General features: G+C 51.1%; 1 protein-coding gene across 2 annotated transcripts; it reads left to right on the top strand.

Annotated features, from left to right (window-relative positions):
- Positions 1–18,955: 18,955 nt before the first annotated feature.
- On the top strand, positions 18,956–46,609 carry Tunar (transmembrane neural differentiation associated intracellular calcium regulator). Of its 2 annotated transcripts, none has more exons than XM_076847985.2 (2): positions 18,956–19,005; positions 46,424–46,609. In XM_076847985.2, exon 2 carries the CDS (start codon positions 46,463–46,465, stop codon positions 46,607–46,609), a length of 147 nt encoding a protein of 48 aa, XP_076704100.2. In that variant the 5' UTR covers positions 18,956–19,005; positions 46,424–46,462. The 2 variants fall into 2 exon arrangements, with proteins under 2 accessions (XP_076704100.2, XP_076704101.1); XM_076847986.1 differs by lacking the exon at positions 18,956–19,005 and adding an exon at positions 21,366–21,433.
- Positions 46,610–71,318: the final 24,709 nt, after the last annotated feature.

The following is a 71,318-nucleotide window of genomic DNA, read 5'->3' as shown; positions in this document are numbered from 1 at the left end:
TGTGACCCTCAGACACTGCAGATCCGGTCTGGATATGGTCACATGATCCCACTGACTAGTGCCTTTCACCTTGAAGTTTGAGTAACTGGAGCACAGCACCAACAGTTACTGTGAATGCCTGATGTCACAGAGCACTGAGGTCTCCATAGACATTTACCAAATGAATGAATGCACAGATGAATCAAGGGGTTTTGAAACAATAGGCTCATGTCTGCAAAACACTGAGAACATGTATGTTATCTATGCCTCTCATTTGAACAGTGCACACCACAGGACATCAAGGCCTCTGGCACACGTGTGGTGTCTGGTATAGTGTACTACATGCCTCACCACGTACGTCCCTGCAAGGCTGGCAGGGATCATTATTCCATTGTCCTTGTGAGTGATGGGAGGAAGTATCTGACCCACTCACAGCCACTAAGTCTTTCCTTGGGTGGTTGCCAGGAGGCCGACCTTCTTTTCTGGCTTATTACCCACCCCAAAGGCCAAGCTCAGCAGATGGCCTTGCTTGCTACTTCAAGGAGGGAGCCAGCACTACTAGGGACCATGGACTCCTCCTCTCCCTCAAGTCTCAGGAGAAGGGCAGCCCCTCCACAGCTTCAGGGCATTTCCTCCACCTGTGTCTTCAGCAGCCCTGGGATTGCTGCATCTGCCCAACCTCTTGCTTTACTACCTTGGTTCTTTCCAGATGCTTGTCCACAACTCTGTGTTTCCCTTACATATTCTTCCTAGTCAGCTCAATCTTGCACCTGCCTTCTCCACCTGCCCGACCTCTACTTGCCCTTGGAGATCCATCTCAGATGCCTCCTCCTCTGTGTAGCCAGCTGCAGTCCCCACTGACAGGTAGTCACTTTCTTCCATGCCTCCAAGAGCAGCACTTGGTAACCTCTATAAGATAGAACATATCAGTGCAATACCACACCAAGGGCCTAATGCCAATGCTTACAGCAGTCTTTTACAGAGAATTTATTTTGTTCCAGGAACTATGCTGGGGACCCCATACACACATTTCATTGTAATCCTTGACATTCAGTAGGTATTATTTATATTATTATTGCCCCAATTTTTCTTTAACCTGGCAGACAGTAAGAGGACGGTTATAGCAACTTGGGCTTTAGAATCAGAAAGGCTAAGTATAATTACCTGAGTCCATCATTTGCTAACCATAAGAAACTTAACCTTTTTTAAAAATTTTTATTTGTTCTTTTTAGTTATACATGACAGTAGAATGTATTTTGACATATCATATATACGTGGAGTATAACTTCCCATTTTTGTGGTCGTAGATGATACACTGGTCATATATTCATATATGAACATAGCAAAGTTATGTCCCATTCATTCCATTGTCCTTCCTGTTCTCATCCCCCTCTTTTCTCTTCATTCCCCTTTGCCTAATCCAGTCTACTTCTATTCTTCCCTCCCCGCCTGCTTATTTTGAGTCAGCATCCACATATCAGAGAGAACATTCAGCCTTTGTTTTTTGGGGGGATTGGCTTACTCCACATACCATGATAGTCTCCAGAAACTTAACTTTCGTGAGTGTTCTCTCTTATGAAAAGATAATGGATCTCCTTACAGGGCTCGGTGAGGTTAAAATGAGCTTATTATAGATAGAGTTCTCAATACCTGGAGAACTTGGCAGAGTTTAATCCCTCTATAAATGCCCTTATTGAGTCTCAGGAGATTAGAGAGCTCATCCAAACCACCTCTTCATACCTAGTGCTTAACACTATGCGACTTAAGTGAATGCTCCTTACAAGTCCCCCAAAAATGTTCCTCACCACATGGCAGATGGACAGTCCCCTAGTGGTCCCAGGGACTCATGGGCTTTCTTAGTCCCATCTGGCTTGAACACTCTCCACTTCTGTTATTTGAGGAATGGCAATGCTGCCTCCTTCCCTTAGACCCGCACATACCTGGATGAAAGTGCTAGCCATGGCCATGAGCACGAACCTCAGCACCCTGTGACTGAGTTGCTCACAACATCAAATCACCCTTCCCTTCAGGCTACTTCACCTCCTGGAACAGAGGGGCCCAGATATGACTCTTCAGGGAGTACAAGCTCTGAGTTTTCATTGAAGCACTAGACTCCCTGACCAGATTAGATGTCAAATCGTACCTGCACATGGAAGTCAGGACTGAACAAAGAACTGGCTGCCAAGTTGGCACCAGCAAATCCTCCTTCTGGAGCTTCTATGGACCAGCTGCTAGCTGCCATCGCCTATGGAACACTCGGGTGTTACTCCCAATTTCACTGGGAAATGCCGAACCCAGTCTTCAGAAAATTGCTGCCTTTGGACCTTAGTTTCTGTTTGAATGGGTTTGTAGGGTTTTCAACAGGTGTTACTCACCTCAAAAATAAGTAAATAAATGGAGGAAAAGTTCCACCTCTGGGCCAAGAAAACTGCTTGGTGCTTGATGAGGTGGCAGTTGCTTCCTCATAGGAATAGGAAGGTATAGTGAATGTGTTCCTAGTCCCTTCGTGATTGATGGTCACTCGGCTACCTTGTCATGGGGTGGGGGGCGGGTAGAGACGCGGAATCAACACACACAGACTCCGGGAGCTGGTGAGAGAACTGGCTGTAACCTGCCTCTGGTGGTTGTCTAGTAGCTCAGTTTATTTTTGGAATGCACACAACAGTTATAGGGTTGGAGTGGGGCGTGCCTGTCAATCATACATAAGCAAGGCAATATCCATAAGCCTATCATCTTCTGCCTAATGTAACCGCACTGTTAGGAAACTCTAAACATTGCTGTCCTAGCAGAAAGCCATCTGGAAGGGTCTTTAGCCCTTACTGAGTCAGGGGTTTCATGCCCTGAAGCCCCTGACTCTCAGTTTCTTGACCGGGCAGTTTGGCAATGCTGACCACAAGTGCTGAGGATGTGGTTTCACCCCATCCTGCAGGCACTCCTGTCAGGCCTGAAGGAAGGTGGATATTTCAGGCACTTCCGAGCTGCTAGTAGCTGCTGAGACTGAAACATATTCCAACAGTATAGGAATAGGAAGCACCTGCCACCTCATCCCCAGGACCTATCTCTATCCCTTCCCAACCTTGTGGTTTTTTGCTCTCTGCTCTCTGGAGGGGTAGCACTTCTGTATGTGGATGGAGTTCTGAGAAATGCAGAAGGAACAGTGCTTGTACCCTGCTGTTGAAGTTGAGCAGAGGTAGGCCTGGGAATCTGCTAACTGAGAAGTCTGTGTTCTGTGCCCATTTCTGCTTGTGGGGCACAGTAGACCTGGGCAAGTTACCTCCCTCACCGGCAGAGCCAGGGGTCTCTCTGTTGTGTCATGTTTCCAGGCCATTGCCCCTCTCACCTGGACATGGGGGTATGTTCTGGAGAGACAACCAGCAGACAGGCTGCTTGCCTTACAAAGCATATTCATGGAGGGTCTTGGGCACCATTATTAACTATTTACCATGGGCATAAAGACTCCATTTTACTGACGATGTTAAGCAACTTAAAAAGGTAACTGTAATGCAAACAATTGGAGGCGCCGGCAGGAATTTGAACCTCAGTCGATCTGAGAGAGCTCAAATCCTGAAAGAGGCAGTCGTCTGGGTAGGTTACAGAGCCCCCAGGGCGGGCGAATGGATATAGGGATGGGAAGGCCACCAGACTTGGGGCGGGGTAGTGGTTCTTCCCAACGCAGCTGCCTTCAAGCTGGGCCACCCTCCCGTTCTCTGGAAGGTAGGAGGAGCTCAGAGCTGGGAGCTAAGCGACCTGAGCTTCCATGATGAAGTCAGTCAGCGCCTGAGCAAAATGTCCAGGAAGGAGGGAGGGAAACCAGAGGGAGGAGGAGGCGCTTCTTTCACCCACGTCCCCAGGTCCTCATATATGCCACGTGGGTGGAAGCGTGTCACACACACCCACGCACCCAGAGGCACATTTGCCGAGCTCCCGCAGGGGTCTCTGAGGGCCTATGGGTGCCGGGCCTCCACGGGCCACGTCGCCGCCACCTGCTGCTGTAGCCCCAGCGCAGAACGAGCATCACCGTGCCTTTCTCTATCCACCCCCGCCCAGTGCGGGGCCCTCATCCTCCAGGGCCAGTATGAAGCCACGTCTTCCCCAGGTTCCCTCCCCAGCGCAGAGTGGGAGGCGGAGGGAGGAGCTCGGGCCACCGCCGCCGGCCTTCCCTCCCCGCCCCCCGCTCACCGGAGCTCCCCCTCCCCTCGGCTGCCGCAGCCTAGCTCGTCGCACGCGTCAGCGTGGGCTCCCCGGAGCGAGTCGCTAGGTAACAGGCTAGCTCCGCAGACCCGGGGCTGGGGAAGCCCGCGCGCGTCGTCAGCAGCTGCGCCGCGGGGCGGGGGGCTGACGGACCCTCCCCCATCCGGGGCTGCCGACGCCAGGCTCTCGCTCAGCCCCCTCCCAGGATGACTTAACGACACCGATCGCGGCCCCCGAGGTGTCCCTCCCCTGCAGAGACCCCAACACCACCAGCCCCTTCCTCCTTCCCAGCTGGTGCGCGCTGCTCTGCGCGCGGCCAGGTGGGCGACCCGCCGCTGCGGTCACGGTCGCGGTAGCAGCCGGTAAGCCGCGCTCCAGGTCCTGGGCTGGGGCGGGGAGGGAGTGGGGGGCGCGCGACACGCGGGGCAGCTCCGGTCACCGTGGCCGCCGAACTGGCCATGTGCTAAAGTTTCTGGGGCTCGGCGCCCCGCCGGGCGCGCGGCGCGGGGAGTCAAGGCGCGTAGGGTGGGGCGGCGCGGTCCTGCTGGTGCCCGCCCGCCCCTGGCCCCGCGGGGCGCAGCTCTGCGCGCTCTCACGCTTTCTTTTTCTCCTTCTTTTCCTCCGCGCTGCTCCCCCGAGGTCCTCCAGCCGAGCCCCGGCGCGGGGCATGAGGAGCCCTTGGGTATCGCCTGGAGACCACCCGGCTGCGCTCACACCTAGCCAGCGGCGGACAGGGACATGAGCAGCGCGCTCGGGGTCCCGCGCCCAGCGGCCAGCCCCAGCCCGCGGCGGCCAGCGAGTCAGCGCTGCCCGGGAGAATGAGGCAGGAGCCGGCAGCAGCTTCCTCTTTCTCCTCCTCCTCGCCTTCCTCTGGCTCTGGCGCCCCGGGCCCGGGCCGGGCTGTGGCTCTGCAGCGTGCCCCGCGCGCCCCCCGCCCGCCTCCGGATGCTCTTCTCGGTAAGCCAGGCCCTTCGCCTCGGGAACAAAGCCCCTTTCCAGGGCTTGGGGGCCGCCTCCGATCTCCCTCCCCGGCTCCCACCCAGAGCCTGGAAACCATCAGGGCGTCCCAGCTCCCAAATCCCGCCTGAAAGCCGAACTGCCTAGGAGCCTTCAAGACCTAGAGAGGCAGATGCGGGCTTGATATGCAGGCAAGAGACCTGTTTGGTCTAGATATCGATATGTATGCAACCTGGGTTCGCACGTATCTTTGGGGGGACAACTGATGTCAGGGCTGTATTGGGCAGTGTGTCTTAAAACCATCCCAGGAAGTAGGACCCCCTTTCTCCATAGCTCAGATGAGGAAACTGAGGCTCAGAGATTGAATGACTTAATCAAGGTCACAAGGGTAGAGAGTGGGAGACCAGGATTGAAAACCTAGGTACTCCTCTGCCCTCCACCAAGCCAATCCTTCCTAACAAACGCACTTATCCCATTTCTTCTACTAGCTGCTTCGGGCTCAAGAATCTGTGTGTGTGTGTGTGTGTGTGTGTGTGTATGTGTGTGTGTGTGTGTAAGGGATAGTTGTTGTAATGACTGTCAGTTCAGATAGAATAAATCACTGATAGTATGCATTTTTGTCTCATTGCTCCATCCGTTGCTGCTAACCCCTAAGGTGTACTGCAAGTGTGAGGCTACTTCTCTTTGGGTAGGAAGACAATGTTTTCTTGGGTGCTTTCTTCCCCCGGATTCTGTTTCACAGGCCTCTGGAAGGATGGAAAGGGCAGTGTTAGTTCCAATCTTGTATGCCCCTTCTGTGCTGTGTGCCCAAGGGACACTCACAACTGCATCTTAAAACTTCCCCCAGGTGAGGGCTGATGATGATTACCTGCTCGGGTTGTGTAAGTCAGGAAGATGGTTACTTAACAGCCGGAGCTGGTCCCAGATGACCACTACGCAGGGGCCACCTCAGTCTTGACTCACATTTGCCACCCCTCTGTGTCAACAGAACTTCATCCTTCTCAGTTCAAAAGAAGAGGGGTGGGGCTTTAATGCAGTCATGAGCCCTTCTGCTTACACCCCCCTGCATGCCCCCCCCCAGCTTTCCCTGTCTATAGCTCTCAACCGTTTGTGTCAGTGCACTTAAATTGATCCTAAAAGGGGAAGCCACGTGGAGCCATTTGTTCCTGATCTGAGCAGCTGTTTCAATGGTTGAGTCACAAAGTGTTGAGCTCAATTGTCTACACCACATGGACAGGGAAGGTGTAGGTTCAGGACAACAGCCTTTGCAATGGGGTGTCAGTTTACCCCTTAGTGAACAGGGGGCAGAGCTGGCCTGATGGCTTCTCAGATCTGTTTCAGCTAATAGAGTATAGACCTGAGCTGGGGTGCATGAGCCCAAGGAATACAGATGTGTGGGCTGAAATCTCTGCCACTGAATAGGTTGTTGATTTTCAAGAAGAGGACTTGGTGCCAAAGGTGCTGGGGAATTCAGGTTCAGATCAAAGGAGGTGAAGCCTGTGTCATGCTTTAGTGGATTATTTATTTGGCTAAAGTATGATGGCTATAAAATGTGCCAAGTTACCATGTTGGGGTTATGGGATAGGTTAGACATTTTGATTGGAGAGATGACATTAGTCCCTAAGAACAGATGAAATGTATCAACTAGATGTCCTGAAGGCTAGAAAGCAGCAAGCCACTGAGCGTGGCCTGTCCATCTCAGAATGAATCAATCATATTTGCATAGGTAAAACCTTCTCAGCCTGAACAGTTAGTGCAAGCAAATAAAGAGATGGTTTAATCTCCCAGCTCTGTCATCTGCTGGTGATGTTAGGGAGAGGAGGAGCCTGGACACAGAGGGCTGAGACAAGGAAAGTGGGTGACTAGGGTGTTCAGACCCTGACTTTGCTTTGGCCTGTTAATTACAGCTAAATGCATCAACTTGACCTATGGGCTGTTAATGGGGTTGTCATCATTCATTTTAAGATGTGGATTGATGAACCTTTTAAAGTGTTACTGAATCCCGAATGAAATGGGCATATACCACCTTTTTCCCAGAAACTAAGCTCCCAGCAGGTTCTGTGACTATTTGCAGTTGATGAAACAAGACCCAGGCTTTCGTTTTTGACAAGCTCATGGGGTCTGTGGGGGGAACACAATGCCTTCTGTGTGGCGACATTGTTCATCTCCCAGTGTTGTGTTTTAGCTCCTCATGATTCACTGGTGAGGTTTTGAGTAAAAAATGAATGCAGAGAAACAATTTCCATTAAGTTACTTTGGAAAATGTTAACATAATTATGAAATAACAATTTTCAGATCATATATCATACTACTAATAACCAAAGCCAGATTCCACAATAAACCATTACTCCCCTTCCTGGTTCTTGATTTTTAATTTGTCAGTTTTCTCACATTTTTTGCTCTTCTTTCCCCCCAGCATGAAAACGTGCAGTCAAGAACAAATGCTTCTTTTGGGAAGGTCTTGAAAGCCAGAATCTTCCATTACCATACCCAGAGTGACTGCATGTAAAACGTGGTAGAAGTGCCTAGATTTCTTGGGGGAGTGAAGGATGGTATGTGTCTTAAATAAATGGCAATGACAAGGCATTTACTTGCCATTTCTAACTCAGGAGCTTGGACCATGAGCTCCCTTGTTCGTGGCTGTCCTGCTCAATCAAAGCTGTGAGGTCTCAGTTCAAGTGCTCCAGCCAGTGTGTTCTTACACGCGTGGACACACGAAGCCACAGAGGAAAGGAACAGCCTCCAGGGATCAGGAAACCTGGAACTGAGTCCTGACTCTTTGCTGCTTTGCTTTGTGGTCTTAGGTAGATTGTTCTTTCTCTGGATCTCGTTTTACGTATATGCAATGGGTGTGTGTGTGTGTGTGTGTGTGTGTGTGTGTGTGTACCAGACCTCCTCTAACTCTAAGCTTGAAGAATCCTCACAATTTGGATGCAACTTGTTATTAAAGGCTCCAGAATGCTTTGTACGTTAAGGTTATGTAACATTTTCAATTAGACATCCATATGAAAGATGAGGAACTGGTCATTATCAAAGGCGCATTGTTTTACCCTATGTGGAGACTCAGTACTCTAAATGTGTGGTGATGGGACTTTGATCCTGAAGGAGACTATGCCAGTTTCCCTGTCAGGATTTCCTTACATGGTGGAGTCTTGCCACACGTCTGAGAGCACCATAATGAGCCCTGACCCTCTCTGGAATCCATGTGGCAGGAGACACAGGAACCATTATGTAATGTGGGTCAATGGGGTAGGAAGAATATGTCGTTCTATCTGTAAAGCCTCGCACGCAGTCCAAGGGACTCAGGGATTTCAACTCAGTCTCAGCCTCTTCCTGGAAGGAAAGGAGGGGAAGTACGTGATTGCTGTTTGCATTTATTTTGAAAATGAAAAATACTTTAATTAGAGCCTTGAACTTAGCTGAAGCTGAAAATGGTGAGCCATGCGTGGATCAGCAGCAGGGTGCTTGCCAGCTTCCTTGGGACACCTGCATAGCCATTGCCTGGGGCCAGGCTTCCTGGTGAAGTCATTTTCAGATAGAGAGGGTGAGAGAAAGAGCCACATTTTTGTCTTACAACTTTGCAGAGCAGACATTGTTGTCCTCGTGCACCAGATGAGGAAGCTGGGCTCAGAACTCTCAGGATCAGCAAACTCAGAGTCCAGCAACATTTTAAATACACTGCTAGCGTTTAAGTCGCCCGGTATTACACCCCGTTTCCGCATTACTGCAGTGTGTCCCCTAACCACATTGTGTCCTTAGTCCTGAATTGCTGAATAATGCCTGGCGCTGACAAAAGCATGCAGATTTGGTGTCAGGAAAACGGGGGTGACTTGATTATTGGTAGATTTCTAAATTAAATGGACTTTTTTTTTTAGGACAGTTAACTACAGGGTGTCAAATATATTCATTCCCAAAGAGATTCAGTAAGCCAAATATAACCTTAAAAGGGTTGGTGTTGGCAGTTCTTTGGGGGAAGCTAAAATAACTCCTTTAGCTTCTACATGGTCCCGGGGTTTGGTGGAAAGGGATCTCAGAATGACACCTGGGTTGCTTTGGAAGGCGCTGGTCGCCCGCATCTCCTAAGCAGGAACACAGAATGAAAGTTATGTAACAGCCTTCAGAGGCCGGTTGTCCTCTCCAGGATGCCATTGAGTGAATTCTCTGGAAAAACACACCAGAGAAGAAGCTGGAAGGGACGTTTCTAAGGTGTGAAAGGTTCACACAAGTGCTTAGGAATTCCCAGGATTTAGGAGGAGATGCGGGTGTCAAGGACTTTGCAAGCTACCAGGCAGAGATGCTGGCCCAAGTGTTGAGGGTGGCCTTCAGAAGTTCCTTACTGATGAGTCTTCAGAGCTGCCTGAGTATCAGCCACATCCAGGACCAGAGACTCCTGGGTCCCATTTGCAAAGTACAATTTATAGAGAGTAAAGGGAGGTCACCAGATACGCTTTAGCCCTCTCACCCAGCTTGACATTCTAATAATGACTGACATTCCAGTCACTGATACACAAATGGGTTATTTTTGCCAGCAATTGAAAATACTGCCAGCTCTGTTGCTGACCTAGTCCGCGTCCTGATGGGGAGGTCTTAACTAACAGAGCCCTTCCACCCACGTTGAATTCCTGAAATACTCCTGTGCCATGAACCTGAGGTTTCCTGATAGGTGATTCATGAGAAGAGGCAGACAGAATGAGTTGGAAAACTCGATTGTGATCTGTAAAATACCAACATCATCAGAGCAGCCAGCACAATTTTCTGATGTGGTAAGAGGAGTAATACTGTCTGTCCTCGGAGAGACCTATGAAGTCTCAATCTTTGGCTCCCAGACTTGGAGAGAGCAGGCTCCCGATGGCTTCAGCATTGGGCCGATTTCTAATACATGTGGTTATTAAAAATGCAGAAAGGAGCTACGCAGGGGCATCAGAGAGGGCGAGATGAGGAGGCAGCCAGGTCCACAGCCTCTGATCTGTGATTACCTTGAATAGCTGTTGGGAATGTAGTAAAGGAGAATGACTCCGCAGCCATTTCTAGCATCGAGAATCCCAGAATACATTCAACTGAACTCTTTTTGGTGTTTTCCCGTTCTCTTCGCGTGTGACTTAAGACAAGTGTAGCCCTAGGTGGTTAAAAGCCTGCCCCTTGGCAGGTCCCTCCCAGTGGACTGAGGTGTGGCTTAGTATTTGTTCCATGCCTCAGTGGACAAGCGATATGGGGAACCTGACCGCAAGGTCAGGTGGTGGTGTTTTCGAGGGTTGATGTGTTCCCAGCTGATGCTGTTTCTTAATAATCTGTGATGAGCCGCTGTGTGCGCCTCATTTAGCATCATGAAGCTAAAGAGCAAGTAGGGACTGCCCAGGGCATTTTCCCATCATCCGGGGTCTCTCAGCCTGTATCTGCGAATATAACCTGGGGATCCGACCAGCACGATGCGTCCCCTGCCACTGAGACAGCGTTCAGGTTCAGATGGCCTGGACGTGCCCCCACCCCTGGGATTCCTGACTCCTTTTAATTCAGAAAATGGGTGACAAGGACAGTCATCTTCTCTCCCTGATCAATTTTGACGGCCTGAGATACTCTAACAATGAATGCACCCAGAGAGCAGCCTGTGGGAGCCGAAAGGGATTCATGAATGTACGTGGTTCTCTTGCTGAGAGAGCTTTATTGAATCCTTCAAAAAAAAGTAAGACCCGCTTTACGGTGCTAAAATCTGAAGGTAGAAATGAAAGCCGGCATCCTGTGTTCTCCGCGGGAAAAGCAGGAGTGGAAAAATCCGCCTGCCCCTTACAGGAGCAGTGGAGGCTGTTCCCCCATCGCTTTTGCCAACAAGATCAACGTTGGCTCCGCCTGAAAATCCCCTGTGGAGGTGGCTCCTACCCCCCGGGGGCTGGTTGTCCTCGGCCTGCTCGAGGACATCCCCAGGTGCCTCCATGGGCTGCGCTGTCTGTGCAGGCCTGGTGCCATCTCCTCCACACCGGCCTGCCTCTTTCTGGTCCTGATTACTGAGACCGCCCCTCATTAATCCATCAGGTGTCAGCTGTCCATAGTTTAGGGAGCGCTTACTGAGCCCCAGCTCTGGCCTAGGTGCTGCTGGGCACGGAGGCTCCTGTGGTGGACACAGACAGCACCAGGAACTCATGCACCACCACTCTCCCTCCAGGGCCGGACCTCACCCCCTGCCCTTTTAATGGGGTTCACTCAGAATCTAGAGGACTTGGCTACTGGAGAGGGCCCTGGAGGCAGCCTGGTGGTCAGGTGATGGCTCCTGGCCCTGTCTGCCGCTCGCCTCACTGATGCCTGTGGACAGCCACCTGGCCACTGTGGCCCTCGGCTGGTTTCCATGGCTGACCCGGCCAGGATGGGGTCACTGCAGGGTTTTATTCCAAGTGTGACCCAGGGACTGTCTCCGCGGAAGCTCCGTGTGGACTTATTAAAATGCCATTCCTGGTCCTTGCTGCCAACCTGTTGAGTCAGAACCTCCGAGGGCGGGGGCCTGGGGATCTATTTTTAACACGTCCCCACTGCGACCTCCTGTCAGGCACGGTGAATTTCAGGAACTGTTTGTCCGATGGCTAATGCCCAGTCCTGCGCCAAAACACTCCTTGTGGGACACCCCGTCCCCAAGCTGGGGATCCGCCCTTCAGCAGGCACCACCCCTCCTCCTCCTGCCTGCTGCTTTCTGTCAGCACCTGGAGTGGGCCTCCTACAGGATCACCTCTGTCCTCAGCTTGGAGGTCTCCAGTGTTCCCCACGTCCCTGAGAGTAGCCAGAGACCCTCAGGCCCTACCTGATGTGGTCCTTGGTCTCATCCCCTCCCTGCCCCCTGGCCCCTGGCTTCTCCCTTCACACTGTGCCAGATCTCAAGCCATCCAGCTGCCCGTCGTTCGCTCAGAGCCCTGGGGCCTGGGCCTGAGGTGGTGGGTGCTGGGGGCTGGGGCTGGACCTTAAGTAGCTGCTGTTCTCTGTCCCACAGCTTTGAACCCCATAGAGTCTGATTCTCTTGGACTGCGGGGCAGCCGTCAGCTCAGGCCTGCCGTCACAGGGAAGGGCTTCCCAGCCCCTGTTTAATTCCAGGCAGCGGATACACAAGTGAGTCACCGTTGGACAGGATCATCAGTGTGGCTCTAGAAACCTCTTTCCGGGGGAGTTTTAGAAACAGATTGAACCCCTCTTTAGCTGCTGGTGACCCCAGTGGCCATGCCCTCCTCCTCCTCTTCCTCCCACACATTCACAGGTCACCTGTTACATCCAGGGGCCCTCCTGGGTCCCTCCACACTCGTCTGCAAGGTTTTACATCTGCCTCTTGCTCTTGGTTTTGCACAGATGGGACAGAGAGGTCTGCAAAGTATCCCAGGTCTTTTTATTTTCTACCAAGGAAGAGGAGTCCTGGCCTGTGGGTCAGCAGCTGCCCTCCTGGGCCGGAGTTAAGTGCCCCAAGTTACCTTAGCATTTCTTAGGCAAACTGCACTCAAAAATGTCAACGGCTTGGTGTGTGTCCTGAAGGTGGCCAGGGGAGCTGAGCCGTAACTGGGAAGACACAGGGTCTTTGAGATGGGCTGCATGGTCAGCACCTGGAGCTAGTGTTTGGTTCCCAAGAGGCCAGGCTGCCTAGCAGTATCACAACCTGGAAAAGACCAGAACACTTCAAACCCTCCGCCTCCCCCCCGCCCATTGCAGGTGCTCCCCTGATTAGCATTTTCCTCTTAGCATCCACCTTCTTTGTGATACCCGTGGTGACCAGGGCAGTGTGGGAGGTGAAGGGAATGAGAAGGTCCCTCTCTTTGTCAGACCCAGAGACTGGGAAGCCTGTTGTGTAACAGCCTGTGACTAGTTAGAGTGACAGGCAGCCCCTAGGAGGGCAGGGTGGCGGATGGGTTTGAATGGGAGGGCTGGGGCACCTAGCCTGAGCCTCGTGAGACGAGTTGAAGTCTGTCAAGCAAGGCGAAGGGGAAAGGCATTCCTGGTCAGAGAAATAAAGAGGCTTGACTACTGGGGACAGAGGACAAGTGGCACCGAGGGGCTGCACCAGTGGGCTGAGGCTACACAGGCAGAGACAGACTGGCCAGTGCTGCTTAGATGGGAGTGGGTCGTGAACTCCAGGTTAAGGGGTGTGCTCTGTCATGAGTGACTGGGAGCTATGGGAGGTGGTAGAGTGAGGGTTTGAGTTTTAAGACAATAGCAGGTGGCCTTTTTTCCTGATCCCCCTGTGGAATAGTGAAGATGTGTAAAATGTTCAGTTTCTGTGCGGGAATGAACAGGGTTGTCCAGCTGTGACCTCCAGGCACCGATTCTCTAATTGCACTGCCTCTGCTGTATTGTTCTGAGAGTCTTAGCACCGCCAGATCCTCCCGCCCTGCTCCCCAGACCCGCTCCGCCGACCCTGCCGGGCTGGGAGGGAAAGCGAGGTAGCTGCTGGCTCCGGCACAGCCATCGTGGACTCTGGCCAACAGGAAATGGAGCGGGCAGTGTCCCAGCCTGATTCACCGAGTCGTGGGTCTCCCTGTGCTTCTGCAGGTGCCATCAGGCTGCTCCTGGCCTAAAAACAGTGCTCCCAGACCTACATCCACAGCCGAGAGCCCAGGGCACGTGCTCGCCGGCCAGCTTCCCCCAGGGCGGCCTTAATGGGCAGGAAAGAGGGTCGGTGTCGGAACCTGAAGTGGCCACCACTGTGTGATCATTTACTTTGAAATCAACATGCCTGATGGGTCAGGTGACTTCTGCAGTGCTGGCTGGACAGAAGGGGCAAGAGGAAGCATGTCCCTGGGATCCCGGGCCGTCTGTCTTCCTCCTTCACCTTCTCTTCTCTAAGGGGAAGAGGAAAAAGGCCTTTTCCGCCAACTCTTTTCTGGACCGTGTGGCCCTGGCGATGACAGGCGATGGCCACACCGTGCCAAGGGCAGAGCACCCCAGGCAGTTTGCCCGCTTATGGAGAGCTGCCTCCCTCTGCGGAGCTCCCGCCCTGGATGTGGGCCTGGGATGGGCGCGGAGAGGCAGCCACCCATCTGTCCCATTTACAGGTCAACAAACCGAGGCCTCGAGACGGGAGGCAACTGGCCCAAGGTTGCACAGGGGAGCCGTGGCTGAGGGGGCATCCCATCGTTCTGGAGCTGGTCATGATCTTCGCGGTTGGCCAGGGCCCAGTGCTGGCACAAGGCCACCTAGAGATGGACAGTTTGTACTCAGGCTGCCTGTTCCCATGGGCTCTCGGAGGACATGGCTTTCTCCGTGTTCCTTTGCCCTTCCTCCTGGAAGCCCGGCCCAGAGCCAGGCCTGGGCATGACCCCGAGCTCCCTCACCCTTGGTTTGCTTCTTGGTTTCTGAAGCTCCAGGGGTTGTTTAATGTAAGTGGGGGAAAGAATGAAGTAGCAGGGCAGAGCCGCTGGTCACCAGGATCTGCGCGTGCCTGGGAAGAGAAGGCCGTGCTGTCCGCGGGGAGCCCTGCGGGGTCTGGACTGCGTCATTGGGTTCAGGAAAGCCTGTCACCTGGGGGCTCTGCATACTCTGCGGCTGGCCCAGATCATCTCTCAACATCACCATCGGTGGCTGCTCTGTGTGTCCTCTGGATCCCCTTCCGGGCATGGGTCCTCTTGCACCTGGTAGTGCCCTCTGCTGTTAGTGACCGGCTGGGGGATTCAGGGACCTGGCTCTCCAACTGCTTCCCACCTCCTCAAGTAGCCTCTCCTGAAAGCGGGAGCCGTGATGACGGTTACTGCTGGCTTCAAACACTTCAAACCCTAAAACCTGTAGGACTTTATTGGGCACATCTGTAAGAGCAGTTGCTGCTTGTAACACGCCCGTCGCACCCCTGCAGAACATGAAGGAAGTTTTTGCAAAATTATTAATTTAGCCCCAAACTTTGTCAGCCTATGGATTAGGTCAGTGATCTTGGGAGGACCATTAATTATTGTAGTTTTGGAGTGAAGTAATTTACGTGCTGACAAATTTCATAGTTTTCCACCTTAGGGACTGTTACTTTGAGAGCATAGCTGTAAAAATTAGCCTTGTGGGATGGGCACCCGCCAGGATGAGGGGTGATAAATCAGTTTGGAAAGTGCCTGGGTACCGTGCAGGCAGATATTCAGGGCAGGTTTTATTAAGACATTGTGAGCCTCTGACCTCAGCTGCTTCTCTCTTTTCTGGGCGGGGACCAAGCACCTCCCCCATTCTGCACTTGGCTGACAGATACTCTGTGCCTCCATCCCACTGTTAGAGTGGCCGCGCGTCTTCAAGATTCTGCCTGCTGTCCTGGCCGCGTGCAGGGTGTGCACCTGCTGTTTGAGGTCGTTCTCAGAGTCAGACTGGAGACTTGTACTAATCTGGATTTAAGTCCAAGTTCATGCTCTCACTTGCTCTTTGGTTCTTGAAACATTCTGCTCTAGGCTTTCTGAGCCCTGTTCTGTCTTCTGAAAAATGGGCATAATAATAGCAATTAGTGATAATCACAGCTTTTATTCCCTGGGTACGTACTGTGGGTGGAGACCCTACTGAAAAAGAGAACCTTCCGTTCACTATTTCGGTGAATCTTTATGACAGCTCCATAAAATAGTTACTTTTGTTATTATTCCTGTTTCACAGATGAAGAATCTAAAGCTTAAATAGTATTTATTGCTGCATACAAAAGTGCCTCCGAATAGTGGCTTCAAACACTAGTAATGGTGCATTTTGCTCAGGAAGGTGGTCCTTTCCGAGAGCCTCACATGAGGTCACAGGCAGGCTGGGGCTGGGGCTGGAACCATCTGGAAGACTGCCTCACTCACATGTTTGGCCGCGGGGGCTGGGAGGAGGCACAGAGCCTGGAGGCGGGACAAGAAGCAGCGCAGCTGAGACCTCACCATCACTCTGCGTGGCCTCTCCACGTGGTCTCTCAGCATGGAGGCAGGCAGGACAGCTGCACTTCCTGCCCCACGTGTGGCTCAGGGCTCCATTGCACATGTCCCCAGGACCTAGCTCTGGGGATCTGTCTGCACCACCTTTTATGATGGAGCCTTGCCGTCCTGCTGTGCCACCCCTGGCACATGGTTAAAAACAAGTGACAAAGGCCAGCCCCTATAGGGAGGCAGGGACAGTTAGACTCCAACCAGACCTTCTGATGGGAGGAGCGTGGAATTTGCAGCCTGTTTCCAGCTACCCAGGAGGACTTTAGTGACTGCACAGGCCAGCGGAGGAAGCAGAGCTCTGAACATCCGCACTCCTGGCCTCTGGTGGTTCTTTCCCCAGGGAAGGAAGCAGAGCTGGGTGAGGCGCAGTGCTGCTGCTCGGCTCTGGGGAGGCCTTGGTGCCAGCCACCAGCGCAGACCAGGCCTCACCCTCCTCCCCTCCTCCCAGCCACGTTGACCTTTTCTTGGCTTCTCACGACGTTTGCCTCCATGGACACCTTCCTCCATTAAGACAAAAAAATGGAAAATTGTGTCCTGTGACACGTGAAGTGATATAAAGATGAGCGTAGGAATGCGATATGTTACTTTTTGTTTCCATCCTAGATTTCATTTTTTTTTTTTTTTTTTTTTAATTTTAGAAGAAACTGAAGCATTTTCGTGGGCTCTGGGCCTGCGCTTGCGGCGTCCAATTGAGGAGCCGTGCCTGCCTCCCCCCGGCAGCCCTCTCCCTTTCCCCGCCCTGCACTCACTCCTCTCCCCTGTGCCCCGCTGCAGGCCAGGCTTCTCCTCCAGACCCTCAGCCCCCAGGAGCTTCTCTGTACACAGAGTGAGCCCCAGGACGGTTCCTGTGACTGAGCCCCCTCTCCTGTCCTCCACGGGAATGGATCTGCCTTGTGAGAAGGGACAACTTCACTGTCAGCTCACAGAGCCACACCCCTGTCTGGCTCCTGCCTTGTCTGTGCAGGCAGAGCCGCAGAGGGCCCTCTCTCCCAGTCCCCGAAAGCTGGAGACTAGTAGGGATGGCGTCCGGAGGCGCCCCACCTTGGGGCAAGAACCCGACCCCCCCAGCCACTCATCCAGCTGGAAGGACTTTAATCAAGCAGCCAGGCCCAGGGTTTGTGTTTCACAAGGGCCACCTGTGTCTGTCCTCATAGAACTTAGAGGTTCAGAAAGACCACACCCCCCAAAAATAAGCAAATAATTATTGACAAAGGGGGGTTTGATAAGGAATTGGCATTTCACGGGAACCAAAGCAAGGAGTACTGTGTCTGCAAAAGGGAGAAATGCGAAGGAAAGTCACCAGAGGAAGACCAGGACACCTCCCCTGGAGCCCAAGTCGTGCCGTGGGGGACCTGACCCGGTCTCTCTTTCTACCCACACCCCCACTTTGACTCTCTTGTTGATCTTCTGAGCACAAATAATGGTCACCTCAAAAGGGCACCCTTAACCCTTTGTTTTCCTGACCTTACAATCGCCCCGTCTCGCCCAGGGGACGAGCAGAGTGGCCTTCGTGGGTGAGGTGCCCCTGTGGTGGGCCCACGAGATGGGAGGGCTGCCTCTTGGGCTGTGGTCAGGACAGGAGCGCGGGGGAAGGGCATGCAGGGTAGGGGACAGCGGTGGCCCCTCCCCACCCCTTGGCCTTGGACCTGTTTCATGACCTACAAGGTGGCTGTGGCCAGCCCGTGGACACACACAGATGAGGATGTTTGTTTAATGGAGAAATTGGCCCAAGATTCTCCAGTTTTAATCTTACCTCTGTCTCACCCTCATATGGTAACTAATTTTTTTTTTAAATGGGAAGATCTTAATATTGGAATTTGTTTAAAGTGATTATTTTAAATTAATTCGTTAATTAAAGATGATTAATTAAAGTGCACCATCCTGAGTTTCTCATTTGACTACTAAGACTTTGGTCAAGCACCTGAAAATGGTCTGTGGCTCACAGAGGGGACCCACGACGTAGGAGGCCTGGAGGTCACTCAGCAGTAAGGGCAGAATGTGGACAAGAAGGGCTGACCTGTGTCCGCAGCCAGCTGAGGTTGGGGTACAGAGAAGTGACATGAGCTAGCCTATGATTTAGAAAGATGGCCCTTTGGCGATGTGAACATTGAGTAACATTTGCAAATTAGAAATCGGTGCTGGCCAACACTTTAAGTAGAGCAAAGGGTTAGACTTGAACTGACTGACTTCAGTAGACATGTCCCCCCAGCTGCAGCCAAGGTCCCTCCCTGCCTGGCCCTCAGGGGGTCTGGAATGGAGCCCTGTGCATTACTCACTTCGGAGTCCAAAGACACAGGCTGGGACGGTTATGAGAATGACCTTGACATTGAGCATTGATTCTCTCCTTGGTGAAAACCACTGGCTTATAGAATAACTTCTGCCTTCTCTCTGTGGGAATCATGAATGTTGTTTGTGAAGCCCTCTCACCGCGCAGTGGGATTTAACAACTCTGTGAGGCGTGTGAGCGGGACTGAGTGGCCCACTGTGACTAAGGAGGGAAAAGGCTCAGACTGTGGGGGGCACTTGCCCAGGGTCACAGCTCCTTGGGATGGAGCAGGAATGTGCACCAGTGCCTCCTGCAGCCAGGTCACCATCACGTGTCCCTCTTGCGGTGCTCTTAGTGTGCCTGCAGGTGGAAGAGTTTTCTGGGCTTGGCTCCGTGCGTGTCCTAGCTGGGTTGAGTTTCCTACGGTCGCTCTAATAGTACCATAGCCTAGGAGGCTTGAAGAACAGAAACCTGCTGCCTAACAGTGTGAAGGGCAGAAGTCCAAAACCACGGTGTGGGTGGGGTCACGCTCACTGCAGGTTCCAGGGAAGGAGCCTCCGTTGCCTTTTCCTGGTTCATGGCAGGGGCCCCTGTCCTTGGTGGTCCTTGGCTTGTGCGTGCATATCCCGGCCCAGCCCCGATCGTCACACGTGCCGGCCTACGACTCTGTGTCCAGCTCTCCCTCTCCTTTCTCCTGTGAAGACACCATCATTGGATGTAGGGCCCACCCTAGTCCAGGTGAGCTCATTGTGACTTGATTACATCTGCAAAGGTACTGTTTCCATGTGGGGTCACAGGTGCCAGTCACTAGGACTTGAACATCTTTTGGGGAGACCCTGTTCAACTTGTTACGTGGAGAGACTGCTGGGGGGCCCTAGTGGGCCCTCAGCCAGAAGGTTCTCTGAGTAGTCCGTGCTGTCCCAGCCACACAGGCTTCCTGTCCCCTGCTCAGGTCACTTAGTTCAGCTTTGGGTGGGCCTGTGTCCCCGTGCTCTGCCAGCATGGGCATGAGTCTGTGCTGCCGACTGGGAGCCCATGGGAACAGGTTGTGCTGCTTTGGCATCTGCTCGGGATGCTGCCAACGCCTGGGCACAGTGAGTGGGTGGCAGCTTGGACTCTGTGTGTACTGAGAAGCAGGGCCACCCCCGCCTGCATGTGTCCCCTTCCTGGGGGCCTCTGGCTGCACCTGGTGTGTTTTCAAGTCAAGGTATGGCTTGGACCTCAGGTGGCCAAGGGGCCGCTGTGTCTGGGGAAGCATCCGGAGCTCAGGTGGACAGCAGATCGGCTTCTTGCCCACCAGGAGCCAAGCGTTGCTGGCGCAGGGCCGTCTGGCTGAGTCTGTTTCCCTCAGCCCGGTGGGAGGCATGTGGGGGTTTTCATGTGTCTGCAGCTGGGGGACTCAGTGAGCGTCCCTTGGGCGAGTCTTTTTGCTCTCTGAGCACCATGCAGGGCTGCTGTGGCATTCAATGAGATGACGCCTATTAAAACAGTGCCCTGATAAATGCCAGCTGCCTGCACTGGAACCTGGGGGGTGCTTGGCCGAGGAGCAGAGTCCGAGATGGCACCTCCCTCTGTCTGCTGCAGGGTGGTGCTCCGTGGCCCCCATGGAGCTGCTCACAGGAACAGGTGGTGGACCTGGACAAGGAGGGGTTCCTGAAGGAAACGTCTTGCCCTTACCAATGCGTGCCTGAAGGGGCATTGTGTTCCCCATCCCTCCAGGCCGAGGTGATAGTGGCCACGTGGTGGGGAGGTTTCTCGCTCAACACCAGAGAGAGGGAACAGGGGCCCTCTGGAATCTGGTGATGGTTTTATGCTGAGGACTAGAGGAAACCTAAGAGGGTGGTGAAAAGGGGAAAGGAACCATCCCATGGGTAGCGTGCGAGGCAGCCTGGGTCACCCGTATGTGGAGGACAGGAATCCAAGGTTTTAGGACACAGGAGCCTGGAGCAACCTGGCCCCAAAAATACTGACTCCCCGGCTCTTAAGGAAAAGTTTTCTGCAAAGTGGATCCAGGGCAGCATGACCAGCTACTCTTCTCAGTTCTGAGGGCTTGAGTCGGTCCTCACTTCCTATGTGTGACTTTGATTCCCAAAGCTGCCTGATGACCCCTGAGGGCTTTGGCTGCTCCTGAAAGACCACAGGATTTACCCAGCACTCAGCACACGGCCGGGGGTATAGTAGTGCTCAGGTTACAATAACAGAGGAGCCCTGGTGCCCAGGACAGCTTGCTTAAGCACTGGGGAGTTCTCAGCAGAGCTGCACAGTCCTACTGAGGACAGTTTTAAATGCTGGTGTCTGGGCCCCTCACTATGTTATGCTGCGGCAGGTCTGAGGTGGGGTCTGGGCACCAGTTTCTTTGAAAGCTCCCCATGGATGCTGCACCCCAGGTTAGGTTCCCCTCCAGCTCCAGGGTGTGGCTGCCTTGTGTGGGCCCTTGTCCTTCTCTATTGAGTCTGTTTCACCATTTGCAAATGACCTGAGGCTGGACCCTGTGGCGTGAGTAGGTAGTGGTCCCAGTGAGTTCCAGGCACCCAGGGACACCTGGCTGCTGGCGAGTGCAAGTGGCATGCTGGTTTTGCTCTGAGGGAAGAGAGGCGGCAGCTGCTGATGAGATGGCGTGAGCTGGGTTGGCCCTGGGCCAGGTAAGCGCTTCAGGTCCAGAGGGGTGTTGACAGTGTTTGCAAGAATGCATCTTCTCCGTGTAGGTTTCCTTTGGGTGAAAAATGCCATTTTGTCATAAATTCCTCTCCTTGAGAAGAGCCAGCGCAGTGGTGTTAATGAGCTCTCACTGAACACACACTATGTGCCGCATCTGTGCAAGGGCTTGGGGACCCTAAATGAGTTCTACAAATTAGATGAAGTCATGCCCTGTTGGAGCCCATGTTGGAGTCATGCCCTGTTGGTCCCCCTCCCCAGCGCCATAACAGGAAAAGGGCCGCCAGGGAGAGGTTGGTCCCTGACAATCAGGGCTTCAGAGCCTGTGTGCAGCATGGTGTGCAGGGGCCCCTGGCAACCGTCATGCTCATGGGAACATTTTATTTTCTTGTTCCCAGTTGACTGAGATTTGGAACCAGGCCAGTGCCCTGCTGCTGGTGAAGAGCCCTGGGTCTGTAGATTGTTGGGTTTCTACGTAAAGCAGAAAGTCCACAAGGCCGTGCCTGAGAGAGTAAGCCTCCCAGCAAGTTGACCTGCTTCCCTTCGTTCATTGCAGAGCTTCAGAGATTTCAACTGAGGTGCCTGCCAGCCGCACAGCAACGTCAGAGGGGATGTGGTGACGTGCTGGGGAGGTATCAATAGCTGTAGTTACAGGAAGGGTGGCATGCAGAGACTGTAGGGTCCTCGGTCACAGCAGCATTTGCCAGCACATGCACTGGAGCAGTGCCATTGACTGGGGTTCACCCTGCTGCATGTGTCTGCAGAGCACCTCGGCTCTCTGGCGCTGAATTTCAGCCAGGGGCACCCATAGGGCCCAGGCAGGAGTAGGCCTGACAGCCAGAATCTGGAGATGGGTGACAGATGCCATGTGAGAAGTAAGTCAGGAAGCACAGCACCCAGAGAAAGGTGTCCTGGGAGGGGCCAGCTGAGCTGCTCTTGGAGGAGGAGTAGCCACGAGCCATGTGAAGTCCAGGCAGCAGGAACAGGTTCGTATCTGAGCCTGGGAGGAGAGCATGAGGGAGGCCTGCTGGGCTTAGCCCAGGCCAGTGGGAAGGTTGGAGGCCAGATCAGAGGCCAGTGCAGGGTGGAGACCAGATGGGGCCAAGACACACATGTCGGCATGCAGCTCAGTGTCCTCACAGCACATTAAGTAAAGCACGCCGGGCGCACGTACGAGCGTGGGTGCGAGTGTCAGGAGATGGAGAGCTGTAGAACAGGGCAAGCCAACACCCAGGCACCCGGATGGTCAGGTTGTCTGTGCCTTCCAAGGTGGTACATAATGATTCCAGGTCCCAGGGGTCAGCCCCCTCGGGCATCACAGTTCACTACACTCACAACCTTCCTACAAAGTGGGAATTGGCCCTTGCTCCAGAGGCCTGCCAGGGTGCCACCGGGAGCCCCAGGGCCTCTGATCTTCCTGGCATGGTTTTCTGGCACCTTCTCTCACTGCTAGCGCCCTGAGCGCCAGACCTTCAGAGCTTCTTTCAGGTCAATTTCTCCTTCCTTTGAGCAACAGCAGGTGCTCTTTCCTCCCTGGAACTGTCTCCTGCTTCCGCTCCTCCTTCCAACCTTCTCTCTGACCTCAGGTTCTCTCGGTGCAGCCATTGCTCCTGCACTTCTGGGCCTCTGCGGCACACAGTGCCTGTCCATCAGAGTGTCCACCTCAAAGTCCCTTGCTAAGTTCCTTGTGGGCCCTACACACCTGTTGAATTCCCAGCACCTAGCAGGTACCTAGCACTCTGGCACTTGCTAAAATATTTGTCAAATAAATCAGTGAATCACTGAGAGAGCTCAAGCTCAGGGAGGTTGAGAGACGTTCCTGAGGTCACGCTGCCAGTGAGTGGCAGTGTCAGCGGTCAGTCTCCTATGTGGCTGCACACCTGCTGCCCCTACCTGCAACATCAGCTTCTGCCTCCCAAGCCAAAATGGGAATTCTGAAGCAGCAGCATTAAAAAGAGGCTGGTCTTCCAGCAGAAGGGCCCTGGAGTGAGCCAGGCAGCACGTCAGGACTCAGGGTTCATCAGGCTTCTTGGGGAAACTGAGGCAGAATCCCAGAAACAGAGATTGAGCTGGCCCAGCTAAGGGAGGGATGTGTGCAAGCACCCCCTGTGCCCAAGAACACCTGGTCTGTCGCAGCGGGAATCTTTGCAGCCTACCTCTGGGGATAGGACGAGGTACCTTCTGTCCTGTTTGCCTCATAATGTAGCCGGGGCTTCTGTGAAAGGGCCAGGGTCAAGCCAGGGGTCGCACCATGCCCTCCCAAACCCTAGAGGCCATTGCCCCATACACAAGTAGAAAACCTCGGCCACCTTTGCTGTCTCTTTCTAGAGCAGCGACTTAGGTCCTGCTTGCAGGTGAGTTGAGGATAGTGCCCAGGCTCCCCATAGGTGCATGCACTTACTTTCTGTTTGCAAAAAAATAACACTTTGCAATGTTGACATTGTAGATATCACATGCTGATATGTGGAGCCCGTTACAGTTTACAAACAGTGCCAAGGGCAGGATCTCTTTCTAGGCCTCTCTCTGGGAACCTTTCTCTCCTCAGCCCTCCTTCCACATTTTCCAGGCCACTCAGTTCCCAGAGCAAGCTCCCCTGCCCTGTTTAGCCATCACTAAAATAGTACCTTTCAGATTATTCCTTGATGCAAGTTATTTATTCATTTATCTATGTATTCTGAGACAAGGTCTCATTATGTTGCTCAGGCTGGCCTCCAATTCCTGGGCTCAAATGATCCTCCTGCCTCAGCCTCCCAAGTAGCTGGGACTGCAGGCACACATACACCACTGCATTCATTCCTTCAAATGGCTCTGCCGGACTTAATATTTAAAATTCCCTCTTAATTAATACATACATTTATAACCAATCAAATTGGACTGGCAGGCATATGATAAAATCTCTTATAGATGTGAGATGCTTGCTTTATTCCCGGCAATTCATGGGGATATTCTTTATATTAATTCATTTAATCCTCACCATGACCGTGTCTTCATTCTGCACGCTCCAGGAATCACATCCACACGGTGGACAGATCCCCTTTTGGCCCCACACTGCCCTCTCCCCTCCTCCGCTCTTCTCTGTGTTTATAAAGTGCTTCTGTCAGTGACTTCTAGTCTTGAAGTGCGAGCCTTTCTCCATCAGGACTTCCCCGTGTTGGGAGAGGAGGTGGTCACTGCTCTGTTGTCTTTCCTGCCTTTCTTCTCAGCTTTGGTGTCACTGCCCTGCTGCCTTGGGGTTGATGCCGCGCAGAGGTCATTACCACTTACTTCTGTTCCTGCGTTCTCTGCAGTATGTGCTGTCCACAGCTGGACTCTGGAACTTGAAACGGCAGGGGACATTGACAGTGTCACTGCTGTAAGAGAAGCATCTAGTGCTGGCTTAAGCCACAGGCTGGGTGACAGGTCCTTCTTGGAGATCAGCATCAGAACCCCTGGAGGGCTCAGAGCAGAGTGGCCTGGGACCTTCTCTCTGCTCACACTCAGTGCCTTAGTATCATGCCCTATTGTAGTCGGCCTCGGCTTCGGATGGTGACTTTCTTGTGCAGGGCTCTCCCCTGGGACATCCAGTGGCCTTTCTGGTTTCTTCTGGTGGCACTTGCCTTTTCCTTCCCCCGTGTCCTGCGGAGCCCTGGGACCTCCTCCCCTCTAGGAGGCGCTCTCTCCCTCCACCAGGCCTCGGCCTCCCCCCAGCCTCCTGCCCAGGGCTCCCCTTGCATTCCCATTCCTGTTCCCTGTGGGTGGGTGGATCTCACTGCCCCACTGACTCCCTCGGGAAAGGTGTGTGGACCAGGAAACCTCTGAATGAGTCTATTTTATTTCCAGAATTGTGAAAACTCAAGCTTTCCTCGTTGCTGGGGAGAGCTCTGATTCTTGTCTTTGCAGATTACCTATTTTCCTTTTTCTTTCCTAGAAGATCTTAGGGATCCCCCTCCATCGTTCACATTCTTATGCTGCCTGAGAATAATCTTCAGGGTGGGTCTTTATTCCTTGATTTTTCTGGGTGCACAGTGGATCCCTTACTCTGAAAAACTGTCTTTTGCTCTGGGAGATCCTTATGCATTTGATTTTTCTTAACCCCCCGCCCCCATTCTCCGTTTCTGAACCTAAACCTTCCAGGATAAATCTCTATGTGTCTATGTACATTTTTCTTTTTTTCTTACCTTTGAACTCTTCATTCTATATTTTATTGACTTCATTTTCAGTCTCTCTCTCTTTTTTTTTCTTTTGAGCACAGTGTTGGCATTGGTATTTTTAACTTCTGAGAGCTTTGTCTTGTCCCCTGATCGCCTCTTTTCCTAGAATCTATTTTTGCTTTATGGCTACAAATACACTGCATAGTGAAATATTAATTGGTGTTGTGTTTGCTTTAGTCTATGAATTATTTCTGTCTCCTCGGAGGTCAGTTTTGTGTTTATTTTAATCTTTTTCTTCATGCTCCTCATCTCCTGTGTACCTGCTCACCCCAGGCTGAGAAAAGTCTACCAACTGTGGTGAGTTTCTTCTTTGGCCAATGAATACAGTCAGCCCCCATATCCATAGGTTCTGTATCTACAGGTCAATTCAACTGTGGATCAGGTTCGCTGTGGTAGGGCTTACGATGGTTGTGTCTACAGTGAGCAAGAACCAAGTTTTTTTCCTTGCCATTATTCCTTAAATGATACAGTATAACAATGATTTATATAGCACTTACACCACATTAGGTATTACAAGTAACCTAGAGATGAGTTAAAGTATGTGGTAGATGTGTATAGGTTCTGAGTAAGTATTATTCCATTTTATCTAGGAGATTCTGAGAATCTGTTTTAGTCAGTTTTTTCATCATGGTGACCAAAAGACTTGACAGGAACAACGTAGAGGAAGAAAAGTTATTGATCTGTCTCACAGTTTCAGAACTGTCAGTCACAGATGGCCAACTCTACTATTCTGGGCCAGAGGAGAGGCAAAGCATTACAGTAGAAGAGTGTGGAGGAGGCAAACAGTTGAGGACATGCATATCCCCAATGACCCACCTGCTCCAGCCACATCCTACCTACCTGTAGTGAACACCCAGTTAATCCATTTAAGTGGATTAATGTACTGATTAAGTCCAGGCTCTCATAACCCAATCGGTTCACCTCTTAACTTTCCAACACGCGAGCTCTTGGAGAACACCTCATGTCCAACCTGTAACACACCTGTGGGTCTGGGTGTCTGCAGAGGCCCTGGAACCCTCCCCCTATAGACTCAGAAAAGGCTGAAAAGATTGGGTAACTGACCACGATCAAGGAGGTGGAAACGCATAGCTGAAAACCAGACCTTCTCATTTGTAGTTTGCTTCTCTTTTCCCAAATGATTTGATGGATCTCGCCTAGAGTTAAGGCCCAGAACTTGTTCCACCTTGCTGTCTGTGTGAAGACTGGTGTTCCCTGCTGGTAGGGCTTGTGCGGCAAGTTTGGCATTCCCAGCTCCGTCTCGGCTGCCCCAGCAGGAGGTGTGCCAGAGTTCTGCAGAGTCTCCTGAGGAGACTCAGGAGACCGTTGACCCCTCCTGGATGTGGTTTTCTTTTCACCGGCCCAATGTGCTTTGCTCAAGGCAAGACCTCAGAATCCACCCAGGTGTCCCACCAGTAACTGGGGCTTCTCTCTCTCTGAACAGGAGACTCTCTACTCTGGGGTGCCACATGGGACCTCAGCATGCCTGCTGGCTGCTCGTGGGGCAGCACCCACTGGAGGGACTCCTGGGACCTAGGGCTTGCTTAGGAGTCCCCATCTCCTGTGGGAAGACTTCCGGGGCGGGGGCTATAACTGCAGGCAGCACCCATGTCTTAATCTATGTAGGTTCCTGTGACAAAATACCATAACTGGGTGTGTGGGTGGGGTGCTTATAAACAGAAACTTGTTTCTCGCAGTTCTGGAGGCTGGAATCCAGGATCAGGCTATCCGCAGAACTGGCATCCGGTGAGGGCCCGTTTCCTAATTCAGACAGCACCCCTAGCCGTGGGCTCAAAGGGTGGATGGTGGTGAGTCTTCCTGAGGCCTCTTTTATGAGGGCACCCATCCTGTTCATGAGCCCCCTCGTGACTTTAACCACGTCTCACGGATGCCTTCCCTGACACCATCATCTGGGGGGTGTGGATTCCAACATATGGATATCCAGGGGACATAGCATTTAGACCTCAGAAGTGGGGAACTAGGAAATGTGCTTAACTATCAACCTTAGGCATGTCTCCTAACCTTCGCTCTTTCTAACCTCACTGTCTGCTCCAGAGAACTTTCTCCCCTGGAGGATTCTGGCGAACAGACAGCAACCATAAAGTCATCTGAAGGAAGTTGCTGAGTTCTGCAGTGTGGGGAGCTCCTCAGATCACACAGGACCGGGGACTGAGCCATGTCCTGGGGGGCTTTATTTTTTCCTTTTATTTATTTTTTTCATGTATTCAGCAGATGTGTCTGAATCTTCCTGTGAGCATAAAACTGCTTAGACAGAGGGTGAGGAGAAGGCAGCAGCAGTTGCTTAGTCTCTGCCCTCTGGGGCCCTAAAGCGTGGAGGAAATGGCCATGTAAAGGCTGAGGCCAAGTGAGGCTCCATGCTGGGTGCATAGTAGGTCTCCCTCCAGGACAACTCACACCACTTATGACAAGGTGACCCATGATTCCAGGCAGCCTCCGAGTGATCCTTTTGGAGGGCAGGCTGTGCTGGATTTCAAACTGCTGTTGGCATTAATAGCTCAGAACCAAAGGAGGGAGGGAGCGTGCCCTCAGGTTGGGGAAACCGCTTGACCCAAATCTTCATTTTATGCACAGGCAAACGAGGTTAAAATATGGCCATTTATGTGTGACCAGACAAGACGGAAGACATCTGATGTTTTAGGTGCTTTTTGCTTTTTACTTATTCATTTGCCTTATTTCCGAGTGTGTTTCCCCCAGCTCTTTTTATTTCCAGGAATCATTCTTTGTCTCTTTGGTTTTCTAACTGGATGCTTGGGATGGGAGGAGACATCCAGAATCAGCTTCAGGGGGAAGGGGCTTAGCCAAGTTACAGAGTGGTGTTGTTGGGCGCGACCTAAGACCTTGCCGTCCTCCAGAGCCCATGGGAGCTGCCCTGGGGGCTGGCGACTCCTGCAGCCCCTGTGGCACTGAGACAGGATGCCAGCAGCCTTGGGGTGAGAGCATTGGGGGCTGGAGGGAGGACTCAGTGAGGGGTCAGACTGGAAAAGCTTTAGTGTTTCTCTTCCCTCCCTGAGAGTCAGGGCCAGGACACTGTGCACTCAGGGACCCTCGTGGATGCCAGGATAGGATGTCTAGGGGGAGGGTCAAGGGAGAGAGTAGGAGAGCGCCTTGTGCAAGTGCAGCACAGGGGTTGACCCGGGGTTGAGGACCCTGACATCTGGACAGATCACTCAGCCCCAGGGAGCCACACTTTGCTCTTCTGGAAAACAGACACATTTTCATGTGTTCAAGCACAACTTACTGAGCCCCTCCAGTGTGCTTGATGTTGCTCTTGGCACTGGGACAGCATCGAGGAGCAAGATTGCCATCAGGAAGCCCATCTTCAAAGTGCAGGGAGAGGTGAAAAAAATAACTTACTTTTGAGTGGTGATCAGCACTTGGAAGAAATGAAGTAGGATGTGGGTGGAGAGGGAGAGGCGTGGGAGACCGGTGGGAAAGTGTGGGCAAGGTGTCTTCCAAGCCAGGATGCAGCAAGGGCAAAGGCCCTGGGGTCATCTTTTTCAAAAAAGACCAAGGGCACTGGCGGAGCTGGTATAGGAATGGCTGAGAGGGGAGTAGGAGGTTTGGGTGGGTAGGCAGGGGTGGCTCCACGTGTATTTTTTCTGCGATGGTGCTTATAACCCAATCCTTTTCCCACCTTATTAGTTCTGGACAAATATTGGATCAAATTTGTATGCCTGACTCTTCTCTGCACATCAGTAGCAGCTTCTTCAAAAAGTTGTCACTCAGGAGTTGAGAAGTGTGCTATTTCTGGCCTGGACAAGAACAGTCAGAGGGATTCATAGGCAAAGATGAGATTTTGTATCTCAGGAGATGTAGAAGCCCCCAGCTTCCTGGCTGTGTCAGAAACATCATATTAAAATGCCAATGCTCACGAGTAAGTGAAATGTTGGGAGGAACAGCCCACGACAGAGAAATATTCATGAAACACAGGCTGCTGACCCGCAGCCAGCTTGGCCAAGCCGCGTGCTCAGCAAGACCCCAGCGCTAGGAAATCTCAACCACAGAGCCTCTGCTGTGCCTTTAGCTCTGCCTGGGTCTCCCCAGGGGCATTCAGAAATGGGAACTCTCCAGTACCAGGTAATGAGGAGATGGAGTAGCACCACCTGGCCACGTCCCTTCCAAGTTCTGTTAGGACCTCTCCATATGGACCTTGGGGACAGAGAGCTGAGGCTGTGGCCCCTCCATTTTGCTAAGACTAAGAGGTCTTCAATTCCTTGCACACCCTTCAGCTTCTATTTCTGATCTGAACAGACTCCAAGTTGAATTTCCTCATTATCCTTTCCTTTATGGGACTTTTGGGGGGAAAACGAGAAATAGTAAGGTGTGGCCACGGAGAGGGAAGGAGGAGAATGCGGCGGCCACCGTGATTGTCATCTTGTATCCAGGCAGCAGTGATGGGTAGGGCACTTCAGAGCCAGGCTCAGCGCCAGGCTGTGTGGGTCTGAATGGCAGCTTTCATGCCCTGTCAGCTGCAGGGCCAGCTGCGAGACCTGGGACGGCCACCCTCCTCCTCACTGGCTTCCCCTCCCTCGTTTATAAAACATGCTGATAGCACTGCTCCAACCTCAGTCCTTGTAAGGATGGAAGCCCTTAGTGGATATGAAGCCCCTGGGAGGTGCTCAGCATGGGATGGGGTGAGGGCGGAGCACTGTTAAGGGTGCCCATGGAGCTCAGGAATCAGGAAGTGAGAGGAGACAAAGTCAGCGTAGCCAAGTGGGATTGTTCTTATTAGGGAAAACCAAACCCAGAGACCTGCAAGTCCCTCTGTTCTGCAGAGCTCCGAACTGAGGGCATAAGGCTCTCCCAATGAATGCTCTCCCCCAACACACACACACACACACACACACACACACACACACACACACACACACAAGCTTGGAGCACAAATCACAAACGCAGCAAGCAGGCTCTGTGTCCTGCTCACACAGTTCTCACTCAATTGCCCAGAGAATTATTCTCCTACCTTGCAGGTGAGGAAGTGGATGTTCATCATCTTTAGCACTCCCCAAGAAGGCTCCATCTGCCTCTTTATCAAGGTCCTGCTGCTGCTTGAAGAAGAAACCCCCTTCCTTAGGGGTTGCAGACAGAGCTTTTTAGCTTTTTAGCCAAGGTCCTCATCACCCACTGCTCCCATCCTCCGGCTCTGCTGGTTGTCTGAATGGGCTGGGGCCTTCTCTCTGGGTCTTCCATTGTGGTCTGAGCTTGGGGCTGGGGCTGGAGCCAGTGAAGGCTCCTTCACAGCAAATCTGGCACTGGGCTGGGCCACCTGGCACCCCAGGACTGTTGGGCATCTCCAAGCAGGCAGTCTCAGGGGAGCTGCACACGACGGCAGCCAGCTTGCCCAGAGGGGCTTTACCAGACACAGGAAGGGAAAGATACTGTCTCTAAGATGGGGCCTGGAAACCTGCACAAGCTCATGCCCACTGGAAGCTGTCACCAAGGGGAGGGGAAGGGAAGGTCTAAGGGCCTGTGGCCATCTGTGATTCCCTGAGGCTGGCCAGGACGGATTTTGCAGACCCTGGGGGTCAAATGCATTTGACAGTTCACTCCACATAATGTGGGTCTGCTGCACCCTCCTACTAGGTTCAGGCCCTGCCGGATGCTGCTAGAGACAAGCCTTTGGGGGAGGGGGGCTGTGGCCTGGGGGGGTGCTGAGTCCTGGATGGGGGCTGTGGCCTGGGGACTAAGGTCTGAGTGGGGGCTGAGGCCTGGGTGGGGGCTGTGGCCCAGGTGGGGGGGCTGAGGCCCAGGTGGGGGGCTGAGGCCCTGGTAGGGGGGCTGAGGCCCAAATCGGGGGCTGAGACCTGGGTGGGGGGCTGAGGCCAGACACACCTCTTTGGGGAGCTGGGGAAGTCAGTCTGGCAGACAGGGTATGCCCCAGGTGGGGGCTAAGGCCTGGGTGGGGCCTGAGGCCAGACACACCTCTTTGGGGAGCTGGGGAAGTCAGTCTGGCAGACAGGGTACAGCCCAGCAAGCAGCAGACGTATGGGGTCTATGAGGACACCATGTAGTGGGGACAGAGGAAGGGGACAGGGATGGGAAAGGAGAGGTGGGTACAGGCAGGACTCAGGGAGGCCACCAGCCAAACCCTGGGTCGCAGGAACAGAGCTGCAGCCAGCAGGCAGGCTTGTGAGCAAGATACTTGACGTTGGAGGATGGGGACAGGCATGAATGTTGTCAGCCCAGGGTCACCAAGCAGGTGCTTGGAACAGGTGCGAAGCCCGAGGCCTGATCCTAAAAACCTTGGTATCCATTCTGAAATTTGGGGCCTGGGGTAACTGGAACCAAGACCCTTGAGGCTCAGCCCCAGAGAGATGGTGGAGCAGCCTCTAGACCTCGGGTTCCAACTGATTGTGAAACAGGGCTGCAGGGTCTGCAGAGAGCGGCAGGGGTGGCTGGGAGTCTACAGGCCAAGGTCCCCTCAGCGCTGGGCTCCAGGTAGTGAAGGACTGACTGACAGCCAATTACAGAGGCCAGACCCTCCCATTCAAGGTCCCGGAAGCGCTAGCTCAGTTCCAAGACTCCTTAGCATGCGTCCCACCCCTCGGCATGGAGGATTTACACGCAGCACGTTGAAGTAGGGCCTTGCAAAGGCCCTGGTGGTCTGGAGTAAGTCTTTGTGAAATACTTGAATGTGGGATTCGAACACCAGCCCTTTTGGGGGGTGGTGGCTGACTTGAACTTATAGAAACGCTGCAGGAGTGGTGAAGTTCTCTCACCCTGCTTCCCCTCCGGTTAGCGCTTCATGTAACCCTGGTACCTCAGCACACACTGGAGGCCACCGTCCTGCAAACCTGTCAACTAGTGCAGACCTTATTCAGATGGGACCAGTTTCCCACTCACGCCTTTTCCCGCCACGGGACCCGACCCAGGGTCCGCGTTCCTTAGTCTCCTCCAATCTGGGACAGTCCCTCTGTCTTTGTCTTTCATGACCTTGCCCAGGGTCCCTCTGCTTGGGTTGTCTGATGTCTTGTCAGGACTGGACTGCAGGTGAGCATGTGGGGACAGAGTCCCCCAGAGGGCCTGCCGTGGCCTCTTGGTGTCACACATAGGGTTGGTGGTGCCGCGTGCCATCGCTGGAGATGTTGATAACCGTCTTGGAGGGGACACTTGGATCCATGTGAATCCTGTTTCTCCTCAAACTCGCATTGTTGGTTTAGCCTCCTCTGGTGTTGACTTGGTGGTGATTTTTCTATTTCCCTCATTTCTTCAGCAATCGGGATTAATTAATTGGGATTCTACTATGGGAAAGAGTGGGCCCTCCGCCCTGTTCATTTATTTCTGTGGTTATTTATATCAGCAAAGACCGAGTTAGGATCCAGCACGGCGGTTCTTCGCTCTCCTGTCCCCATGGCTCCGGCTGTGGCCACCAGGGGCTGCTTCAGGTTCGCGCCGGGCTCCAGCCAGCCCTTCCACCCCCATCTTCTCCTTAGCAGCTCCTTGCTTTCCAGCATCACAAGATTTTCAAGGCTCATCTTGTATTTTTCCCTCTTCAACCCTGGAATCCACCACTTCTCCCAGGAGCGCGGGTTCCTTTCACTGGAGAAGGGAATATCAGAGCCAGTGCGAGGGTGCCCGGTGCTCACACTGCCACAGCGCTGTCATTGCTGCTGGCTTCCAGGGGTCAGAGCTGGGAGTTACGGATCCCAGCGTTTGGATCAATGAGGAGCCACACATGTGATTGATGGCACGACCAAAGCTTGTGTCGCCTCGCAATGTCATAGCCATTTAGCCTGTGGAAGGTCACTCTGTGACGGCTGCACAGCAGTGAAAGTGCCTAGCAAATCCTCCTCACGCCTAAGCCTGTGTGGCACTGCACCAACACAGACGCACGTGCTCACCTGTGCCCCTGCCTCCCCAATGCAGGTAGACATCCTGAGTGAATGTTGGTGTCTCCGCCTCCAGGCCAACAGAGGAAGCCTCCTTCCTTTTCCTTCTCTGCAATTTCCTTCTCCAACAGGGAGAAGCCCAGCATTGTTAGCTGACACCTGTTATTTAATTCTAGAACTCACCAGGGTAGCCTCAGGTGAGCTCACCTGTGCCCCTGTGAGAGTCGCATTCACCCAGCAGACGGCAGCAAGGCCCGTGTGCACCTGTTCTATTCTGTCTGGACACCATCCACCCAAGACAGTGACCAGAGTTTCTTGGTGGGTCTTGTCCTTCCGCGCCCCTGCAGTGTGGGTGTCATTGACACGTCCTGCTGGGCTGCTTGCTCATGCTTAGGTTCCAGCGGGAGCTCACTCACGTCTCGGCTGGTGTTCACTGGTTCCTGGGTGGGAGGTCTATGAAGAGCGAGTGAAAGATTTCCATGCCTTCTCAGAAGACAGACTCGAGGAGGGCAGTGTCATTCCCTCGTTGTCCCTGCCACCCCATCCTGTCCCCCTTCTCCCCACCCCTTTCCCACTCACCTCCTCTGGGTAATCAGTCTCATATTTCTAGCTTGTCCTGATAGGTTGCTGCCTATCAGAGAAGCAGTGTCTCCTCCTGGCCCTGGGGTTTACAGTTGGATTTTCTGCACTAATGAGAAGATTGTGTGCATTTTTAGAGCTCCTGTCTTTGTTTCTGTTTTCTTATTCAGTGCTGAGCCCTCGCAGAGCTGAGCGGTGCACCACCACTGAGCTCCCACGGGCTGCACCTCCAGCCCTTCTCCCACGGAGTGTGGTACTAGTGACTCTCGTGCCCTGCTTTCTTACCCGAGGGTAGCTGTGTGTCCTGAGGTCTCTCCAGGTCAGTCCCTAGAGCTCTTCCCCTCCCCCACTTACATCCGCACCAGCCCCGGTGGCCTGCGGTCAGGCCGGAGTGGGCTCCTCTCCTCCATCTGGCATTGACGTTGCTCTGGGGCTTTGCGCTGCAGAGGATGCCGCAGTGAACACACCTGCATGTGCCATTTCCTCCCACTGGACGTTATCTGCCGGCAGAGTCCAGGGCCAGTGGACAGATGGGAAGGATGGTGTGGTGCTCATGGGGTTCCGTCAAGCTCCGCCAACTTCCCCCAGGCAGCTCTGCTGTGGGTTGTTGGAAACACCCGTTTCTTATTGAAAGTCAGCGGAGGCACAGGGACAAGGTGGGAACGCTGCTGCTCTGAGGGGGCCCTCTCCAGGTCCACCAGGCAGCGACCCGTCAGGCCAAGCCTTCTGTCCCTTAGGATCTCGGCAGGACAGATGCTGGCTCCTCCCCGACAGCTGCCTCATCAGGCCCTTTACAGCCTCATCAAGAAGCTGGGACTGCGCTGATGTTAGCTCCCTCTCTGGGCGAGAAAGCTGTCGGGCGGAGACGTTAAGAGACTTGCCCAGGTTCACATGGTTAATGAGGATCACGAGAGTCGTGAACTCAGTTTTCTGATGGTGGGCTGTTCCTGTCTCTCCGCTCCACTGTTGGAGCGGGAAGGCCTGCCACTCCCCCAGCTGGAGTCTCACGAGTCTGCGAGTCTCTGATGAGGACCAGGAGGCGTCGGCTCACCGCTGGAACCCCAGCTCCTCTCCCGACTTCCTGCTGGTCCTGGGGACTGGGGTGGAGTCTGCTTGTTGGCAAGTGGGGTCCACGGCCCAGTGGAAGCAGCCGGCGGCAGGGTAGCATCGCCATCAGGGGGGGACAGTACCACTGGCTTGGGTCTCATGTCCACTCTTCGTTTAGGAATCCTTGCCTCAAAGCTGCTGGTGACAAAGTTTCCCCTGGAAGTCTACTTCAATAAAATGAACTTCTCTCGTGGCTAAAAAAATGTGCTGGGGGGCAGCAAAGGCCATGTGGATTACTTCACCCTTGAGCGGTACAGGGAGCTCTTCCTTCTCTTTGTAGCAGTGTTTAAACCTTCTTCACTCAACACACAGTCAACTAACTCTCCTTTTTATCAGACTTCAAGGTGAGAAAGAAAATAAGCCCACCAAGGGCAGGCCCTGGACATTTTCATGTGACCAGCTCTGTATGCAGGGGCGGATGGAGCCCAGGCAGACCTGCCAGCCTGCCCCCCTCTTCTGCTGACTCCTGGCCCAGGGTCTCTGCGTGACTTGGGCCTGTATACTCATTTGTAGACAGTGAGAGTGGGAGGACGTCAGAGGTAGTCAGAGTAGGGGACAGCTCTTCTCTTCGACTCTGGGGACACATGCACACACACTCAACTGGGCCAACCCGCCCTCTCTGGCTGGCTCCTGCCTGGTGACTCAGGTTCTCCTCTCTCTCTTTACAGTGGCATCCATCTGGCTGGGCTGGGCTAGACTGTCCCCATCACCCATTTCATCTGCTTCCTGTGCTCTCCCTCCTCTAACCTGCAAAGTGGTCTCCCCAGGCTCCCTTGAGTTCCTTGTATCCATCCCACCATCTGTCCATCCACCTACCCACCTATCTATCAGTCCACCCACCCTTCCACCCTCCTATCTGACCATCTGTCCACCCGTCGGCTCCTTCACCCTCTCAGTACCCTGACACCATGGCTGCTCCAGACCAGTTTCAGGGGTTGGAGGACATGAAGATGAACCAGGTCCAGTCTTGTCCCTCGCAAAGAACTCACGGGTTAGTAGGAAAGGACTCAAATAAAGGGGTGTTTGCAGACTAGGGCAGGAAATGCTAGGATGCTGCTGAAGAAGAGGTCCCTGGATGTGCCACCAGCAGATGAGTCTCAGAGGGTAACAGCAGTCCCGCAAGCCAGGAAGAGTGTGCAGGCAAGTGCCCCAAGGAGAGAGGGAAGTGCCCAGGCCTCCCAGGGCAGGCAGGAGATGGGCAGTGTCTGGGGGAGCATGAGCTGCTGAGTTCACACCCTGCTCGGTGTTTGGTGAGTCTTTAAGTTGCTGCTGTATTCCCATCACCAGGGACCCGGCTGCCATCTCCCTTGAGCAGCTGTGTAATGACACCCAAGCCTTTCTGCGGCCACCTGAGCTGTGCAGGACCCATGAAAAGTAATGTATGCATTGGAAAACTCTTGCCCAGCCCCTGCTGGAGACTTACCTGGGCACCAGGAGCCTGTGGCCTGGACAGAAGCTCCCACTCATTTCCCAGAAGCCCAGAAGGTGGCAAGTAGGATCTCATTGTGCAGAACTGGCAGAGTGTGAGGCCACCCCATCCAGACACTTCACCCTGCAGAGCAAGTCAGCAACTTTTACTTACTATGGTTTGATTTTAGAAGCGAATTGAGTTTTAAAAATTTATTATGAAGTCTCTCATGCATACAAAAGAATAGAATGCGTGTGACTGAGAAAATAAATAGGAAGTGAACGTCCGTGTACCCACTGCCTGTGCTGAATAGAGGCCAGCCTTGCTTCATGTGGCTTACAAGTTCTGATCCCTGCTACCTCCTCCTCAGCCACCTGACTGTGATACTCCATGGCCCGGATGTAGGTGCTGTGACATCCTGCACATCGCTGTCCTTTGCATCTGCCTGGCTTCAACCTCGGTCCTTTCTCTTCCACCCACCGAGCTAGTCCCCCTCGCCTTTTCTGTCTCAGCCCAGGCCTCCTGTCTTCTAGGGATGGTTCCCTGCGTGTTGTCCTGGCAGGTCAGACATCCCAGCCTGGGTTCCTGCAGTGTCCTGCTCACTGCTTTCGTGGATGGAGCCCTGTATTCGCTTTCCCCTCAAGTCCTTGTCTTTCATTTGCATATGCCATCGTCTTGTGGGGGGCTTGGCTCCTGTGGTGCTCAGAGAGCATCCATCTGGGGCGCGGGCCTCAGTTGTCCAGGAGCTGCTCTGTTTGGGGAGGCCACGGAGGTCTCCTCTTGGAGGAAAAGTTATGCTTCCTCGAGACTCCAACGTCATCCACTGGGTTTGTCGAGCAGCTATTCTGACTTCAAGGCAGGAGCTTGTCCTTGTAAATGGGATCAGCGTGAACCCGCTTCACCCCCAATATGAAAATGTTCTCAAGATGGAGAAGCACTTGGAATTGCAATTGAGCTGAACTGCCGCAGAGCCGGCAGCGGCAGGCAACGGGAGACTCGGATGGAACGGCTCCTCCCTCCTGTTCTTGAACCGGTGGGACCTTTCAACACCTTGGGGAGCAAAGACAGAGTTCCAAGATGAGCATTATTTTGATAAAACAACTTTTCATTAGAAAATATGACACTGAGACCAGCTCCCATCCAGCCTGATCAGGGCTGCTACGTGAGAGAAAGGCCAGCAGACCCCTGTCGTCTGTCGTTTTTGCACACAGCTGCGACCTGCTTTGGGTTCACGTCCAGCATCTCCAGCCAACAGACTGACACAAAGGTCTCTCCCTGTGTGCCAGCACCCCAAGCCTGTTCTCCTCACTGGTAGGAGGGCTCCTCAGGATACAGGAAAACAGAGTCTTCAGGGTTTCATTTTCTTACATATTGATTGCTTTGAATGTGACAAAAGTAAAATAACATCATCAACCATGCTGTAGAAAGTTTCTGGGTTTTCCCCCAAGCCCTTTCTTCCCTATACAAGTAAGGTGTTAAAATACGACTTACAGTGTGAGTGGCCTGCATGTCCATGTGCTGTCCCCCCAGCCCATAGGCATAGCCACCTGCCCTTCGCACATAGGCTTTGTTTCCGTCGTTTTTGTTTTTGTTTTTCCTGCTGTGTGACGTATCAGGGAGTGGTAATCCTATGATTTTTTTTTTTTTTTTTTGATCTCAGTTTACTAGTGACAACTGAGCGGTTCGTGAGGGACGATCCCTGTTTCTTTGATTCTTAGTAAAGCAGCTCTGAGAAACTGATGTAAAGAAGAGATAAAGAGTTAACTCCACAATCGAGTAGAGGGGGCAGAGCACCGGGGCCAGTGTGGACTCCTATGACTGGATAGCTCTCAGCCATGTCCTCTCCGTCAGGGTCACTAACCTGGTGGACCTGAGTCCCAACCTGGCTTCCTGACATCCTTGGAGAAAGGATGGATAAGTGCAGGTAGGAGAAGGTAAACAGTACCAGAATGGTAGCACTGGAAGAGTGCCAGTTAATGAGCTAGTATTAAGCTGGAAACCTAATAAAAAACTGGGAAAAGGGTCATTTAGACAACACAGAGGGTGTGAGCATCCCAAGTGTGGACCATCTGAAACCAAGAGGAGCGTGACCATATAGGAAGGCAGAACCATCTGGGCAGATGATCTCTCCAGGGTGGGATGGTGGGCAGAAGTCAGCACTTGGAAATGGAATGCGAATGTGCCGTCCTGCTTTGGGGTGCAGAACTCGCACCTCCCACTACAGGAAGGGAACACGGCACTGTGGCTTTGTGATATCATGAGTCCAAGTAGGTGTGGTTCTGAGCAGCATTAATGGTTGCACATCCAGAAGAAAGGAAGAGAGAGGATCCTGCCTGATTTGGGCTGGACAAATCTTTCCTTATGCATGCAGTGTATTAGGATGGGCTTTCCCAGGTGAGGGATCCTGCGTAGGAGGGACTCCTGGACAAGTAGGGAGTGGGGCATACTTAGCTGGAAAATGAAGGGCTCCTAGGGCCATGAGAAGGACCTTCCTCCACCACCATCACCACCACCACCACCATCATCATCATCATCATCATCTCCACCCCCATCATCTAATTCCAGCAGCTGCCATTCCCTGAGCCAGGCCATGTGCACCCATTAACTTGAAGACCACAAGCTAAGTATTGCCCCCACATTGTAGATGAGGAAACTGAGGTTCAGAGGGACGAAGCATCCTACTCAGATGGCACAGCTGGTAAACCACGGAGACAAGTTTGGGTCCCAGACATTATTGTAAGACAGATTGTTCATTTCCCCAAGATAAATTTTTCAGAAAGCTTGAGATGTTGCCTTTTGGAAGATAATGAGAATTTGTTTTTATTTTCAGTTCCTAGTTTTAGAAATATTTCCAGTGGGTGCAAGCTGTGGTGAGGATATTTTGTTCTAAAGGAAAGGGCTTTCCTGACGGAGCTGCCCGCAGATGGAATGAGCTGTTCAGGCAGGTGGTAGATTCCAGAATGATGAGAAGTGTCCAGAAGGCTCCGTCAGCACTTAGTGAGCTTCTTGTAGGGAGATGAATGATTCCTTCAAATATCAAACAAGGAATCAAACCAATAAATGTGGATACGCCTTCTGCGGGAGTAAGTCCTTTGGTTTCCTGTGGCAGACATTGATAACCATCGGGTTTCAACGGCCTTAGGCAGGGACCTTATTTTCATAGCAGGGCTACGGGGTAGTTCGTGGGCAGGAGGCAGCCGTGAACAAGCTTTAATAAGGGGGAAAGACAGTGGGGCTCGTGCCTGGGCACCCTGGCTAGGATGAATCAGCATTCACAATTCCCTATCGTGTGTCATCATCCCCAGGACTGAGCCCCGGGGCACGCCTGATGAGCTTAGCAGGATCCAGGGCCGTGTCCTTGGTGCTGTGACTGACGGCATCCATTGGCAAGAGTAATTTTCCAGAGGAAAATTGGGACACTGATAGCAAAGGAGGGCACGGGCACTGGGCCGGTGAGTGCACAGCACCCTCTGCGCCTGTAAGCCTGATGGCCGTGGTTCCCGGGGGCCCACAGGACGCTGCAGTCTGGGCATGCAAGCCCCCCCCCGCCCAGCGCTGTCTTCTGTGCGCTCTCATTTCCCCCAAGACCAACCTTGTAATCAGGCAAACCACTAAAAACTCCCGAGTGTGCTTCTTGGGAGACCAGCTTGCAGAGGTTTGGGCTTCACCTTGGCACGTCAGGGGTGCAGAAGGGGCGCTCTGCCTCTGCTGAGGGGTGGCCCTCCTCCTGGTTACAATGCAGGGCTTCTTTTGGCAGTTAGCGAGCGAAACACTAAATACGCCAGTGCCAAGAACCCTGTTGTTGTTTTTAAAATTGCTTCTACTAAGTAGCTTTTTGTTTTTATTGCCAGTTTTGTTTTATTAATAAATTAAGCAGTCATTTGATTGTTATAATCATTAATGCATTTACTGATTTGTTAATTATCATAGAGATAAAAAAGGAGCCTATTTCAAAAATACAAGAGAGAAAACTAGCACCCCCAGCTTAAAAAACTACCAGCTTAAAAAACACTCCCAGTGCCTTCGAGGTTCCGGAGCACCCCCACCCCATCCACTCGATGGGAGCCGCGACCCTGGCTTTTGGGTTTCTCCTGTTTTCTTTGCAGCTTCATCAGCTCAAACACACTGTGGCTTTCTGTAGGAATAGAAGCACCTTTCAGTGGTCTGCAGCCCGTCTTTCCCCGTCAGCCCTGTGTCTGCGATTCACCCCGGCCCTGGTGCCACCCAGGGCTTCACGCCTTCTCCCCAGTCTATGTCGTTCGAGCATGAAAATATGCGACAGTGGACCCAGAACACTGAAGGCCAGTGCGTGGGTCCAGCAGTTTGCTCCTGCTGTCACTGCTGCCCAGGAGCGCTCGTCCACAGGCCGGTGCTCACTGCAGATGTGTGCAGGGTGTGTATTAGAGGCAATGGCTGGGCCACCAGGTACTGAGTGTGCTCAGCCTTACCAGGTCATGCCATCCAGGCTTCCCAAGTGACAGTCCAGCTGGTCCCCCTGCCCCGGGGATCCCAGAGCCCTGTTGCTTTATCATCCTTTGTCAGTGTTTCGCCGTTTTTTTGAAATTTGGGTTCTTCCCTTCTGGTGGTGGTTCATTGTCTTTTAGTTTCCGTTTCTCTGATGGGTGAAGTTTAGCTTCTTTTAAAAAACATTTTTCATTCTAATTTGTTATATATGACAGCAGAATGCATCACAATTCACATTACACATATAGAGCACATTTTTTCATCTCCCTGGTTGTACACAAAATATATTCACACCATTCGTGTCTTCAAACATGTACTTCGGGCAATGATATCCATCACATTCCACCATCTTTTTTTATCCCCATGTCCCCTCTCTCCCCCTCCCACCCCTTTGCTCTATCTAGAGTTCATCTAATCTTCCCATGCTCCCCCTCCCAACCCCACTATGAATCAGCCTTCTCATATCAGAGAAAACATTCATCATTTGGTTTTTTGGGATTGGCTAACTTCACTTAGCATTATCTTCTCCAACTCCATCCATTTACCTGCAAATGCCATGATTTTATTCTCTTTTAATGCTGAGTAATGTTCCATTGTGTATATATACCAGAGGTTTAGCTTCTATATGGCTGTTTAGTCCTTGGAAAAGTGCCAGGAAGCCGAATACATGGCTTACATCTTTAATCCCAGTGGCTCAGGAGGCTGAGTCAGGAGGATCACAAGTTCAAACCCAGCCTCAGCAATAGCGAAGTGCTAAGCAACTCATTGAGACCCTGTCTCCAAATAAAATACAAAATAAGGCTGGGGATGTGGCTCAGTGATCAAGTGCCCCTGAGTTAATTCCCAGTGCAAAAAAAAAAAAAAAAAAAAGACAAAGAATATCACATATCTCTATCATACAGTTATCTCTAGACCATTTATAAATGTATGTATAATCTTATGTCCCAGTTTGTGGCTTAATACTTCACTTTTATGATATTGTTTATAAACATATTAAACTTAGTATTATTGAATTGATAGTAGTCTTCCATTTTCTGTATTATTACAATATTCTTCGCTACCCCCAAGGTATTCATCTCTATCATCTGTAAAAGTTTTTAAGTTTTCTCTTTCTGCAATTGTGTATAATCCTTCTGGAATTGATTTGACTTCATTTACTTGTTATATTGACACTGAATTACTCCAGTATGTTAATCAAAGGACCCTTGTTTCCCCATTGACCAGCCGTGTCCAGGTCAGTATGTGTGCATAGTTCTGCTTTATTCAGCCTATTTGTCTAAGACTTGTGTAAAGATTCTTGCTCTCTTACAAAATCTCCCTACCTTATTCTTTAGTAAATATGTTGGCTGTTGTTATCCCTTGCACTTTGATAATACATTTTAGAAGGTACTTGTCAAATATCACCAAAAAATTTGTAGGAACTTTTACTGGAACTACAATGAATCTATAAACCACTTCAGGAAAAACTAAAGTTTTTAGGATATTGACTCTTGCCTTCCATGAAGATGGTATATCTTCCTTTTTATGTAGGTCTACTTTTATATCTTTCAGTACAATCTTATAATATTCCTTATACTTTACACATTCTTGTTAGATTTATTTCCAGGCACTTTATAGTTCCAATACCTTTGCAAATGCTATCTTTTAACAATCATCATCGTCATTGAGTCGTAATTCACAGGCCAAAAAATTCACCCATTTAAAGTGTAGAGTTCGATCATAGCATATTCACAAAGTTGTGTAACCATCACCAAAAAAATATAAGTGCAGAACACTTTCCTCACTCAAAAAACAAACAAATAAACCTTTTGCAGACATGCCCCACTCACCCCACTCATCCCTCCACCCAACGGTCGAGTGAGAGTGTGAATAAAGGAATTTATACTCTTGTAAGCTTTGCGACGGACGTTGCCTGGCCTTTGGTCTTTGTTTAACGATTTTGTTGTCTTCCCCTCTGTTGCTGTTTCCTCCCTGGTCTTCAGGCTACTCTCCCAGCCTGTCCCCTCCATCCCTGTCCATCCTCTGGGCCTTACCCACATGTCTGTTGCTACCCACTTCCCTCAGCCACTCCCCACCTGAAAGCCAGGATGATGACCTGAGCAACTCAGAAGCCAGCTTCTGGGCTGTGGCTCTCCTGTGAGTTGGAGAAGGCCTCTTCCAGGCCTCTGGTCTCCTGCAGAGGACTCAGAATGTAAACACAGCTGACCTGATTATCCCCGCCACTTCCTCCTGCATCAGAGTTATCTCAGGTTAATTCAGGGAAGAAGCTAAATTAAGCCTTGAAACCTAGCAGCCTCTGTGACAGGCACTTTGTTGTGCTTGAGTGACTGCCATGATGGGTCTTTGGTTATAAGGGCAGCACTAATTGCATCTCTTAAAGACTGACCTTGGCCATCTATTCCCTGCCCTGCAGAGATGGGGAGATGCCAGAGACCTTATAGTGCCTACTGCTCATTCAGCACAGCCTCCCAGGAGCCTGCTCCATGCTAGACCAAAGAGGAGGGCACTCAAAGGCTCCCCCCCCCCCAGGACTCAGTCTTTCTAAGACGGCAGATAAGAAGCAAGAGACCCTGATAAGGAGGGGACTGGTGTTTGGAGAGATTTCCCTTTGGGGCAGAAGAGGGAATCAGCTTCGGGGGTACTTTATACCTTTTTATGACTTTGTGCATAGTCTGGACCATAGAATCACCAAATCAAGGGCGGGAAGCATTGATCAGTCCCACATTTATCCACAAACAGGTGCCACTAAACTGAAAAACTGTTTACTAGGCAGTAGTAGAGCACTTGCCTGGCATGTACAAGGCCCTGGGTTCATCCCCAACACCACCAAAAAAAAAAAAGTCAAATTGTTTAGCAGTATCCACTAAAGTCAAACATATGTGTGCTGTATGTCCCAGCCCTTCCTCTGGGTATACAAAGCTCATGGGAAATTGCACACATTTAAATTTTACATCAAAAGAAGCAGGAACTCTGTGCTTTAGACTCTAGTTGAAGTGTGCATGCTGCAGTATTTAAAGGGAAGGGTAACAGTATCTGCAGTTTACTTTGAAATGCACCAAAAAAGAAGGTGGATGGATTGAGGAGGGGAGGGTGAGTGACTAAGCAAGTACAGCCCATAACACCCAAGAGGTGGAAGCAGCGGAGCTGGGGGCGGGGTGAGTGGGTGGACACTGTGTCAAAAAAATCTTTACATAAACTCTTGGGTAAATGTATACCTGTGTTTGCCAGAGACGCGCACAGACTGACGCGCACAGAATGTGCACAGCAGCATTATTCGGTAGTCCCAAACTTGAGGCATCCCAGATGCCCATCAACAGTAGACTAGATACGTGAACGGTGAGTGTCTCCATACAGTGAAATACTGTTCATAAAGGAGAAGGAGTGCACGCAGCTCCACACAGACAGGAAGGTGAGTCTTACAAAATAGCGTTGGGGGAAAGAAGTCAGGTTCGTCAAGGAACATACTATGCAATTCCATTTACATAAAATTCAAAGCCAGGCACAACTATCCTATGGTGTTAGAAGGCGTGTGATGGTTTCAGGAGAAGAGTGAATACGGGACTGGGTGGGGCAGCACAGGAGGCCCCTGGGTGCTAACCAGCTCTGTTTCTTGATCCTAGAGCTAAACTCATGTATCACACTCGTCTGTGTTCATGATGCCTGGCAAAAACTATTCAAAGGGAGGAAAGAAAAGAGAGAGAGAACCAAATAGAGGCTTATCTTAGCTGACCGGCGAGAACAGCAAGCCACTCAGAGCCTGTCTAGCAAACTCAAATTGTGAAGGACGGGAAACTTGCCTTGGGGACACTCACTCGCTCACCAATGTGCACTTCATCTGCGCAGCTCCTCTAGGCTTCTTGGCATGCGTGCGTCCATACAGATGTCTGTCCACGTGGGCGGTGTTCCAGATCCTGAGCCTTGGGCAAGGCCTGGTCCAGCCCTCTCAGGGTTTGTGTGCACAGTGGGAGGAGCCTGAGATGCTTCATTTGTCAGCCACAGGCTCGCATTCCTAGGTTCTCATTGCACCCTTCCTGGATATGTTCCCCTGAGATGTCATTCACCCCTGCACCGTCAGGAGTCTCCAGACACACAGAACCAGGAGGAGATATATATGTGTGTTTGAGTGTGTGAATGCGTCTCTATGTGTGTGCGGTTGTGTGAAGGGCATGTGTTATAAGCAATTGACTCGTGATTTGGAAGAGCAGCAAGCCCTCACATCTGCAGGCTAAGTCAGCTGCAGGAATCCCAGAAGGGTCAATGGTGTAGTTCCTTCCAGATCCTTCCAGTTTGAAGGTCTGCAGGCTCAGGACCCAGGAAGAGCTGACGGAAATTCAAAAGTTCAAGTCCAAAGACAGGAAAAAGCAGATGTCCCAGCTTAAAAGGAGCCAGGCAGGGGAATTCTCTTACTCAGGGGCATGTCCACCTTCGCTGTCTGCTTTTCCCAGCCCATCCACTCAATCTCATCCAGAAACATCCTCACACACACCCAGAGAGAATAATGTTTGACCACATATCTGGGCACCCTGTGGTCCAGTCTGGTTGTCACATAAAACTGACCACATCCCAGCCCTACAGGATGAAAAGCCCCTGAGTATACAGAGTCAGAGGAAATGCAGCCCAGGGCCCCAGTGTGTCCACATCCCATCCCTTAAGGTACTTTTTAATATGGTTTGCACTAGTAATTGATAGGGAAAGAGGTTCCAGCTGCCTGCCACGCAGCCTGGATGGCCACCTTAACTGCCCTGAAAAATAAAAAATAATTGTGGTGATTGCAAAATATATCAGAGACATAAGAGAAAAGCCAAAGCATGCTGGCAATTTAAAGAATGATGATAAAAAGAAGCATCCAATTCCTCATACCCAGCTTAGCCAATGACCACTGGTTTGAAGGCCACTGGTGTCCCCAGAGCACCCCTGTGCTTCTGCCTGGAGGAAGCTGCTCTCCTGGGCTTTGTGTTCATTAGTTTTTTAATTTTTATAAAAGTCCACGTCTATACCAGCGTGCTCTTTGGTCTTGCCTGTGTTGAGCGTTTATGAATTGAATCAGGTTGTGCTGGGCTGTGCTTTTGCCCCCTGGTGTCTGGGCTTCGTCCGCTGTCCTGGGTGGCCGTCTGGCTGTTGTGGATAGTCCCTGTGGTCAAACCTCCATGTGGTCTTCTGCTTACCTCTGAGTGCACCTCTGGGCAGCTCCCAGCCCTCTGCTATGGCACATGAGGCTGGGAGGAGCATTCCTGGCCGTGTCTCCAGGTGTGCAAAAGCAAGGCCACCTCCCAGGTGGACAGTTGGGAGAGCAGGTGTAGAACCTGCATCTCTTCACCTCTCGGGAGAGCCTGCACACTTCCCACATGGTACCAACAGAGGGTCCCACCAGAGGCCGTGACAGCCTCTCCTGGAGCTGCCCCTTCTGTGTTGCCCCTGGGCCTCTAACAGCCTCTCTGGGCCCGTGGATCACTTCCCCTGGGTCCTGCCTGCCCCTGCCCTTACCATGCTAGCATTTCAGAATGGGTGACAGTGACACTCTGCACCCTTCCTGAGCATGCAAGACGGCACACTCCACAGGTATGACACAGCATGTGAGAGTGTGTGACCTTCTCGCCATCGTGGGGGAAACTCCTGAGTGTTCGCATGACTGCTGGGTAGCTGCTGGTTTTCTGTGTCCAGGGAAATGGGAAAACAAGCTCCACAGAGTCACACAGTGTCAGGACATCGCCCCCAGGTCCATAAGCCATGTTCCTCTGACTCTTGGTGGCCAAGAGCGCAGTCTCCAGGCTGGGCTCAGCCTGTGTGCCATCTGTCACCCCACCCTGGGTCTAGCCGCAGCCTGAGCTTGCCAGCCCTGCATCCCACCCAGCCACATGGAGGGTGCTGGGAATGATAACCTGTGTGCTGCCTTTTCCCACGTACAGGTTAGCCTGACGCGGAAGATAAAGACATTTGCAACCAAGATGGTAATCACCAGTGGAAATGACGAGGACAAAGGAGGCCAAGAAAAAGAGAGTAAAGAGGAAAGTGTCCTGGCCATGCTGGGCATCATTGGGACCATCCTGAACCTCATCGTCATCATCTTCGTGTACATTTACACCACCCTGTGAATGGCCCAGAGCCCCTGGGGGCCTCGGGATGGCCTCGAGACAGGAGTCCTGTGTGTTCACAGGTCAGTGACCAGAGGCCGTGAGGACAGGAAGCTCGACCTACACACCCTGCTCCATCCAATGCACCCTCGAACTTTATAAAAAGGTCACAAAATAAACCGATCCTGCTGCAAGGAGCAGACACTAAAGCACAATGAACCCAACAAAACTCATTCACGCCACAAGGAACTCAGCGTCTTTGGCGGGGGGCCCAGGAGGAGGCTTGGAAGACCAGCCTTCGGCACCGGTGGTGAGCGCATGGGTGCAGAAATTCATCATCCCAGATCGCTGACGACACCGTGCTCGAAAAGATGAACGGGGCAGGCGCAGCTCAGCCGAGCATCTCCCTGGACCAGCGTTCCCTCCGGTCTCCTTGAACGGTCCAGTGCAGTAGAGCACGGGGCAGTCCTCCGACAGACATCCCATTCATCACAAGTGTCTAACTATTTGATACCTGGGAGATGACTTATTTTTCTTTTTTTTTTTTTCATTGGCTTGATGTGTGTATCTGTTCATATCAAGGTTTATAAATATATATTTTTAATAAATGTGCTCTATTTTTTAGCATGAACCAAATATTTGGAGAGGCACTTCTAGATTGATAGTGCTTCCCTGCTTTTAACCGCTTTGCCCCCTCATCTGCAAAAGTTCTTTTCTGTATCCATTCTAGTCCTCTGGTCTCCTGTTGAATCTTGTACCTTTGCATTCTTGTTCTCTCTCTCTCTCTCTCTCTCTCTTCTCTCTCTCTCTCTCTCTCTCTCTCTCTCTCTCTCTCTCTCTCTCTCTCTCTTTTTGGTCAGGAGGACATTTTTCCATACTACCAACCATGGTCTTTGTTGGTGCATGTTGTAAGAGTGTCCATTGAGCGGCTTTTTGTTATACTGGAGATATAAAATGATCGTGGGCATGCAGGCCATAGATGCACCCTATCTGTACCGAGAATTATGCATGAACATTGGCTGAGTGATCGATGAGCTATAAAGAAATTTCAAAGGACTACCGTTGAGGAAGAGGAGTGTGGCTCTAATGGCAGATGGACTCCTGGACAGAACATTCTAGCGTCTTACTGGCCGCATTATTATCTCATCCTCGTAACCATTCGTTTATCAGGTTTGGGTTTCCAGGACTGAGAGGTAGGAAGAGCCGAGGCGGGGGCTCAGCATTGGGTGCCCTAGCCAGATGTCGTGGTCTTCTTTAAAGCTGGCAGGGTGTAAATGACATACACCCTCCCTATTGCGAGGACACCCTTGGGACAGCAGCCTTTCAAGGGCAATAGAAGGGGGTTCCGTGATTGCCCTAACAGATTGCTGCTAGTTCTTGGTTTACACTTACGTGGAGCTACTTCCTCCCTGGCAGGTGGAGTGATAGAGATTCGCCCTCTTCTGGTTGCCCATGTTGAGCCCTTGCCTGCCTGTAGTGCCTGGCCTTAAAGTGAGGGTCCCTATTCTTTCTGCCCGTGGGCGGGGAAAGCGGCAGTCTGCCTGGTTGGCTTCAAATGATGCCAAGGAGGTCTCTGCCTCCTGTCTTCCCCTCCTTCCTGAAATTCCACCAATAGAGAACCATTTCTTGGGCTCTGCCAAGGGACCAGACTCTTATAAAGCAAATGCCCCTGAGCACCTTTCCCTGACACTAATTGATCAGGTACCTTCTCTTCTCCTCCAGAAGGAGGGGAGCTAAGGTGTGTTTAGGCCACACTGTGTGCCAGGCACCTGGTATGCAAGTCACGGAACCCTCATAGTAGCCGTGTGAAAGAGGGAGTCTTTCCCCATGTTGTAGAAGAGAGATTGGGAGACTCCCCAAGATCCCGTGGCTGGAGTAGAGTCAGAACTCCAACCTCCTTCCGTCTGGTTCCTTAGCTGAGTGAGGCCCAGGTGGCTGGAAAAGAGAGGACATGGAGGTGAGGAGGTCCCAGAAGGGTCAGGACTCAAAAGCCCACCCTTCTGCTGAGGTCCAGCTCTGCACACCTCCCTCCCCCTCCCCAGTAAATGTAAGCCACCCCTGGGAGTGCCTCAGGCTCTAGCAGGATGTCCCACTAATCAGGACAAAAGGGTGGTGAGAAATAAAAGAACTGTCAGGGAGAGGGGCTCTCTGACGAGTGTGATTCTGGAAAGACCATGTGAAATTCCAACAGTGAACAGATAAACAATAAAGGTGCAATGGAAAAAAAAAACAAACTCCTAGTGCCCTTTGTTTTCGTCCAGGTGCCTTTGTCTATCCCTATTTTTAATTTTATTTTAAAAAATAATCCAAAAACTTGAATGTGATTCTCTTAACACATTTGTTTGGTTAGGCCTGCAGAAGCCCCCGTGATTTTTTTCAAGTACACTGATTTCAGAATTTATTGAGGGGAACAACTGTCTTTGCAATCCTCAAAACAGCTCCCTGTGGTTCTTCCAGGTGGTCTGAGCCACAGTCCCCGCCAGTGCATGCCAAGCCCAGCAGGGACCAGGAACACAGCACTCACAGCCCCCGTGTCTGCAGCCCTGTGAGGAGGTGGAGAGAGAAGCTGCCCAGGGCTGGCTGGCCATTAGCTGTCACCATCTACCGGAGCCCCAGCTGGCCTTGACCAACTGTGGCGATATGTAACATGACACCAGGGCTCTATTCCCAGCACTTAGACTCTCCCATGGGACACAAGACAATCCCACCACACCCGTGTACTTTTTCTCATGTTGCAAGATGCAGGAAAAGTCTCTGAGAGGTGCATTGGCTTTTCTGAAGCCACGTGGCTGGCACAGCAGAAGCAGATCACCCCCACAAGAGAGTGTCAGTACCTGCTGGCCACAGCTGTGGGCTTGATCTCTCTCTCAGAGCCGGCTGGATGGGTCTCACAGTAGATTCCCCTTAACCCGCCACTTCTTTGCCACAGCCCAGCTGACCCAAGTGTGGCTGAACTGATGCTCCTCACTGCTACTCCTGGAAAGCCGCTCAGAAAGCCAGAGTCCCTGCAATTGGGCAGGGGGTGGGGGGGGTCAGGCATGTGGCTGGCCGTGAACATGATGTAGTGGTCTTGACCTGCAGGGTGCTTGTCCTGTGGCCAGAAGCCACCTGATCCTGAGTCCCATCTCTGCCTCTTGTGATTCGAGTGACCACAGGCACCTCACCATCCTGGGGTGTCTCGAGGGGCTCTGGGAGGTCCACGGTGACAGAACCTCCTGAGGAACCACACCTGGCCTGGCCCCGGTAAGTGCCCAGGGAGCAGTGAGCTCCAGCTGCCACATGAAGGCAGTCGGGGCGCTGTCGGGAAGGTACTGCAGAAGGTGTGGCAGGTCCGTGATCGCGTGTATTTGCCCCCAAATCCCATTCTGTAGGCATTTCCTCTCATTTATCTGATGTAGACGGTGCAACCCAGGATGGTGAGCCGACCTACCTGGGTTGCAGGGACCCTGTTCTCCATTTTTGCAGCCAAAAAGCGACATTTAAATCCTCAGGGAAAGAGCCTCAAGTGGCCTGAGGATCAGTGGCAGGGAGAGGCCGCCAAGGACTGCTAAGTTCATGATGAGGGATCTGGACCCTGCGAAGAGGAGCAGGGTCTTAGGGTCCTGCTGCTTCTACAGGATGGGAGGGGTGGGGCACAGACACCCTTCTCCCAAGATTGTTTTTTCTTTTGTTTTAACCAACAGAGCAATTGAGACCCAGCTGGCCCAAAGTCATATAGCTTGAAAGTCAAGGTTTATTGTGGCTTTAAATAATAATAATAATAATAAAGCTCCTGATTCCTGATGGATTGCAAAGTTGTCCTGTTGCCTGTGTTTCTGTGATTTCAGAACAGTTTTGAGGATCCTAAGCCGGCGGGAGTATGGTACCCAGGCCCTGAGGAGCCCAGCCTTGGGGCCCTTCTGGCCTGGCTCCTCCAGCTCGCAGGGCACCCTCTCCTGCAGGGAGGCCAGGGGGCACCTCACAGCAACCACAAAGGAGGAAGGTGACCAACCCAGTCCTTCCTTGCCTTTCTGTAAGACACATGCATGATCCCGGGTGGAAAAGAATCATAATTTTAAAATGGGTCCAGGGGCCGCGCCTGTCATCCCAGCCACTTGGGAAGCTGAGACAAGAGGATCTCGTGTTCAAAACCAGCCTCAGCAACTTAGCAAGACCCAGAGAGACACTATTTCTAAATAAAATATATATATTTTTTAAGGCTGGGGATGTGGCTCAGTGGTTATGTGTCCCTGGGTTCAATCCCCGGAACCAAAAGAAAATTTTAAAATAATCCCAATTTTAGAAAATTCCATACAAATCCTTTTTTAAAAAAGATCATCATCCTCAGATCTCGCCACCTGGAGTGGCCACTTCTCACACTCGGTGTGCGAGTTACAGACCTGTGGCTTGCGATCTGTTTGGCGAGTCCATTCTCCACATTTTAAATTCCTTCGCCTTTTTGGCAGGGTTCCTTGTCATTTTACGGTGGACAGCATTCCTTATTTCTGTCACATGCTAGGTCCCAAAGGCAGTCAATGTGACATCCTTGAATGGACATCCAGACGCCTCACCATCAGCAATAAATTACCATACTGTAATTTACAACATGGCCTCACGCTGTGACCACTGCTCCCAGGTCACTTTTTCATGAGCATTTATGGGCACACTTCCATTCAGTGGCAGGGTCTGTCTGGGGTTCCCTTTAGATGGACCATCACAGATTTCCCTGCTCTCTTACAATGGGACCTTAAGGTTCTTGTCGGTGTCTTGCCATAATTCAGCCTGTTGTTTAACGCATTCCAAGTGCTTCCCTTGCCCCCCCCCTGCCCAGGATCGCTTAAAGTGGTCTCAAGTGTCATTTTGCAAAATGCTACGAGGATGGCAGATGGGATGTCCCTTAGCAACACACACCCAAGTGACCCCTGGTTGGCAGCCCTGGAGTGGGATTGCTTGGCAAATGATCGGGCAAACTTGGAGCCATGGATCCCAGGGAGCCCACCTGGGCCAGGAGCCTGGTTCGGAGACCCCAGCCTCTGGTGGTTGCTCTGGTCACCTTTTCCACCTGGGCCTCCTCAACTCTGGAAAGGCGAGGCCATCTGGGTCACGGGTCATGATGAAATGAAATGAGACAATGCAGAGAGTTCCCAGGAGCCACGGTGCTGCTGGGGGTCGGGGGGTGGTCCTGTGCACGTGACAGACTGGTGGGCAGAATGGAGGGAAGTGCTCCAGCTAGTCAGGATCTCGCTGTCTCTCTCCTCTCCCTCCCTCTCTTCTTCCCGCCTCTTCCTTCCCTGTCCTGGCCCCGTTCCCTTCCTCTCTCTCTCCTCTCTCCTCTCCTCCCCTCTAAACACAGCTCTCCTGGAAGACCCCACAGGCCCCACCTCCCTAAAGGCAGGACTCTGATGGCACACCTCCAGAAAGTCCCCTGTGGGCTGGCTGTCCCTCTGACACCACGGCATGACGAATCTTCCCTCCCCTGGGAAGCAGACGGCATGAACAGACTGCTCATGTTTTCTCTTGTTCATAAACATGACACAAAACCGCACATACATTTCCCAGAAGATGAGCCGCCTGTTGCCGTGAGAAACAAGGTCATGTAATATCTGCACATCTCCTCCTCCAAGATGGGTCAGAGTTATGCTTCTTTGCTTTTCCTACTTCTATTAGAGAATAATGGGGAAACTTCCAGAATGAGATCAAAGAGCCTGGATTGGATGTCTCCAGGAGACATTACAGGTCACCCCACAGCCCGCTGGGTCAGTGGCCCACCAGGGACCTGGAGACTTGGCTTCAAAGCTGGGGTGACCCACTCTGTCATGGCCCCTACTCACCAGCTGAACAGTACCCATCTACATCCTGTTCAGGTGATGGAGACCACCACCTCCCAGCCAGGAGCCGGAAGGTGCAGGGCATTGGCTGAGTGGCCTTCAGCATCGTATTAGTGGTAAATCAAAGGACAGCGTATTTTGCTAATCTCATCTCATTGGGACCAAAGGAATCAAAGTTAGAACAATCCAGAGAGGTGGCTCAGCCCTAACTCTGAAAAGATCCAAGGCCTGCCCTTCCTCTCTCCCTCATCCCCAAGCTACCATCTTTCTCTCAACCAGGAAGTGGCCATTTCTGCTGTGGAAGGCCAAAGGCGTGACTGACCCATCAGCATGGACCAGTCACAAATCAGAGCTGCTGAGGTGTGCCCTGTCCCTCTCACTTTGGGACCTCCAGCCTGGAAGACGGCCTCGGGGTACTTCCACACCAACCTGAACATCCCAGAATAGTGGGGTCACCGGAGTTCACTGGAGTCCACACGTGGTTGGCGTGCCCAACCCCCTGCTCACTTCCCAAGGAGACTCATCTTTGTACATCTTGGGACAAAATCCAGGCAGCCCACCTCAGCACAGAAGTCCCTCCCTCAGGTGTTAACGCCCTTCCCTTCTCGCCATCCCATGAGCCCCTTCATCCCAGCCATTCTCTGACTGTGTTTGGTCTCTTCTTTCTTTAGTAGCTTTGTTCCCAGTTCTAAAGAGTCCACGTTAGTGTTCCGAGTTCTAAAGATTCTGCCATAGGACTTTGGGTTCTGAAGTTCTGAGATCCTCAATATGAAAGAGTCGTGTGTACTCGGCTCCAAGCGGGGGCTCTGGTTTGATGCTGGCTTGGACCAGGGAAGATGCCTATCACCTTTTCCTCCAGAAAAGTCAAGGATAATTCCATTGCCTGAGGGCATGTGGACAAATTAATATGTGCAGAAAACCTCTCTCCCTCCTACCAAGGACCCCACCTCTGTTTCTGAGGACCAGGAGGTCACCCAGAAATCTAGATGAGATTTGAAAACAGAAAACCAGCATTGAATCCCCAACTCTATCACTTACTGACCATTGCTCTTGGACTAAATCCTGAGCGTTTCTGAACCTTCATCTTCTTGTCATGACTTTTGTCATTCTGGTCCTTGATGCTGTGTGAGTCACTTTATGGGTAATACTATTGGGGGAGCTGGCTGTATGCGCCTTCAGCTGTTAATCATGGTAATTAAAAAGATAGATGAAAAACAGATAAACAGATGTGTGTTTAATATTTTCTACTAATGAATAATGGTCAGGATACAAGATTCAGACAAGCATTTGACAAAATCTCGTACCCATTCATGATTTTTAGGAATGTCTTAGCAAACTAGAAAAACTTAGGGAACTTTCTCAGATTCAATCATATTTCAAGAGGCTCTTATTGTCAAAGTTGAGTGCAACGTCATCTGGGATGGTGGCTGAGGTCCGTCTAATTTAAAAACTAAATATTAGGAACTTAGGAGGAGAGATGTGTCAAAACGCAGCTCAGTAAGGCTTTCAGAGATTTGAGATTCAAGCTCTGTGTTGAATCCACAAGAAAAACAAGCAGAGGAGTAGATTTTGCAATGGCAAATGTATGTGTTGTGGCTAATATGGCCGGATGGGATGATCTTGTGATGGACTTCAACCTCTTTATTCCATGTGATCCTCAGCAGTGGAGTGGATGGAGCTGGAGACTGTCACCAGGAATTAGCCACATTCTTCTTCAGCTACAGGCCTAGACTCACATCCCCCTTGCTGCAGAACTTCGGCACTTCTGCACTTCTGCAGAAGCAGCCAGAAGAGCTCATGTTGTGTTCCGGATCTCTGCACCAGTAGCAATAATACCCAAACTGTGCAGAGTAAATGGGAACATCTCCCAGCTCATCATATGAGGCCAACGGCACCCTGATACTAAAATCAGATAAAGACTTTAAAAAAAAAAAAGCATCAGTATCTCTCATAAACATTTAGTCAGCTTTTTCATCCCTGACACCAAAAGACCTGACAAGAGCCACATAGGTGAGGAAAAGTTTATTTGGGGCTCATGGTTTCAGAGTCTCAGTCCACAGATGGTCAGCTCCACATCTCTCGACAGAAGGGTGTGGCAGAGGAAAGGAGCTCAGGAGATTACAATCAGGAAGCAGAGAGCTCCACTCACCAGGAACAAAATACAAACCCCAAAGGCATTTCCTATCACCTCCTCTGGCCACATCCTACCTGCCTACAATCACCACCCAGTTAATCCATTCAAGTAGATTAATGCACTCATTGGGTTATCAATTAGGTTACTGATTAGGCTCTCCTAACCCAGTGTCACACCTCTAGACTTTCTTTTTTTTTTTTTAAGAGAGAGAGAGAGAGAGAGAGAGAGAATTTTTTAATTTTTTTTTTTTTTTTTAGTTATTGGCGGACACAACATCTTTGTTTGTATGTGGTGCTGAGGATCGAACCCTGGCCGCACGCATGCCAGGCGAGCGCACTATCGCTTGAGCCACATCCCCAGCCCAAGACTTTCTTGAATTGTCTCACACACGAGCTTTTGGGGGAAACACTTCTTATCTAAACCATAATAGACACAGATGCAAGTCATGTTAAAATTAGCAAATGCATAAAAAGAAATAATAAACTATGACAAAGTGAGGTCTAGCTCAGAAATGCAAGGTTGATTTAACAATTGGAAATCAGTCAGCATAGTTCTCCGTATTAACCAAATGAAGGAAGAAAAGCATGAAATCATCGTAATAGATGCGGAAAAAGCATTTGACAAAATCTAGTACCCATTCATGGTTTTTAAGAATGTCTTAGCAAACTAGAAATACAAGGGAACTTTCTCATAGTTACATGGTTTATACATGCTACAGACGGTCTAAAAAGAAAAACTATAGCTAACGGTATACCTAATGATCAAAAACCAAATGCTTTTCCTCAAAATTTCCTCAAAATGGAGCCAAACACTAATGCAAAAAAAAAAGTATATGAAGCAATTAAGAAATAGATTTGAATAACATACACAAGACTTGTGCATGAAAACTAGAGATATTTGCTAAGAAATATTATAAAAGATCTGAATATATGGATAATATTCCATATTCCATGGATCTAAGACTTAATATTATAAAAATTACAGTTTTCTCTGAATTTGATCCATGCATTTAACAAAATTCCTATGAAATTTCAGCTGTCTTTTGGGTCTGAAGCTGATTCTGAAATGCATATGGAAACCCAAAGGACCAATAATAGCCAAAGCAGTTTTTTAAAAGAATAAAGTCTGAGGGCCCAAAGCCGCTTAATTTTAATACTCATTGTAAAGCTACAGTTTTTTTTTTAAAAAAAAAGTGGTTTTGGTGTAAAGAGTGACAAGGATATCAATGTAATAGAACAGAAAATCCAGAAATAAATTCATACCTAATAGGCCAATTGACTTTTGACAAAGTTACCAATGCAGCTTAATTAAACAAATAGTGCTCAACCAATTGAGTATCTTTATAAGGAAAAAAATGAACACTGATCCCCTAACTCACACTGTATACAAAATTAATTTATATGTAGTTGGGCCAAACACTAATGTCAAAGCTAAATCTGCAAATCTTCTATAAGAAAATGCAAGGGGATATCTACCCAAACTTGGGATAAGAAAAGATTTCTTAAGTAGGACACTGAAAGCATGCATCATAAAACAAAGCATAGATAAATTAGACTTCATTTCATTTCAACTTCTACTCATCAAAAGACACCATTAGAAAATGAACAATAAGACTTAAACTGGAAAAAAGCATTCTGGATATATTCATCTGACAAGGAGATTGTTATCAAAATATGTGAAGATGCTACGACACAGGAGGAATAAAGACAGTCCACTTTTTAAAAGTGAGCCAAAGACTTGAACAAAGGACCAACAATGTGATGACAAACGTCATTCATCACCCTGGAAATGCCACCTGCACTCCTGCGTTCATTCAAAATGTAGGTTTTACATCTTGTTTGAATCTTCAGGATCTCTAAAATTCTTTGCTAGGGTCTCTAAGATGTCACTCATATCTTGCAGCCACAAGGTCACACCCAGCACCAAGTGAGGCTGGGGAGGACCAGCTGGAGGTGTGACCAGAAGGAGAGAGAAATGGGTTGTGGTGAACAGGGAGCAGCCTCCACCATTGGAAGGGGGCGGGCCTGTGGCCTAAGCTCATTAGCTTCAGCAGCCCTGGGTCAAAAGCCAGTGCTGCAGCCCATGGGATCCGTCAGAGGCTGACATGCAGGAAAGTTAATCCATCTAAGTGGCCCTGGGCGTCCAGGTCAATGGCCCAGCTCAAATCCCCCATGGGAGGAAGAGAAGGTCTAGAGAGAAGGCCAGAAGCAGACCCCAGCAAGGAGAAGCCAAGCCCCGTCCCAGGCCACGCCAGCTCACGGAAGGAGGAACAGAGAGCCACACGCTGGCCTCTGCACACTGCGTCCAGCTAAAGACACTGCCCATCAGTGTCACTGATAATCAAATAGAAAAGGAGCAAGAACAGGGAATGGAAGGGAGGAAACAGGAGGACTGATTGCCAAGGACAGAGGCTGGGTGCATGTCCACTGCCACTTGTCTCCCTTTTGTGGGAGACAAACTTCACACACTCCCAGGTTCCTGTCTTGTGGACTGAATGAGCTCCCACGGCTTCAATAAAGAGTGGAGAAGTGGGGAGCCAAGGTCGGCTCTTGAGAGGGCATAGCCAGCACGTGTGGGACATGCCCCCACCAGCTGCAGGGGTCTGGCATGAAGCATCAAAAGCAGTTTCTGCAAATAACTTCCACTAGTGCTATTTTGTTATTTCAAGAGGAAGCAGGGTCATTTGAGAACCTCTGGGGTTGTAAAACCTTCAACTAGCACTTCCCAAAGATGAGGGCCAGAAGTGAGCTTGGGCAAAAGGGTGGATGTTGCCTTCAGAGTTCGTAGGAGGCTCTTTGCTTAAAACATCACCTTCTCTTTGCACCTGTTCACTCTCCATCAACCATTTGTGGCCCTACTATGCTCCATGATCTGCCAAGTCTCCGGTGATACAGTCATGAGTAAGGTCGTATGTCGACTTTTCCAAGAGGACAGCAAGCTGAGGTCAAGTTTAGACTGTAAAGGGTTTAAGACAGAGGAGGAAGCAGGAGTGGTAGGAAGAGCCTCACCAGCAGGGAGTCCAGGGACAGCCTGCCCAGGAGTCTGCTGCAAGGGTCAGCAGAGGCCCATGGATTGCAGGCTTGGTTGGCAGCCCATGGTGCTGGTGGGAGGTGGAGGAATCCTTCAGATGTGGAGCCAGTTTCCATGGAATTTCTCACAGACTCTCAGTGAGTCCTCCCCTGGGACCACAGGATCTGGTGACTCATTTATTCATTCGTCCCACAAGCAGCACCTCCAAGACACCAGGCACCGTGCTGGGCCAGAGGCTCCAGAGACCATGAGGCGGAACTGATTCACAGTCTAGTTGGGGAGACAGACATGAACTATCCAATTGCCCCCTGAAGCTTCACTCTGCCTGGGATAAGATGGGAGGTGGTGGGAGGCTTCCTCAAAGAGACGGCTCTCGGAGAATGAGTAGGATTTGGCCATGGGACTAAAAGAGGAAGATGTCCTAAGCATTGGAACTAAAGGGGGAGAGAAGGAGGTAGTCCCCAGTCCCAGGGCCGACTTGTGGGTGTAAATGCCAGGACACACAATCTCATCTGTCTCCTCTGCTCTCTGGTAACACTGAGTTGTCTCAGAACCTGATGTTTTCAGGCTTTTAACTTCACGATTTTCTCACCTTATGTACAGTTAACTTTCAGGCTCACATGATTCTTACAGAGGTGTCTTTTGGGTGTGAGTGATCTGTCTTCAATTGGTTGGATGCCATAAGTGTCCATAACTGTGCCATCCTCCCGACAAGAGCCCCAACTTCCACAATATTTCTGCAGACCTGCCGGGAGGAGGCTGCGGTCTGGGCTCAGGCTGGCTCTGCTCTGCACAGAGGTGCTCCCCAAACCAGCTCTTTTGTAAGCAATCAAATATTAATATAAAGGGTGAATAATTCATTGTGAATGCCTGAGAAGCTTAGAGGCTATCCTCAGGGTACATCAGTGACTCTAAAGACCCAGCTGTTTCCACCAAATTCTAAGTGAGAGAGGTGCTGGTACAGAGCAGGGGCCCTGAGACGGGGCTGCCTGGATTTGAACCCAGCCCTGTGCTGACTCACTCTGAGAAACGTCATCTGTCTGTGTCTTGAGATGCTCTCACCCCTCCCTGCTCTGCTCTGTGCTCCAACCGGCCACACTCCATGGACTGAAGCAAGAGGCACCCTGGACCGCTGGCTTCTAGCTGGGTTCACCCAGTGGAAGCCCATGAAGACCTCAGGAATGGAGGAGAGGGGTGAGGAGTATCCTTCCCCAGCTCCCTCCCTCCAGTTGATCACTGGGGGCTCAGCCAAATCCCTCATCTCCTCTTAGGTGACCTCTCCACGTGGACTCTCTTCCAGCCCTGGGGACCATTCCCTCTTCTCACCCCCTGACTCAGTGATGGTTGCAGCTCCCTGAGGTGCTGATCCCGAGGCATGGTGCCACTGCCTGTAGCTCTCTCTAAACGCCATCCCTGCCACTATGTGAGATTGAAGCTTATAAAATTGCCATTTTTGCAGATCCAAATGATCAGATACTATAAATTTCAAAGATTAAATCTCATAAGTTGTTCTTCTATCAAAACTTCAATTTTGTGTGTGTGCAATTCCCTAACATGACCTTGACTGACACAGAAGGTGTGTGACCTTGGGCTCAGTGGCAGTGCCTAGCCGTGGGAGGCTCTGGGTTTGATTCTCAGCACCACATATAAATAAGTAAAATAAAGGTCCATTGACAACTAAAAACAAAACAAAACAAATTTTTTAAATTCCCAACACACCACTTCACATTCCAGCTGTGTAGACAGACCTTGGGTGAGCTACTCAAATTCTCTGAGCTTCTTGATCCATAAACAGAGTCCAAATGTTACCAAACTCATGCTGTTGTTGTGATTATTCCGTCAATTAATATCATTTCATGGTAATTGATCAACAGTAACTGCCTGTTATTCTAAACTCTGTTCAGTGTATGTGAGAGGCAGGTGGAGGGGTGCCCTATACAGGAAACCTTCAGTGATCATGATGAGCCCTTGGCCTGGGGGTCAGCACATCCCAGCACACTTATTAGGCACCAGAGAGTGAGGCGTCTCAGATGCACTAGGCCACACGTATCAACTAGTCACTTAACATAAATTATACTTACTTGTGATGGGCACCATCCTACGCCTCACATACACCACCTCAATCAATATTGTATGACAGATCTGCTTCTATCCTCATTTCGCAAATAAGCCCCAGAGAGAACAAGTAGCTGGTTGTGAATCTAAACCTGCCTGACTCCTGAGCTTCTTTGCTTGAATATTTTGGAAGGAGCTATCACCATTTAAAAAATAACAGATGGGTCTTGATCCCTTTCTATTAGGCTCTGATGGCTACAGGTTTTGAAGCTCTCAGGCCTTCATCTCAGTGGTCTTCTGATCTCCTGCCTTTGGAGACAGCCCCAACACAAGATGGCCCCATCTTACAAACTATTCGGCATCCAAAAAGGAAGTGTGGAGACCCCCTGGAACCTCTTCCTTCTCTCCCAGAATCACTCAGCTTCCCCCTGGGGCACAACTCTCCCCCTGCATGGCCTCCCCACCCCCATTCCTAGAAGCCCTGTCTTCCTGGTCCTGCTTGTTGGGCTGACTCTGCCACTTGCTGCCTGTGTGACCTCCACGACATCATTTCCTCTCTCTAACCCTCATTGCCTCTTCTTTGACTCTGTGACCGTTGCCGTTGGTAGTGAGAATCCAAAGAGACCGTGGAGGTGTTCTGGTAAATCGCAAGGGGCTCTCCTAGCTAACATTACTGTCATCCTCTCCAACAGCATGGAGAGCCAAAGGATGATCAGAAAATTCAGGGCAACATTTACTGACATCCAGAACAAGCGGAGACTGTCCCCATCTCAGAAGCCACTTGGTTCTCCATCAGTTTGCTGCAATCACATTCGATTGTGGTTCTTTTCTCTCCAGCTTCAAGTCCTTAGTTAGAGGGTGTGGTCTCAAAACTTAGATGCCTAAACCAACCCTTTGAGAGTTTGGAAGAAAATGTAAATCCCTGTCTTTTGAAATTAACTGTTACCTATGCATATCAAGTATGTAAGCATTGCTGCAGTGTCAAAGACAGACTGCAGAGAGACCCTGGACATGTGCAGTCCCCAAGAGAAGCAGAGAGCACTGTGACTAGGCGCCAGCCATCTTTGCTGCGTGCTTATTAGCTTGGCTCACGGTTTCCCTCTCTGAGCTGATGGTGTTGTTTGCATTTGTAAAATGGCATAATAAATACCTCTCTCACAGGATGGATGCGACAATTGATAAGTATCCAAATGTAAAACACTTGGGACAGTTCAAAGCCCAGACAGGGGTCCATATTTGCTCTTGTTACCATTATACCATCTGTGCGTGGGGTTGGGGAGGAGAGGGCTACTATTCAAGCATAGCACCTACTCTTCATGCCTAGCCATCATGATTTTTCCCCATATTACTCCCTCTCTCTGAAATACTTTTCCTGGGGCTAGGAAGTGTGCACAAGGCCTGGGTTCAATTCCCAGAAAAAGAGACTGAAATACCTTTCTTTTGCTTGACTTGGCTCGGCATCACCCCTTCCAGGAAGCCTTCCCTTCCTTCCCCCGTGCCTCCCCTGGTGAGAGCAGGGAGCCCTGTGGACACCCGCAGCCCCTCGTCCTCACGGTGCTGTGACTGGCCTCCTGACAGTGGAGCTTTGGGACTGACAGCATCTTCCCGGTCCTTGGCATGCCCAGTTCCCGCCAAAAAGGGACACACAGTGGATGCTTCTAGAACACAGGAGTTCAAATAAATGGAGTTCTTCTGAATTAGAAACAAAACTGCCTTCAAATCCAAAGCAATTTGCAAGCCTAGCCCTTGTGCCTAGGGAAAACAACAATATCGGAAGAAAATGAGCAATCCCTCCACCGCCTTCCGGAAGAAGCAACTAAGGTTCCTCCCTCTAAAGAAACATTAACTCCACCCAGAAATAAATCCCTGATGAGCCTCCCAGGGAGGCCATTAGTGAGCCACTCACCACTGGCAGCCATCTTCCTGCAAACACAGCCATTGACTCAGGACTGAGTGCTTCCCTCCTGCTCAGCGGGGTGCCCAGCCGGAGGGATGCTGGGCAATTACAGGAGACTAAATATTTCAGCAGCGCAGAGGAAGCTCCCCAGCAGCCGACAGGAAGCTGTTTCTCTTTCCTTTAAACTGTTTATTAAAATACAAAGTTAAACCCAGCAAGGGAGTTTTTCCACCTCCTTCTCCAATTAGTCAGTTTTTTCAATTCTGAAGCTTTAGCAAAACCTCTGCAGGACCTGTGGGTAGAGTGCCTTCCCCACAGGACACCAGGGGGTGTTCCAAACTTGCAATCAGTCAGATTCAAATCCGACTGCCCCCCCCCCCTCCACACACACACACACACACACACAGACACCCAAGAGCTAGCTGTGAGGTCTTTTGCAAATCACTTCTGGACTTTCTGAGTTTCAAGGTCAAGAAAATGGGGATAGCAATAGCTGCCCACTAGTCCAAGGGCCAGCACATGAGGGCAACTGGCCACCCCGTCATTCTCTGTAGAAGAGCCCCTGTGTTGCTCAGGCTCTGGGAAGCCATGAATAAAACAGGAGGTACAGCCTGCCCAGTCCCAGGGCACAAATCCAGAATGGTGCCTGCCATTGTGGCAAACCCATTCACCTTCCATGACCATTCAAGAAAGGATACAGGGCACAGTTTATTGGCCAATGGATCAGGAGAGAAAATCTGCTGAGGAGCTGCTGGAAAATGTGTCATGGCTTCCAAAAGAGGTGTCTCAAAGGGAAAGATGCAAATGGAGTTACTGTTCGGTATCACTGGATGTTGGTGTCCCTCTGTGATGTCTGGAAAAGCAGCAGCCACCTTGTGACAAGCCTGAGAACAAAAGCAACCTCACAAAGAATGACAGAGCAGAAAGACTTGGGACCAGAAGGATCCGGGGCCTCGATTTGACACCACGGAGCCTCTGTGTTGACCGCACTGTTTCTGGATCCATGTGAACTCATGAATGTCCTTGCTTGCCGAAGCCACTTTTTAAAGAGTCATTTAGTGCATGCTGCTGAAATCAGCCCAGTAGGAGCACTCAGCAAGAATGAAAGCTCTGACTCCTGGCATCTTTTATCAAGGGAACCTCACCCATCCCTCTCTCCAGCTAGCCAGAGGCCAGGACCTCAACAAGGAGCACCTACTGCTCATGCATAGCTCAAGATCTCAAGGGTCATCAATGTCATACAGAGTGAGTGAATAAAATAAAACACCCAGGTACTTTCCTTCTCAAGCCACTTGAATTCCAAGGTATAAAACACAGCCACGGTGACGATGATGGTGGAGATGACATTTGTGCCCATCCGAATCTTCAGTTGCAGACAATAGGGCTGCTCTATCGAGTTTAAATGAAACAAAAAGAAATTTACTAAAGATTTTCAGGAGCTCACAAAATCTCCAAGAGGGCCGGGGCCCAGGCCTGGAGGCTGCGTGCCCAGGAATGGTGTCCAGATCCTCTCTGGCCCTGCTTGCAGCTCTCTCAGACCTCACCGTCTCCGTGTGCAGCCTGCAGATGGCCAGCACAGGGGGCAGCTGCTGTGCCCCGGGGCTCTGGGTGCAGAAGCCCCCTCCACCCCAGGCCTCACGGTCCTCACCAGGAAAGGATTCCATGTGGAGCTTGCTCCTTTATGTTTCTTACCAACCCAAGCCCTGCACAGGAGCCGCTGATGGCTGAGCCTGGGCAACAGTCACTACTAGCCGGGAAGTTGACTTCCGGTCAACTCAAAAGGTGGGAGAGTGTCCAGTGGTGTCACGGAAATCCATCGGCCTCTATCCAGAACATTAAGCTGGAAAACTCCTTGTGGACAAGCTGACAGATTGGGGTGGGGGCTTATGTGCCAACTTTGGGGTAGTAAATGGTCAGGACACCTAACTAGACTCCTGGACACCCAGGTTCTTGTCTCACTCCACTGCTGACCAGCTGGGTTCACATAACTCCCTGGTCATTAATGGCGATCTGGTGAGTTCTCATAAGACTCAAAAGAGTCTGCTTTCTTTGCCTGAAGCCCAGACTCTCATGGGCCCTTCTGTCAAGGGCTCAGAGTCAGAAAAGCTGACCCCAGACCTGCCTTGGTTGCTAACTGGCTGAATGACCTTGAGAATCTTGTGGAACCTCCTGGGCCTCAGACCCCACACTTTTTAAGTGGTAGCTTGGACCAGATGGTGTCTGGGATGTTTCTCACCCCTGAAATGATGTTGTCACTTCTGAAGATTCCGGACTCTCTCTGGTTTCTGTGTCATTAATTCCCCCACTTACTGGTGTTCCTTTTTGCAGGAATTTCTAAAAAAGAAAAGAGCTCCCGCACCCCCTCAGCTTCCCCAAGAAATTCGATGCTCAAGCTCTAGTTTTATGGCATCAAATATTTTCTACATTAAAAGTGACCACGGAGAGTTTTGCAAACAGAGTGCCACGTCATACAACCACCCCCCCACACCCGAAGAGGTGCTACCGACCTGTGGTAGCCGGCTGCCCGCCGACTCACCTGCCCTCAGAAGGTGACAGCTGGGCCTCCAGGGACAGCATCTGGTGGCTGCACACGACGCTCTGCTCACCTCCAGCGTGTCGTGAGATGCTCTCTACACTGCCTCCAGAGACAAGGGGGACTTCTCACCTCTCACCCAGGACACCCACGGCCACCAACAGCAGTCTGCTCCTGGGGAGGATCCAACCCTGGTCTTCCACAAACATGTCACAAAGACCAATACCTCCATCTCACATCCGGGAGGACAGCACAGTCCTCAGGACCCACCAGGTCAATCTGGTGATCAGTCCTCACATGCCTCTCTCCGTGTGGGCCTCAGTTTTCCCGTTCTGCAAACTGGGGATAAAAAGCACCTGCCACAGGTAATTAGCAAGTAGACGTGTGCAGAAGCCGCTAGCCTAATGCTGGACCTTAGTATGTGCTCAGTAAATGTAATTTTCCCCCTTTTCAATGTCCTCTTTCAACCTGTGTGTCCTCTTTTTCCAGGGTTCCTCCAGGTGAGCGCTCACCCCTCATAAGTGGCCCCCCTTCTGACATGTCTCCTGGAGTCCTCAGGTTTCCAGGAATTCTGGTCTTCCCTATGCCTGTCCTTGGCTCTAACCCTCAGGACCCCACCCTGTTTGTGACCAGAGCAGAACTTTTAAAAATGAGCTCAGTGGACAGTCGGAGGCAATGACTGGATTAGGCAGAGTGGGGGTGTGGATAAGGGGCTCTGGAGCCTGCAGTGACGAGACCTCAGCTGGCGGGAGGTGGGGCTGCAGGTCCCCACACACAGGACACATGAGGCCTATAATTCCAATTATTCTCTCTCTCTCTCTCTCTCTCTCTCTCTCTCTCACACACACACACACACACACACACACACACACACACACACACAGAGTCAGTGTCCTTATTCAGTTTGTCACCTGAAGCTGGGTGCAGGCGTCTGGGGTCCTGCATCTGATGCAGCCCTCGGCAGCCCCCCCGTGCATCGGGCACACACCCATGAGAACCAGAGGCCAGCTTGGGGCCACTGTGCTGCCTGACTTGGGCTTTGGGGCCTGGCCCTTCTCTCCCAGGCCCCCTTCTTCCCATGACAGGCTAAGGTGTGTGGCACACGTGCCGTGCGTCAGCCAGTGGCCCCACGACACAGCACATTCAGTCATTGCTCCAGCCCCTGGAAAGCTCCACAGTGACCCCGTTGCCCGGAGAGAAAACTGAGGCACAGCCCCAGGTCGCACAACGGCTGAGCAGGAACTGGGAGATGGGGCGCTAGTCACCGCACCACGTCCGCCACCCCACCCACCCCAGGGAACAGGACAACACTCTAGGCAAGAGCACTCAGTTCACTCCAACCACAGGAAGCAGCGTCTTCCTATGGCACATCCAGGGGCCCACCTGAAAGTGCTACCTGGGAAGGACAATGAGGACCAACCACCCTGGCTCCCGCGGGCGGATGCCAAGTTTCAGCGTGGTTGTTTGGCAGAGGACTTCAGTGCGGAGATGGTGGAGCCCGACAGACCCCATGTCGATCCAACCTGCCACCATGCTGCCCTGGGATGCAGTTGCTTATTCTGTGTGAGGCTCAGCTTCCCTGTCTGCAAAGTGGGCCTGACCACCAATCCTGGTGGCCACAGTGGGGATTAAACCCACCATGTGTGCAAAGAGCTGAGCAGGTACCTGCCCTGCAGAGGCTGCCCGGTGGCTCCTGAGTAGTGTTCCATGGTGTGCCCTCCCATCACAAAACAGGATCGCCGAGTTGAATTCAAAAGGGATGGATTTCCTGTTTTAAAGGTGATTTTGCCTCCAAGTCTCCCCTGTCTTTGGGCCCTCTCTCTTGCTGCCTCCTCTTTCTCCCTCACAGAAAGAAAGCCAGTCTAAAAAAAAAAAAATGCCACCCTTGGCATCTTCTCTGTCCCTTTTCTGCCCGCTGCAGTTACCATAGTAACCCAAAGCCATTTGCCTTCCCCTTTGAGCTGTGCCTCCTCCCTGCACCCTGCCTGTGTGGCTGGTCTCCCCCGCCCCCAGGAAGCCCTGCTCAGGGTTCCTCTGGATATTCTTTTGAATTTCCCAGCCAGCTCCTGATCCTTCTTGTGTTCTCTGTCTCTTTTACTCAAGGGGCAGAAAGGACCGATCCAAGCAGCCACCCCACAGCATCCACTCATGCACACCAAGGTGTCTGTAGCAGGTCTACTGTGGTGGGCACTGTGCCAAAGAAATTTGCCAGAGCCACAGTTGACGAAGATGACCCATCATTTTACAGATAGGGAAGCCGAGGCCTGGAGAAGGAAAGAGGTGACACAAGTTCCTCCGCGGGCAGCAGAGCCCGTCCTAGAGCCCGTCCTAGAACCCGTGTCCTGCTGTCCAGGTGACTGCTGTGCTTTGCCGTCATTAGCCTTTGCCAACAACCAGCCACATGGCACGCAGTTCAAGCTCTCCATTACTGATGCAGTCATACCTTGAAGGCATAGTGACGGAGCTGGCCAGGTTTCCCACGATCCCCCTGAGTCTGGCTGCAGCTGGGAGTTAGGGCCCAGACCTCCTTAGGAAGGTCTTTTTGGCACAGCCAGGACAGACTTTCCCCATTACTCGATAGCCGGGTATGCCTGGAACCTCTCCTGCCCCACCACCCGCCTGGCTCCTTACCATGGACACAGCTGGAGCAGTCGCAGCTGCACTTACGTGCCAGCTCCATCTGTGAGCTGATGTCACCTCAGCCGGCTGTCCCTCCCCTGGGAGTTTTCTGCTTATGAAAATGCATGTGCACCAATAAGAGGTTTGCCCAGCAGCCCAGACTCCACCTGCTCAGGAGAGGAGGGAAGGAGGCAGGAGCTCGCACTCTGTAGAATTAATGTGGAACGAAACATCAGGTCTGGCACCCTGTAAGGTGGCTGGTCTGAGAGGCAGATGGATACCAAAGGGCTCTGATCACTCAATCAGGAATCCTCAAAAATGAGCATCAATTTCTAATAGCTCACCCTTGAAAGGGGGAATGGGGTAAATATATGGGTCAAGCAGTAGATGCTTGAACTCTTCCATCATCTCATCACCATAATTACCATCATCACCATTGCCATCATCACCATCACCATCATCAAAATCTTCACCATCATCACCACCATCACCACCACCATCATCATCACCATCCCATCACCATCATCATCACCATCACCATCACCACCATCATCACCACCATTACCATCACCATCACCACCATCATCAGCACAATCACCACCATCACCATCACTGCCTTCACACCACCATCATCATTATCATCACCATCACCATCACCATCATCACCATCAGCATCACCATCACCACCACCATCATCACCACCACCACCACCACCACCATCACCACCATCATCACCACAATCACCACCATCACCATCACTGCCATCACACCACCATCATCATTATCATCACCATCACCATCACCATCATCACCATCAGCATCACCATCACCACCACCATCATCACCACCACCACCACCACCACCATCACCACCATCATCACCACAATCACCACCATCACCATCACTGCCTTCACACCACCATCATCATTATCATCACCATCACCATCACCATCATCACCATCAGCATCACCATCACCACCACCATCATCACCACCACCACCACCATCACCACCACCACCACCACCATCACCACCACCACCACCACCACCACCATCACCACCATCACCACCACCATCACCACCATCACCACCACCACCACCATCACCACCACCACCACCACCACCACCATCACCACCATCACCACCACCACCACCACCACCACCATCACTGCCATTACTACCACCACCACCATCATCACCACCACCACCACCACCACCATCACCACCATCACCACCACCACCACCACCATCACCATCACTGCCATTACTACCACCACCACCATCATCACCACCACCACCACCATCACCACCACCACCACCATCATCACCACCACCACCACCATCACCACCACCACCACCACCACCACCATCACTGCCATTACTACCACCACCACCATCATCACCACCACCACCACCACCACCATCACCACCATCACCACCACCACCACCACCATCACCATCACTGCCATTACTACCACCACCACCATCATCACCACCACCACCACCATCACCACCACCACCACCATCATCACCACCACCACCACCATCATCACCACCACCACCACCATCACCACCACCACCACCACCATCACCACCACCACCACCATCACCACCACCACCACCACCACCACCATCACCACCATCACCACCACCACCACCATCATCACCACCACCACCACCACCACCATCACCATCACCACCATCATCACCATCAGCATCACCATCACCATCACCATCATCACCACCACCACCACCATCATCACCACCACCACCACCATCACCACCACCACCACCACCACCACCATCACCACCATCACACCACCATCACCACCATCACCATCACTGCCATTACTACCACCATCAACATTATCATCTCCGTCACCATCCATCCTCACCATCATTTGCTCTGCACTTACTGTGCCAGGCACTAAACTGGACTCACTAAATCTAGCTTTTAGTTATGCATACTCTGTGCCATCTTCCCCCTTTGTCCCTTCTCTCATTTTCCTTTTCCTCAGGGCGATCACTTCCAGTTGTCTGGACTGATCCTTTCCACATTCACCTTCATATAGATAACGCAGTCATAGTGTCTGATTTGGGGGTTTCTCTTCTGGAACTGAGACCTCTTTCACCAGCCCCTGTACCCTCCACGTGCGCCCTTCCTGCCTTCATGCTCACAGCATGTTTCCGTGGTCATTTTATTTAGATCAGCAGTTCTTTTGCGTGATGGTGACTGTATGGAAGCTATACTAAAATGAGCCATGTGAGTTCATTTTTTTTTCTTGGTTTGGTGGCCACAAAAACATCCCCCTCTGGTATCCAGCTGTGGGGAGCATGATTAGCTATCGGCCCAGCTGCTTCCCCACTAGGTCCATCTGCATGTTCAGTCTGAGGTCAGTGACTGAGTGCAGGCCCAGTCCTGCAAGATGTGCAGCTCCTGCAGTGGGCGTCTGTGGCTGGAGAACCTCCCCATCATGCAGGCTGCTCCTTCCTGGGAACTGGGCTGCAGTCCAGGCTCTTCCCAGGCCATCTTCTTCCCTACCTCCTCTCCGTCACTGAGCTCAGCGATGCTTTGCGGTCTGAAGGCTTTGCTGCCTTCCGTCCTCTTGTCTCTGGGTTATAGAACAGTCTTTCTTACGCTAAGCTCCTCTTTAAGGAACTTCTCTCTTTGTGAGAGAAGATATCAATATTTTGTTAAGAATAAGGAAAATATGGGGGCTGGGGTTGTGGCTCAGTGGTAGAGCTCTCGCCTAGCATGTGTGAGGCGCTGGGTTCGATTCTCAGCCCCGCGTATAAGTAATAAAATAAACGTTCATTGACAACTAAAAAATATTTTTTAAAATAGTAAAAAAAAAAAATGTATTTGAAGTTTCAAAGCTCTTCAAAGCTTCTGCTTCTTTCATGGCTGCTGCTTTGTTTGATAACGTTAAAGTTATATTAAATGCATTCCCCAAAATTTTTAGCTGTGTGGTGGGATTCATACATAGTCATTGAAAAGCTAACGGGAAGGCTGGTTGTGTCAGGAGATCTCACTGGGAAACCCAGCTCTTAGGGTCTTTGGTTCTTTGTTCCTGCAATGGTTGAATTTCCTGACTCTCCTAATCTCTTCTTGGATCCCTGTGGATTCAGATGATTGACATCAACCCCGCCCACGTCCAGCACAAATCATGTGTATCACTCCCTTCTCAATATGAAAAGATTATTTTCAGGAATAATCATGTAGGGATTAGCATTAATCATTTTTTAATTTCTTTTTTTGTTCATGTTTTGCAGTACTAGGGCTTGAACTCAAGAACTCACCCATGCTAAGGAAGTGTTCTACCACTGAGCTACAACCCCAGTCCTCACCTAAGTTTTACAACAAACCATTCATGGTAAGAACAAATCAATTTTCATGTTAAATATCTTGTGCAAATTAAGTAGACTATTTCATAAAAGAACTAAAATCCACATTTAACCAAAGCAGTGCATTCCGTCCACACTCTGATTAACTGATTTCAGTGTTAAGAGTTAATCATATCGCAGATGGCATAGAATGGCACCAGTGAAGGGACTACATTCTGCCTCTTTGTCTTTGTGGTCTCTGGGCTCTTCTTGTTCATTGAGGGTCCTTTAGAGATGCAGGGCACACAACACCGAGGACGGGGACACATGATACACCCAAAGAAGCTGGATCAAGAGCTGAGAGTTAGCAGCTCACCCTCAGGTGAGTGCCCACTGCCAGGGCCTCTTCCACTCACCTTCCATAGAGAATAAAATGCCTACTATAGGGCAACCAGTGAAGGTGTGCTCTTTTGCGGCTTACGTCTATATCATTAAAATTCAGCGGCAATCACACAGTTGTTGAAAACACAGAGCAACAAAAGGTATTTTCAGGGAAGAATATTTTATCACAGACATGGTTTAGAATTGGCAGCCCATGATGATAATGAAAACCAGACTGACTGTTTTTATTGTGGGAAAATACATACAACACAAAAGCCACCATTTTAACCATTTTTGCGGGTACCGTCCAGTGGGGTTAGATACATCCCCATTGTTGTGCAAAGATATATCTCCAAAACCTTTTCATCTTTTCAAACTGGAACTTTGCACCCATTAAAACAGTGGCTTCCCAGTTCTGGCATCTGTACCTTGCAGCCATGTTAATCTGTGTCCCTGCCACTCCATGTGCTTCCTGTAAGTGGAATCATCCAATCTGTGTCCTTTTGTGACTGGCTTAGTTCATGTAGCATGGTGTCTTTATGTGGTACCAGATGTCAGAATGCCAGTCTTTTCTAATGCTGAGCGGCACTCCATGGTGTGCAGAGAGCACATTTTGCTCTTCTACGGACAGTTGTGTTTCCTTCACCTTTTGGCAACTGTCAATGGCACTGCTACCGACGAGGGTGTACGACTATCTCTCACGGAGTCCTCGATTTCAGTTCTTTTGGGCATATACTCAGAAGTCAAATGGCTGGTCCATATGGTAATTCTGTGTTTAGTTTCTGAGGAACATGATGCTCTTTTCCATAGCAATTGCACCATTTTTCATTCCTACCAACAATGAAAAGTGTTCTGATTTCTTCACATCCTCAACAACATTAGCATCTTTAAAAAAAATAATAACAGTCATTTAATGGGTGCGAAGCAGCAGACTGAGTTTCATTCAGTTTT

This window comes from Callospermophilus lateralis, chromosome 3 (genome assembly GCF_048772815.1).
Source record: "Callospermophilus lateralis isolate mCalLat2 chromosome 3, mCalLat2.hap1, whole genome shotgun sequence".
In the NCBI taxonomy this organism is placed as follows: domain Eukaryota; kingdom Metazoa; phylum Chordata; class Mammalia; order Rodentia; family Sciuridae; genus Callospermophilus; species Callospermophilus lateralis.
The sequence above is the reverse complement of the archived record's forward strand: the minus strand, read 5'-3'. Positions and strand labels throughout refer to the sequence as shown.

What these genes read in the sequence shown, in the direction of transcription:
- Tunar (XM_076847985.2), top strand. Translation starts at nt 46,463, where the DNA reads ATGGTAATCACCAGTGGAAATGACGAGGACAAAGGAGGCCAAGAAAAA.